General features: G+C 32.2%; 2 protein-coding genes and 1 long non-coding RNA gene across 4 annotated transcripts; all 3 read right to left on the bottom strand.

Annotated features, from left to right (window-relative positions):
- Window positions 1-21,880: 21,880 nt before the first annotated feature.
- On the bottom strand, window positions 21,881-44,037 carry LOC139503143 (ankyrin repeat domain-containing protein 29-like). Its single transcript, XM_071292872.1, has 5 exons — window positions 43,901-44,037; window positions 42,656-42,679; window positions 39,707-39,793; window positions 32,907-33,008; window positions 21,881-22,410 (listed from the first exon to the last, which is right to left on the bottom strand). Exons 2-5 carry the CDS (start codon window positions 42,671-42,673, stop codon window positions 22,258-22,260), a joined length of 360 nt encoding a protein of 119 aa, XP_071148973.1. The 5' UTR covers window positions 42,674-42,679; window positions 43,901-44,037; the 3' UTR covers window positions 21,881-22,257.
- Window positions 44,038-46,793: 2,756 nt separating this feature from the next.
- LOC139503141 (uncharacterized) lies at window positions 46,794-51,571 on the bottom strand. Of its 2 annotated transcripts, XR_011659038.1 has the most exons (5): window positions 51,497-51,571; window positions 50,776-50,884; window positions 48,897-48,995; window positions 47,780-47,879; window positions 46,794-46,894 (listed from the first exon to the last, which is right to left on the bottom strand). It is a non-coding gene; the product is annotated as an uncharacterized lncRNA (long non-coding RNA). The 2 variants fall into 2 exon arrangements; XR_011659039.1 differs by lacking the exon at window positions 48,897-48,995.
- Window positions 51,572-60,929: 9,358 nt separating this feature from the next.
- LOC139503140 (uncharacterized) lies at window positions 60,930-69,738 on the bottom strand. Its single transcript, XM_071292871.1, has one exon. The coding sequence runs from the start codon at window positions 69,630-69,632 to the stop codon at window positions 61,737-61,739; it is 7,896 nt and encodes a 2,631-aa protein (XP_071148972.1). The 5' UTR covers window positions 69,633-69,738; the 3' UTR covers window positions 60,930-61,736.
- Between the last annotated feature and the right edge of the window lie 2,351 nt (window positions 69,739-72,089).

The raw sequence follows: 72,089 nt of genomic DNA, 5'->3' as shown, positions 1-72,089 counted from the left end.
ATTCAGTTTGACGATTGAAATGTTAATACTCATTTTGTTTAACAAGAATTTGATGCATTATACCTGTATGATAATATTGACAACAAGATTTTGTACTTATTAAAACATAAAACAGATGTATAATCAGATGGAGGGGATTAGCATCTTTAATCACTGTCTTTTAAAAATCATATATTGCTTTACGAAAAGTATAAATAAAAGTCACTTTACGAAAAGTATAAATAAAAGTCGCTTTACGAAAAGTATAAATGATTTGATTGCAGGCGGAGAAGACAAGTGAAATAAAATCTCATTTTATATTATTTCAATTCATTATTTCAATGTTGAACAAATATTGCAAAGACCTACATGTCAATATACCCCTCAATCGTCTAAGATTTTGTCATTATAAATTATACGAAATGCCAACTCAAAATAGTAAAATGCAAAGCATGTGAATTGAATTAATGTCTATTGTGGTACGAGAAACACCCTCTACCATCTCAAATTCAATCATCACATAATTTTCTGAGAACTGTTTGATTTGACAACACTAGATTAATTATATCTTAATACAGATATAAGCACAACTTGTTTTCATCGGCTATCAGAGATTTACAAACTACAAGTTATTTGTCGTCATTGAACTCTTTCAAATTTTCTGTCCGTTAAACATGTCTGGTTTTATGGTGGTCAGAATGTGATCAAAATTAGAAAATATATATCACCATCTTGTTTCTAATTGTTGTGTTACAGTCAAGTTGGGAGAGATTACAGAGGATCTATAGTGGTGTGTTTCCATAGAATATTAAAATTAATATGAACAGACATCAAAACGTGTGTAATAAAGTTGCTAATGTTCTGTTATGAATATAAACATAATGAAGGCCGTCTGAATTGAGGGCTTCGTCATCATTGGTGTGTTAATATAGGGATATCACATCTATTTGTCGATTAATTTGTTGTCATCATTATAGATATGTAAATGAGATATATCACTATTATTGATAGATGAATATGATATGGTAACATCAACGGTTTTTTTTAATTTAAAGTTTCATTATTTAAAATCAACATGAGACAAATTTAAACTTATGTCATAACGTTGTCTTAATCAGTGGTAAATTATGAATACCACCGTTATGGTTGACTGAATTGAATGCGTCCTCAGTGATGAGTATATATGGGATAACACAATTAAAACTGGATGAATTGAAGGAGCCATCAATTGTGGAAAATTTAGGGATTTCACTATTATTGTTAGATGATTTGAAGGGGCCACCATGATTGGTTGATGAACTAAATGAGTCATCATAAGTTGTGTGAGAATAACGGATATCCCCATTATCGATGAGTGTAAGAGACAATAACAATCAAAACCAAGGATTAAACAAAGACTCATGAAACCAAAGGACATTTACATGAACAGTTATACATAATAAATGCGAAACAACACGAACTCTACTAAAAACCGGGAGTGGAATCAGGTCCTCCGGAAGGGTAAGCATTTCCTGCACCGTATCCGGCACCCGTAGTGTTATTTCTTTGTTCAGTTCGGTAATGATGGAAGGTTATTATGGATAAGTAAGAATATCAGATATGATTTCTGACACACTTTTGTCATAATGGCTAATCAGCTCATGATGACGACCGTAACAATTCTGAGTGATGACCTTGATTTGATTGATTCATGGCCCTGTCTTAGCAACTTTTGAGAAAGCAGTATTCATCGTTAAACAAAATCAACGTACCTTGAGCTAGCTGTAGAGTAACGTATCAATTGAGACTCCATATGCCGGTGCCGCTGAGATGTTGCTACACAGAAATGGAAAGTTGACTCTCCATCGCCTACGATTTTGTTATTATAAATTAAACGAAATAGCGAATAAAAATGGTGAAATGTAAAAACGTCTTTTGGAGGTACGATAAACAACCTTTATCGTCTCAAAATGAAACATCACATCATTTTCTGAGACATCAGAGAACTGTAATACTTGACAACACTAGATTGATTATATCTTAATACAGATATTAGCACAAATTGTTTTCGTCAGTTATCAGAGATTAAAAACAAATTTTTCGTCAGTTTGAACACTATCAATGAAATTATATTAAAAGTTTTCTGTCCGTTTAACCTGGTTGTATGGAGATCAGAGTAGGGAGGAGTGTGATGAAACTAACCAAATATATATCAACACCGTGTTTCTAATTGCTGTGTCAAACTAAAGTTGGGAGAAATAACGGATGACCTATAATGGTGGAATTCATGTAACATGAAACAGACATCAAAACTTGTATCATAAAGAGACAAATGTTGTGTAATAGCTATAAATTATGGGTAACCTCATGAACGGCGTTTGAATTGAGCGCTTCTTCATCATGTTCATCAGTTGTGTGTTAATAGAGAGATACACCACTATTGGTGAATTAATTTGGTGTCGTCATTAGAGGTGTGTGAATAAGAGATATTCCTATTATTGATAGATTCATATACTATCCTAACATCAATAGTTTTGGAATTTAAAGTTTCATTTTGTAAAAATCAAAACGAGACAGATTTAAGCATATGTCATAAAGTGGACAAAGTTATGTTATACATATACATTAAGGTTATCTTTATTAAATTATGAATATCACCGTTATGGATGGATGAATTGAAGGCGTCACCATAGTAACTGTGTAAATAAGGGATATATACATTATTGGTGGATGACTTGAAGGCATCATCGTCATCAGTGATGAGTATATATGGGGATACACAATTATAACTGGATGAATTGAAGGAACCATCAGTTGGGGAAAAATTTAGGGATATCACTATATATTTATTGTTTAATCATTTGAAGGGGTTATCATAATTGGTTGATGGACTGAATTAGTCATCATAAGTTGTGTGAGAATAACGGATATCACCATTATTGATGGTTGAACTATAGGAGTTATCATCAATGGTGTGTAAAATAGGGATATCATCATTACTATTGTATGAATTGAGGAAATATCATCAACCTGAGAAATTTATGTGTATCAGAATTATTTGTGGATAAATAAAAGGAGTCATAATCAGTGGGGTGTGAAGTAGGGAAATCACCATTGTTGATGAATGAATCGAAGGAGTCATTATCAGTGGTGTGTGATTTGGAGATATCATCATTATTTGTTGATAAATTTAAGATGTCATCATCAGTGGTGTTTGAACTTGGGTGCCATCATCAGTAGAGTGTAAATCATTGATATTACCATCGTGTATGAGAATTAAGGATAACATCATTACCAGTGGATGAGTTGAAGGAGGTATTATCAGTGGTGTGTGAATTAGAGATGCCACCATAATTGATGGATGATTAAATGAGTCATCATACGTTAAGTGATAATTTCGGATATACCTATTCATGTTGGCTCAATCAAAAAAGTCATCAAAAGTGGCGTGTGTATTAAGGATATCACCGTTTTTGGTTAATAAATAAAAGTGTCATCATATATATATATATGAGAATTAGGGATACCAAAATTGCTCTTGTATGAATTGAGATTTCTCATCAGGTACGTGTTGAAAAGGGATATCAACATTATTTGTGGATGAATGTGTAGTCATCATCAGTGACGTGTGAATAAGAAAAATCACCATTGTTAGTGAATTAATCAAAAGTGTCATCATAAGTGGTGTGTGAATAAGATATATTACCGTTATTGATGGCTAAACTAAAGGAGTCATCATCAGTGGTGTGTCAAATTGGGATATCATCATTTTTGATGAATGAGTCGAGAGAGACAAAATCAACCTGAGAGAATTAGGAACATCCTGGAAGAAATGAAAGGAGTCATTTTGCGCAGAATAAGAGTTTTTTTTCCATAATGGGTTAATGAATTGAATGAGTCGTTAACAGTGGTGTGTAAATTATGGACATTACCAATATTATTGGCTGAATAGAAAGAGTCATCATCAGTGGTGTGTGAAATAGAGATATCACCATTATTGGTTGATGAATTGATATCATAATTGTTGGTGGATGAATGAAAGTTATCATCAGTGATCTGTAAATTAGGAACATTATCTGTATAGATGGATGAATTGAAGGAGTCATTAGCAGTGGAGTGTAAATTATGAATATCACCATCTTTGTTGAATGAATCGAGAGAGTCATCATTAGTTGTATTTGAATGAGTGATATCACTATTAATAATGAATGAATTGAACGAGCCATCATCTTTGGTATGAAAATAAGTAAATAAATATCACCATATTTTGGTGGATGAATAGGGGGAGTCATAATCAGTGGTGTGTGAATTCGAAATATCACCATTATGGTAGATGAATTTAAGACGTCATCATCAGGATTACAAATTGTCCATGCCATCATGAATAGGTGACCATCATGTGTTTGCGAATTTACATTGTCACCATTAATGGAGTGACCATCAGTGGTTTGCAAATTTACCATGTTATCATCAATAGTGAGATCATCAGTTTTGTGTGTATTTAGATGTCACAATCACTGGTATGTGCATTGTGTGAGTCATCATCACTAATTTATGATTTAAAGTTGTCAACGTCAATAGTGTATGAATTTAGCGCATCATTACAAATAATTCTCGATTTTAAGTATTCACCATCATTTATGTCGTAATTCAAGATGTGTGTGAGTTTAAGGTGTTATAATTTGTGTTCAAATGGAATGTAATGGTCTTAATTATGAGCCCTTATACCCTTGTAACAATTAATGGTTCATGCATTTATTGGTCTTTCACTATTAGGCTCTTTGATTGTGTGTTCCATAATGTTATCATCATCATCAAGATGGCAATGTCATTCGAGTGTGAATTAAAAGTGTTCAGCTTTTAATGGTGTGTGAATTTGAACGTGTTTTTACTATCAATGGTGTATGCATTGTGGGATTCCTCATTACTAGTGTGTGAAATTATTGGATATTATCATCATATGTGTTAAATCTAGGGTGTCTGACCATCAGTATTGTGTAAGTTTAGTAGTGCTTGAATTTGAGATGTCATCATCAGTGTAACGTAAAATAACAAAAATACTAAACTCCGAGGAAAATTCAAAACGGAAAGTCCCTTATCAAATGGCAAAACTAAATGAAAGAACACATCAAAGGAATGGACGCTAACTGCCATATTCCGGACTTGGTACAGGAGCTTAAATTTTGGTTGTAGTCATCAGTGGTTTATTGAATTTTCGATGTCACAAACGGGGTGATTGATCTTAGAGCGTCACTATCACTGGTGTTATATATAAAAGGGGTCACATAAATTGTGCCTACATTTTGATTGTTGTCGTCAGTGGTATGTGAATGTAGAGTGTCAGCTTCAGTATTGGTTGGATTTAGCCCGTTACTTTCAGTCGTGGGATATTTCAGAGATGTATGAATTGAATTATTGATAACAAGATCAGTGGTGTGTAAATTCAAGATGTTATCTTCATGTGAGTTTTATTCTAATTTTTTAAATATTTGATGTTCTCATAAGGATGTCATAACTGTGATCTTAAATATCCTCTATTCCTATCAGTGGTGTTTAAATTTTGGATTTAATCATCAATTATGTCTAAAGGAAAGGTGTCACCATCAGTAGTTTTCAAATCACCATATCACCATGAATCGTGAGTGTATGCACCATGTCACTACCAATGATGTGCTTATCAGTGGTTTGCGAATTTATCATGCCATTGTCAATGGTATAACCATCAGTGGTTTGCAAATTACAATGTTGTGACCATCAGTGGTGTGTCATCATGACTGGTATGTGCATTGAAAGCGTCATCATTACTGACGTATGATTAAAATTTTCAACATCAGTAGTATATGAAATAAGAATATCATCCTAATCAATTCCTGATTTTAAGGTGTGAAAATCAGTGGTATGGTAATTCAAGATGTAATAATCAGTGGTGTATGAAATACGTGTATTATCATTGGTGTTCATTTAATGTCATAACTATGCACAGTTTTTTTTATACATCCGTGTTGCTATCAGTGGTGTTTTAATTTATTGGTCTTCATTATCTAAGGTGTTTGAATATCAGGTATCACTACCAAGGTCTTATATCAGGTTGTCTTTTTCATTGATGTTTTCATGTATGATGTCCCAATCATTGAAGTGTGAATTAAAAGGGGTGTCATTATATGAAAACAATACTGTGTTTAATGTATAAAACATTTGTATGAAAGATGAAGAACGACAAGACAAGTAAAACGATATTCCATTGTATATATTTCTTTCAAGAATTTGTGTTGATTTAAAGATTTTTTTAAAATTAGATCTGAGTTAATTAATATCATCAACTCCAGGTAAAATCAGAGGTTTATAAAATATTTTTTGTTAGAAAAGAAAATTAAACCTTTATCAAGTCTATTATCTGATTCAGTTTGACGATGCAAATGCTAACACTCTTTAATTTAATTCTTACAGTATTTGTTGTCATTAAACTTGTCTCATTACCAACATGATTTTGTATTGGTTCAATTCAAATATAATTATTATCAGACTATTTAGATTTCTATCAATAATCACCTTATTTCTCGCTTCTATTTCACAGCCTACTGTAACCATATAATTGACTATCTCTCGGTTTCCTTTGATAGCCGCTTTCAATAAAGGTGTGTCTCCATACTAAAATATTAACATAGACATCAAACTTGAGACACAAACTGAATAATGTTGTTTGATAAAGATAAATGAAATATGTATCACATCAACGAAACATAAAGATTGGATTACACCTAGAACATGGGACAATATTATTATCAGGAGAGATACAAAGAAAAAGTTGAACGAGGCAAAATCACAACGTCTTTAAGAAAGATATCAACTTGAATATAGCCAAATACACATAAATGTGAATAATATGGTACGAAACGACTCGAGAGTCCACCTGGATAGTCTAGCTGCAAAGGCAGAAGAGGCAGCTGACAAAGGCGAGCAAGGCAACTTATATAAAATAACCAAAATTATTTGTGGCAAAAACACAGCATCGTATTTTAATATTCCTTTAAAAGACAATGCAAGCTAGGGAATTTGTTATCATCTGAAAAATGAACAAGAACAAAGATGGACAAAACATTTCAGTTAGCTACTAAATAGACCAACTCCAACAGAACTCCCATTTATTGCAGAAAATAACAACGAAATGGATATCAGCATAGAACCACCTGAAATGCATAAGATAATTTCTGCAATCAAAAGCCTAAAAAATGAAAAATCACCTGGAAACGACAATCAGAATGCTGAACTGTTTAAATCAGACCCAGGCTTATCTTCCATCCTGCTTTATAACATCTTGAAAGACATCTGGAATAAAGCACAGATACCATACATCTGGAATAATGACACTATAATCAAAATACCAAAAAAGGGAGCACTTAATGATTGTAACAACTGGCGTGGCATTACACTACTTTCTATCCCAAGTAAGATCATGGCAAAAATCATAATAAGACGAATTGCAAACTCCATTGATGATCTACTGCGAAACGAACAAGCAAATTTTCGTCCGGGGAGAGGTTGCATTGAACAAATATTTACATTAAAAAATATTATAGCACAATGCACAAAATGGCAACGGCAGCTATATACACATTTTGTTGACTTCGAGAAAGCATTTGACAGCATCCAAAGGGATAGTCTTTGGAAAATATTGCAATCATATGTCATTCTACAACATCTTATTAACCTCATAAAAGCATTCTACAAGAGATTTTGGTCCAGGGTTGGATACAGTGATATGTACTTTCAAGTTTAATCAGGAGTAAGACAAGGGTGTGTCATGTCATCGATACTCTTCATTATAGTCATTGACTGGATAATGAGACAAACAACTGCTAATACACCAAGAGGAATAAGATTGGGCACTTTCACCACTTTGGAAGACCTAGATTTTGCTGATGACTTAGCATTGATGTCTCACACACACCAACATATTCAAGATAAGACCTCAGGGCTAGAAAAATATTTAGGACAGATGGGGCTGAAAATCAACGTAATGAAAACTGAAGTCATGACACTTAATGTAAATAACCCAGGGTCAGTATTGGTGGATGGACAAAACATTACCACATGTTGATACCTTCACATACCATGGCAGCACTGTTACTATTGGCGGCGCAGAATGTGACATCAAAAGAAGACTATCAAAGGCAAGGTCAGCTCTTTACAATCTGCAGGCTGTATGGAGATCAGGTCAAAATACCATCTGGGCCAAACTCAAACTTTACAGTAGCTGTGTCTTGCCAGTACTTTTGTATGGTTCAGAATGTTGGAGGATGACAGAACAAGACCAAAACAAGCTGTCTGTATTCCATATTAAAATTCTGAGAAGGATTCTATGAATCTACTGGCCACATAAAATTTCAAACGAGGACCTATTCATCAGATGCCAACAACAAGATATAGCCACAATAATAATGAGAAGACGCTGGAGGTGGATTGGGCATGTCCTACGGAAAGACCAGGAAGATATCAGAAAGATAGCACTCCACTGGACCCACAGAAGGTAAAAGAAAGAGAGGGAGACTCAAAATGACATGGAAAAGAACTGTAGAGGTAGAGGCTAGTAAATACCAACAGACATGGGGCACACTACAGAAAACTGCTAACAACAGACAAAAGTGGAAAATTTTCGTTTCTGCCCTACACGCCAATGGCGTACAAGGGCAGTAAGTAAGTAAGTAAGTAAGTAAGTAACTAATATCGCATCAATCAGTAGTCGAAACTGAATAAAATAACCAGTCTCATTTGTATTTATATCCTACACAAACAACAGATAAACAGCAAGTCTGAACTAAGATATGATCAGAACTGACATAGAAAAAAGTTAATGGCTAAGAAAAGTATATGATGTATATATTAATGAATGAAGTAAGTCAAAGCAAATTAAATTAAATCCCATTTTGTTTAAATCTATTTTTTAATTTTTTATGAATTTGTGATGTTTACAGTCAATCTGTATGATACAAACCAACTGTTTAAACCTCCATGAAAAAAATCAAAGGTAAATATAATGAAATCTTGTAAGAAAACAATGTTTACCTTTTTTTTATTTTTATTATATGATTCTATTTGAAGATCGAAATGTTAACACTTTCTACTTCTTTCTACTCTTTCTAACAAGTATATATTTTCTATTAAAACTGTTTGATTAACAACAATGATTTTTTGATTCAGTATAGGGTTGAGTAGAATCAGACTGAAGAGATAAAATATAAAGTCACCTTGGTGTCTTTGACTTCTTTATCACAACCGACTGTGATAAGATGACGGATGATTTCCAGGTGTCCATCCTGTGCTGCATACAACAATGGTGTCATTCCTTCCTGTAATATCAACATATAACAAACATCAAAAGCTTGTGTTATAAACTGGGCAACGTTGTGTAATCAATATAAATAAAATATATATCGCAGTTATCAGTGATTAAACTGAATAAAACGACCAGTCACACTTGTTTTATATTGTACACGAACAACAAATTAAGGCCATTCAATGACCAGAGCGAGTATGTAAACTCATTTTTTAAATGCATATAAAATTAATAAAGGCAACAGTAGTATAATGTAAATTAACAAAAATACTGAACTCCGCGGAAAATTAAATCGGAAAGTTCCTAATCACATGGCAAAATCAAATGACAAAATACATCAAACAAATGGACAACAACTGTCACATTTCTGACTTGGTATAGGTATTTTCAAATGTAGAAAATGGTTGACCGCTGTTCGAAATTCATAAATCGGTTGAGAAAAAACAAATCTGTGTTACAAACTAAAACAGAGGGAAGCACATCAAATACAAGAGGAGAACTACGAAACAACAGAAACACAACATTTAAATGTAACACACACAGAAACCAACTATAATAACAATGGCCGTATTCCCTACTTGGTACAGAACATTTTAAGAAAAAAAATGGTGGGTTGAACCTTGTTTTGTTGTATGACAAACCTCCCGCTTAACAGTTGTATTTATGGATCACTTAAGCTTAAGGATAAGTAAAATTTCATTAGCTTTGTCATTAATTTTATTTTACATCTATAATCTTGACAATCATTTTTTTGTCCATTTGTAGAGCTTTGCCGTCAGTAGTATGTTATTTTATACAGCTGAAGTGCGTTAAGCTTTGTTTATCAATGCCATGTCAATGTATAAGACTTAACTATCAATGATATATTGTTTATAAAGCTTCAATATTCGTGAATTTAAGGTATCATCATTATTGATATAACTTAATAATGAGCTGTGTATCATTTGAAGAGCTACAGCCTCAACAATACTAAAATATAGAGTTTCACTTTTAGTTGTGTGTTTATTCATAGAGCTTCTCTAATAATGGTGTGTTAATTTAAAGAGCCCCCCAATCAGTGTTGTGTTAATTTATATATGTCAGTATCATTGATGTGTGAATTAATAGACTCTCATTATCACTGGGGGTTCTTATACTATCGAGCTTAAACATAAACGGTGTGTTATTTTATAGGTCTACTATCAGTGACATGTGAATAAACGGTGTCTTCATCGGTGTTTTATTTTAATTTATAAATTTTCACTCTTAGTGTTTTTTTGGTAATCTATATATATTTCTCAGCAGTGTTGTGTTAAACTATAGAGATTCACGTTTATTTGTGTGAATATACGACGTCTTCATTAGAATCATAATTTAAAGAGATCTTACATTTGTGGTGTGATAACTTCTGAAGCGTCCACATCATTGTTGTGCATTATTTATTCATGGTCAGTTAAATGCGAATTCAAATAGCTTCTATATCCCTGTTGTTGTAATCTATATTATAGAGCTTCACCATTAGTAGGGTGTTAATTTTTAGAGGCTCACTTTCTGTGATGTTTGATAATATGATGTCTTCATCAGTATTCTTTTCATGTATATAGCTACACCATCAGTGATTTGATAATCTATAGAGCTTCACTATCAATGGTGTGCTAAAATATCAGTGTTGTGTTAATTTATAGAGCTTCCCTACTTATGACATATTGATTTATAGTTTCACCATCAGTGACGTGTTACTTCTCAGAGTGCTGTCAACAGTGGTATTTTTATTTATAGTGGGGACTGAACATAAGTGGTGTGGTTATTTAAGGAGTTTTGTCATTAGAAGTGAGTTAGTATATTTAGCTTTACTTTATATTGGACTTTAAGATGAGAATTTTTTTCATGAGGTACTGTGAATTCATTTATTTTTGTGGGTATCAATTTTCACGGATAGAGAAAAAAGCCATTTCATAGGATATGTAAATTGGTCGTTCTTTGTTTCAAATATTCAAAAAAGAGAAAATTTCAGATAGTTATTTCGTGGATCTCAGTTTCAATAATACTATTAAACAAAAGATAGATATTCATTGAAAGCTTTAGTCATTCTAGGTGAACATGTTCACTTAAAACTTCGATTCAATTGTGGATAATCATTTGTTTGTTTTGTAGTTTAAAACTATTTGTCAGAACTTCAAAAGGTAAATGAAGCCAATGTACAACGGTTTAAAAGTAGTTTTCCCCTAATCACGACATGTTCTGCAAATTAACAGTCATTACAAAATGATCAACAATAAGAAACATTCTTATGAGAATCCAATCCTATAAAGCAATGGTACATTATTTACCTATCTCGCAGTATTGTAAGATAAACTCTAGGGAACTTGAACGGCAAGTATGTTTTCTTTCTTAAGTTTGATGTAACAAACAATAATTCCATAAAATTGTAACGAATGATTTTGCATTAAAAACTTGTTTAAAAGTTGAATGATTTGTACTGAAAATGTCTAGAGGCTTCTAAACAAGCACTCTGAGAGTATTGATTTGCAATACATAGTCCCCTACTGGTTTAAAATTTCTTGAATTAATATTTGGCATTCATTTTTCTAAGCCCAAGGACTATTTTAGCAAAAGATCACTTTAACAGACAAAAATACGAACTCGATCTATAACTTGTCACATGATTTAGCAAAAAAAACAAATATCAAATCAATATATTTATGCATTACGAAAAAAGTTCTGAAAACTGATTACTTGTGTCAATTTAAGAAGTCCAAGGAACATAACTCTGCACAAAAAAACTATCAAAACAGAGCAGAATTCAAAAATAATCTATAACTAGTTACGATACAGCTATATACCAAAAATCCATACCAAATATCATATCAATATCTTTCAAGCACAAAGAAAATAAATGCAGAAAACTGATCATACATACAAACATACAGACGGACGGACGGAGTGAAAACCTAAATGCAACTTCAATTTAGTCTGCAGGGGGCTTATAGATAAGTTACAAAATATTAGAAATTATTATAAATTAAGGAATGTATCTCCCTCATGCAAAGCTCTGATTCCTTTCACGGATTTGGCTATACTTTTTGGACCTTTTGGATTATAGCTCTTCATCTTTTATATAAGCTTTGGATTTCAAATATTTTGGCCACGAGCATCACTGTAGAGACATGTATTGTCGAAATGCGCATCTGGTGCAAGAAAATTGGTACCGTTAATTTTATTACAAATGTCAATCACAATGTTTTCGTGTGCAGGTTAAATATATTTTTGTAAGAATGTCATTTTGGTCCATAAATAAGTAAACACACGTGCTTCAATAGCAATTTATCAATACGTTACTCGAAAAAGCAACGTATGTCCTACTGAAACTACCTTATTACAAGTTTGTCACTCATTTTGTAGGAGTCAAAGGTGTTAACTTTAATATTCCTGTCATAAAAAAATATAGTTTATGTGTTATATTACTTACTTAATCATTGTTAATCTTGTTCATTTATAATCATCGATAAACCAAATAGGCCTAACACAGTAATAATAACAACTTGCAGTTTTTTTCTCATGAACTATTTCCATTATAGATGTCATTGTTTATGTATTCAAAACATTTTGTTTTTAAAATGACATTTTAGGTTACTATGTTTATCGCAAGTCAACACTATACTAGAATAGCACAACAAAACTGGAAAGAAACACTCTACTAAAATACACATTTTTTCGAGATAATTCTTGTGAACGACAAAACCCATAACAATTGGATCACTACGAATGAAAAGAATTTGGAATAACCTGTTTTAAAAATCAAAGGGATATTTCGACTTACATGCTTTTAAAATACTGCGGAATCATTATTTTTCGTTGAATAACAATTTTCTTGGGCTTCGTGGGTATAAGTCAGCCACGAATTAAAATGTCCAATGAATTGCAACGTTTTTATAGGCTATGTATGTAGAGATCGGAAATCAAATGTCCAAGAAAAGTTATTCTCTATCGACCAAAATTGAAACCCACGAAAATAAATGAATCCACAGTATGGTATAATCATTTATTTATAGTTATATGATAACTTATCACTGAATTACCAGCATTGCTGATTGAATGATTATTTGTTGCTTAACTTCAAGTGGCAAGTACAGTCGAAGCACCATATTTCGAGGTCGACGGAACCGGACAAGAGTATTCGACTTATTCGACGTCGAGTGTGCCGTCGTAAATTTGGAAAACATGAAATACAGTACGGTATTAGATTTGTGTTTAACTAGACACTTTTAACCAGTGGACCATTTTTCGATATGACAATTAATAATTGTAATCTTCATATTGTTTGGTCCTTCAGATACAAATCATACGTTTGAAAATCTACAGTATACACACATATTTAATTAGGTCAGTCCCTATATATTATTGAATCAATCGTGGAATGAAACAAACAAGTTCTGAACGGTCGCTACTATATATTCAATTATTATAAATTTAATCCTATTGTCTTAATCCGTTTAACTTTTTAAATCAACGAATTATAATTTTAATGATACATTTTTCTGCTTCGGTGTTATGTCAGGTGAAATACGCACGACACTCTAACGTTCAGCTTGAACGATCAATAAAGTTGTGTAGTACCGGTTATCCATAAAAATGTCATTTAACTATTTTACAAAGAAGTATATCCTCACTTTAAATGTCTTTTTAAAGAGATAAAATACATAAGAAAAAGCCGATTTGAATTTTAATTATTATGTCTGCATCTTAAGAAAATTTCTGCTATCGAACTTCGAGACGTCGGGGGCAATAACATTGAGAATGGAAATGGAGAATGTGTCAAAGAAACAACAACCTGAAGTCCACCAATTGATCTTCAAGGCAGCAAGGAACTCCTGCACCCGGAGGAGTCCTTCAGCTGGCAAATAAACAAGTATGTTACTAGTTCAGTGTTAATGGACGTCATACTAAACTACGAATTATACACAAGAAACTAAAATAAAAATTCATACAAGATTAACGAGGGTCAGCGAATCCTGACTTGAGATAGGCGCAAAAACTGTGGTGGGGTTAAACATGTTTTTGAGATCTCAACCTTCCCCTATACCTCTAGCCAATATAGAAAAAAAAAACGCAAAACAAAACACATAGTAAAACTCAGTTAAAGAGAAGACCGAGTCCGATGTAAGAATATGTGACACAATGACAATGATACATTAAGTAACAAATGACTAGTAGCAGTAACTGACATTCCAGCTCCAGACCTCAATTTAACTGATTGAAAGATTGTGTTTTAATTATATGAACATCAATCACAATCCCTCTCGTTAGGGGTTTAGTATTATACCATCATAACATATATGAGAAGCACATAACCCGTGTGATGCCAACAACTGGTTTTAGAAAAAATCTGTTTAATTCCGACGCAAAGATCATATAAGTGAATCAATATTAAAGCCAAATTATGCAATCTTAAATGACCCGACAACAGTATCGTAAATATATCCCTTCTTAAATTTGTTTAAAGGTTTTGTTATCATTTGAGGTGAATACTGATATTTTTGTGCTTTTTTAAAGAATATTACCATAACAGATTATGTGAAATACATGAAAGTATAAGATGTCTGCTTGTTGAGTTATATTTACGAATGATTTCCTTGTACCGAATATAAAATTTAAGAAATGTTTTGACTAGTGTGTAATAACGAAAACCATGGTGTAATATTTTTTTCAGTAATACATAAATTTATCTTGCTAAAATCTACAACATTGTTATTTACACGAGCGAATCGTACAAGTTGAGATATATAAGCACCATAAGATGTCGACAAGGGAACGTCACCATCTTAAAAATGGAAAATTAAGGATAGGAAATGAAAAATCATCTCTTTTATCATAAATTTTTGTATTAAGCTTCCCGTTAATGATATAGATATCTAGATCCAGAAAAGGGCAGTGATCATTGTTAGGATTAGCTTAATTCAAAATTAGTTTAACAGGATACATTTCTTTCGTAGACATACTGAAGTCGTCATTACCGAGAGCCAATATATAATCCAAATATCTAAACAAAATTGTTAAATTTTTGTATCAAATGTTGTTTCGATGGGTTTTTGCAGATTTTTGTCATCAATTGTAACTCATAACAATACAAAAACAGGTCTGCAATAAGTGGTGCACAGTTAGTACCCATGGAATTCCTATAACTTGATGATATACGGAACCTCCAAAGCGAACCAAAATGTAATCAGTAAAAATCAAGGGCAGATATAGTATCAAAGCATGTCCAATTGACATAGTTCTTTTGTTTGTTGCTACTAGAAAATTACTTAAAAGAGTATAACATATGTATTCGCCTTCTGACTAGTTAAATGCCCATTAATTAGATGTGTGAATTTTTTCTTAATAATTATATGAGGCAAAGTGGTTTACATGGTATATATTAGACCGTTGGTTTTCCCGTTTGAATGGTTTTACACTAGTAATTTTGGGGCCCTTTATAGCTTGTTGTTCGGTGTGAGCCAAGGCTCCGTGTTGAAGGCCGTACTTTAACCTATAATGGTTTACTTTTTAAATTGTTATTTGTATGGAGAGTTGTCTCATTGGCACTCACACCACATCTTCCTATATCTATAGAAAAATCAAAACTTTGAATAGATTAAAAATCACCAATTGCATGTAAATTATCAAGTACTTCCAATGAAGTTTTGACACTCCAAAAGTAATTAATTCCACTATCTTCAAAGACCTTGTTTGCACAATTTTGTTATCAGGATTTTGATTGTACCAAGTGTACTAGTAAGTAGAATAGACAATTTAGTAGTGGAATAATGGCTTGAAGACGAATAAATCTACATTTGTAAGGTGTTTTGTGTTACTCAAGAAGCCAATATATTGTTTGAACTTTCATTGTATTTGGTTTTGCTTGTAAAGAAGTAGCTTAAAGTTAATGTTTGTTATAGATGTCGTTTTCCAAATATGGAGTCAGTTGGAATGTTGGTGAATTTGTGATTTCCTTTCGCAGAACCTCGATGAAAAATGTACGTCAAACAATAATTCTATTATTACCAGCTTCATCAGCCGAAACAAAAACAAATTCCTTGGATAGTTCTTTAAGTTTATATTTGATATGAGAAACAGGCTTTTTATAGTTGTTGTTTTAATCTTGAATTACCAAAACAGGAAAAGGAAACACCAGCACCAGCACCGCCCATGTATGCCATTGGGTTATATTTTAGCTCAAACTAAAGCTAAGGTGTTTACTACATGACTGAATCATTACTTATACTAAAATATGTGAACGTAAGCCAACAAAATATTTAATCGACCCCTACCCCAAATTTGTTTAGTCAGACGCCAATATTGACCATACCTACCCCGGATCTTTTCACCCTATGGACCAAACTGAGCGTCTCATTGGTCTATACAAGGTGTCATTTTCATCGCAAAGGCCTTAACTAACTTTAAGATGTGTTTTCCAACATAAATAGGTTTCTCATTAAGTGGAAAACACGATAAACCATCATAAAAACCTAGATAACCAACATAAAGGCAAATATCCATAAGAGTGAAAATCTTCCCCCAGCACCGCCCAGGCATGTTATTGGGTTATATATTGTTGTTTTAATCTTGAATTACCAAAACAGGAAAAGGAAACACCAGCACCAGCACCGCCCATGTATGCCATTGGGTTATATTTTAGCTCCAACTAATGCTTAGGGTGTTTACTACATGCTTGAATCTTTATATATACTAAAATACTAAAATATGTGAACGTAAGCCAAAAAAATTATTTAATCGACCCCTACCCCCAATTTTTATAGCCAGAAGCCAATATTGACCATACCTACCCCGAGTATATTATAATAACTGATCGATTGGTTTTTGATTTTATGTTAGCATATTGATTACCCTTAATGTAAAATATCATTATTCCGACATATATCACATTGTTAAAGAAATATTAAGCTTTTTATGTGTCCTTTTTTTCTTATTTCTCATTCAGTCCGGGATTTTCCGGAGTGTATATTTTTGTAAATGTTTGATATTACATTTCTGTTATCATTTTTTTAGGGTAAACTAATTGGCTCCTAACAAACAATACATAATATATCATAAACGCTCTCAAGAAATACAGTTATAACAGCTAAATAGACAAAAAATTAGTATTTGTATATGATCGTTAGTAAGCAATATCAAAATCCCAAAATATCAAAATATGACATTAACTTATTTACCTTAAAAATCGAGTGGTTTGGTGAAATAAATCAATGGGTTCTATTTCGGTCATTCATATATATCCATGTATTAATGTTTAGCCTTGAATGGCCTGTTTATTTTGCACATTAAAAAAAATAAGGCATATTTTTAAACGAGGTGTATATCCGGCGAGCGGAAATCCAATTCTGAATAGGGTTCATAAAATATTATCCTTTTTTTCTAATATACAGTCAGGGGCATTACTTAAACAAGTAATTTTTTTAAATTACTTATGTAGGTAATTTTTGTTTTAAAAAATTATAAAATAACTCAACAGAGATATTTTAAATTTCAATATAAGCATGGACTTAATGTAGTTTTCATGAATTTTTAAAGCATTTTATATCATAAAATGAAGAATTTATTAGATTTAAGAGGAGTATAGAGATTAAGAGTTACTTTAAAAATAATGACAAAAATATTACTTGAATAAGTTATTTTATACATCTTTGAAAGAATTAGTAATAACACTTATTTAAGGAACATATCTAATTGTTTTGGGTTACAAATTATAAATAACTTCAAGTCTTAATAAATTCACAAGTGTCTATCTATTTATACCTGTCTACCTTCAAGATTGTTGAGGAAAATGATATTTTAATAATCCCAAGAGACCAATCTTTGACCCAAAAGCGTCGATATGAAAGATAAGTGCGTCAGAAAGGAAATTAGTGTTTCAGAAAGATTAGATTTCATATTTCATGGGGAAAAAAACCAAATGACTGCGAAAATTTGTTAAAGCTAGTAACATCTGTATAGTTAGACACCTATGCAAATAATATTTAGAAAAGTTACTTATATAAGTAATATTTAAAATAGCCTCGTTTTCAACATTATTTGTTTATGTAATATTAAATGTTACTTGTTTAAGTAATGCCCCTGACTGATATACTAAAGAATGAAAAGTTATCGGCGAATGATCAATGGAAAGCAACATATTCAGAGTTTACAAAAAATGTAAGAATGGTTAGTCTAAGTAATAAATTATTGAAATAATGACGATTTTTATTTTTAGGTCCGGACCTGGTCAGAGGGAATCCAGATTTACTCGGTCAGCGGGAGGATATAGTGGGTTTCACCCTCCAGAGAGTATAAATAAAGGATACCTACATCGCTCATCAGGGGAGTTTAATTTTAATATTTCATCATCGATGGTGTAAGAGTATAAGATGTCTTCATCGATGGTGTTAGAATTTAAGATGTCTTCATCGATGGTGTATGCATTAAGGTTGTCGCCACTGTGATTCGCAAATATAGACTGTTCCTATCAGTGGTATTTAAATTTGGGATTTAAAAATAAATGCGTTCTGAAGTAAAAGTGTCACCACAAGTGGTTCACAATTCACCAATTCACCAATAATGATGTACCCATTAGTTGTTTGCTAATTTACCATGCCATCATCAATAAAGTAACCATCAGTGGTTTGCGAATTAACTATGCCATCATCAATTAAATGACTATCAGTGGTCTGCAAAGTTACCATGCGACCATCAATGGAGTAACTATCAGTATTCTGCGAATTAACCATGTCATCATCGATGTAGTGACCATCAGTGATCTCGAATTCACAATGTTATCATCAATGGAGTGACCATCAGTGGTTTGTGAATTTACTATTTCAACTTCACTTGTGTGACCATCATTTATTTGTGAATTTACCGTGTCATCATCAATGGCGTGATCATCAGTTGTTTGCAGATATACTATTTCATCATCAATGGTGTGACCATCAGCGGTTTTCAAATTTACCATGTCATCATCAATATTATGACCATAAGTGTTTTGCCATTTTACCATGTCATCATCAATGGTGTATCCATCAGTGGTTTGCATATTAACCATGTCATCCTCAATGGTGTGACCATCAGTGGTTTGCAAATTTTTCATGTCATCATCACATGTATTTGAATTTAGGGCGTTATGATTATGATTTTAGGTTTTCACCATTAGAACTGCATGAGTTTAGGCATCATAATTCTATTTCATGTGTATTTTCATGAACAAACTAACAAAAGTTAGGCAATTTTTAACGACTCATAGCTTGAAAAATAGCACGGTGACCCATACTTTTTATTATATTTTTGAAAAAAAGCATAGTAAAATCTTCATTTTGGCTAATTATAAGAAAATTCTGTCTCAAAAAACATTTACCTTAAATTTATGATGTCAACATCAGTGGTGTGTAATATTTAATTGAATCATCAGTGGTTACGTGTGTTTATGATGTCACAATCAGTGGTGATTGATTGTAGAGTGTCGCCATCAGTGGTGTTGTATATTAAGTGTGTCAACATTAGTAGTGCCTACATTTTGGTTGTTGTCGTCAGTGGTATATAAAAATTGGGTGTCACCATCAGTGATGGTTGGACTTAGTGCGTTACCATCAGTGGTGTATTATTTTAGGGTTTTTCTCTCGTATGTTGTATGAATCAACCAACATCAGTGTAGTGTAATTTTAATGTGTCATCATCATTTAAGGTTTAATTTAATTTTTCATCATCAGTGATGTTAAAATTTAAAATGTTATCATCACTGGGCATGCATTTAGGGTTGTCATCTTTAAGATTTGCAAATATAGGCTGGTATCATGAGTTCAAGATGTAATTATCAATGGTGTATGCACTAAGGGGTTTTCAATTAAACATGTCACCATCACTGGTGTAACCATCACTGGTGAAACCATCAGTGGTGTGCGGATTTAACATACAACTATCCATTGTGTGGCCATAAAAGGTGTAGGAATTTACCATGCAACAAGATGACAAAGTAATGTCACAAATAATAACCATCAGTGTTTTGTCATTCTACCATGCCATCATAAATGGTGTGGCCGACAGTTGTTTGCGAATTTATCATGTCAACATCAACGGTGTTACTATTAGTGGTTTGCGAATTTACCATGTCATCATCACACGTATTTGAATTTTAGGCGTAGTCAATATGTTTTAGGTTGTCACCGATTCCGCGATTTAAAAATGACACCATAAGAGATGCGAAAATTCAAATTTATATCTTCACTGGTGTGTGATTTAAGGTGTTGTTAGTGGTGCAAATATATTGGCCTTTACCATGAGAAGTTTCTTTTCAAAAACACCCTTAATTTAGTTTATTTCAGTGTTGTGTGAATTAATTGATCTTAAATATCTAAGGTGCTGGAATATAAGTTGTCATTATCAAGGTGTTTGACCCTGTAGTGTCACATCTGGTTGTGTGTTATATCAAATTGTCATCATCAGTGGTGGGTGAATGTTGGGTGTTGCTATCGGTGGTTGATGAAGCAAGGGTATCTCCATCATTGGAGCGCGCCTTTGGAGGGGTGTCACTATCGTTTTTGTTGGAGTTTTTGTTGGAATTAAGGGATTTCACGAGCAGCGGTTTTTAAATCTAGGTTTTCAACATCAGTGGTTGGTGAAAAGAGGGTGTCACCATCAATGATGTGTGATTTTAGGCAGTCATGATCAGTGCAGCGTGATTATAGTCTGTCACCATTAGTTGTCGGTGAATTTACGGTGTCACCATCAGTGGTCTGTAAATTTAGGTTCTCATCATCAGTCACTGGTGTACGAATAAAACCCGAATCTATATATTTAACTGAACTATTTGTTGTCTTCAAAAAGATGTTTCACATTCGATCTGTATGATTATCATAATTTTACAAATCCTGTTCATTCCAACTCCAGGTAAAATCAGAGGTTTACAAACTATCTCTTTTGTTAGAAAACAAAATCAAACCTTTATCATGTTTACTATCTCAAGTTTGATGTTGTGCAATACATATAAATTATAAATATGTTGTGTTCAAATTGTAATGATGTACAAGTCATAATTTGCACTGTTTCTTGTACACGTTATCAGCTGTCTTTTATGAATCGCTTAACACAAATGGATGATGCAAGCATACAGTCCTTGTAGTACGCATATTTCTATTTTATTTGCTTGACTATATAATACAGTTTGATACTGAATATTGATATAAAAAACATTTGAAGAACACTAAAAGACATTTTAAGGATGTGATTTTGGTAAGAGGAGAAAATTTAAATGAGATCTAAAACCATTCAGGTATTCTTATTTTTGGTATAAGGACACAAAGAATAGCACTCAATGTTAGGTTGAAGTATATACATACATTTCAATGTAAGATATTAAATTTAAACATTTTAAAAGATAAACTTGTATCACCTGGTGAAAAAAAGTTATCTGTTAAAAACCTTTTAACTTGTACAAAAAAGATCTGATATTATAATTTAAACAAACTTACACAAAATATATATTTCACATGCATCGGTAGTCAAAACGGATAAAAATTAATGGTCACACTTGTATTTATATTCTACATTCACAATTCACAATATGTAAATGAAGAAGGAATGTTTTTGTCATCAGATGTCAGAACTATGATCCGAACTTTCATTATACAAAGTAAATCATATTTATATTCATAAATGACATAGGTCAACACAAGTGAAATGAAACCCAACTTTATATAATTCTATCAATTACTTATTTTCTTGAAATTAGTGTTACATTAGATCTGTATGACTTATATCTTATGTTCGAATTTGTTCTCATCAACTTCAAGTAAAATCAGAGGTCTACAAAATATCTTTTACTTAGAAAACTTAATTAAAACTTTGTCATATTTATTATCAAATTCAGTTTGACGATTGAAATGTTAATACTCATTTTTTTAACAAGAATTTGATGCATTAAACTGTCTGATAATATTAACAACATGATTTTGTACTTATTAAAAAATAAACAGAAGTATAATCAGATTTAGGGGATTAGTATCTATAATCACCTTGTTTCTCGATTCCTTTTCACAACCTATAGTGATCAGATAACGAGCCGTATCTAGGTGTCCTCTTATAGCAGCATACATTAATGGTGTGGTTTCCCTCTGTAATATTAACATATAATAAAAACAAAACTTGTGTCACAGACTAGACCATGCTGTACTATGAATGTAAATAATATGTAATCACATGAATTAGTGGAAACACTGAATACAATGACCAATCGCAGTTGTATTTATTTTGTACATATTCAACAAATAAATACCATGTTTAGATGCGAGATGTCAGAACTATGATCCAAACTGTCTTTTAAAAATGATATATTGCTTTACGAAAAGTATAAATAAAAATCGCTTTACGAAAAGTATAAATAATCTGATTGAAGACGGAGAAGACAAGTGAAATAAAATCCAATTTCATATTATTTCAATTCACTATTTCAATTTTCAACTAATATCGCAAAGAACTACATGTCAATATGCCCCTCAATCGTCTAAGATTTTGTCATTATAAATTAAACGAAATGCCAACTCAAAATAGTGAAATGCAAATCATGTGAGTTGAATTAACGTATTTTGTGGTACGAGAAACACTCTCTACCTTCTCAAATTGAATCTTCACATCAATTTCTGCGAACTTTTCGATTTGACAACACTAGATTAATTATATCTTAATACAGATATAAGCACAACTTGTTTTCATCGGCTATCAGAGATTTACAAACTACAAGTTATTTGTCGTCATCGAACTCTTTCAATGTTTTAATATTAGGAGTTTTCTGTCCGTTAAACCTGTCTGGTTTTATGGTGATCAGAATGTGATCAAAATAAGAAAATTTATATCATTATCTTGTTTCTAATTGTTGTGTTAGAACCAAGTTGGGAGAGATACAGAGGATCTATAGTGGTGTGTTTCCATATTAATTAAAATTAATCTGAACAGACATCAAAACTTGTGTAATAAATTGGCAAATGTTGTGTTATGAATATAAACATAAAGAATGGCGTTTGAATTGAGGGCTTTGTCATCATTGGTGTGTTAATATAGGGATATCACATCTATTTGTGGATTAATTGGTTGTCATCATTAGAGATATGTAAATAAGAGATATCACTATTATTGATAGAAACATATCATACCTTAACATCAACGGTTTTTGAATTTAAAGTTTCATTATGTAAAATCAACACGAGACAGATTTAAACTTATGTCATAAAGTGGACAAAGTAATGTTATACATATACATTAAGGGTGTCATAATCAGTGGTAAATTATGAATACCACCGTTATGGTTGGATGAATTGAAGGCGTCACCATTGTAGCTGTTTAAATAAGGGATATAAACATCATCATCATCATCATCATCATCATCATCATCATCATCATCATCATCATCATCATCATCATCATCATCATCATCATCATCATCATCATCATCATCATCATCATCATCATCATCATCATCATCATCATCATCATCATCATCATCATCATCATCATCATCATATCATCATCATCATCATCATCATCATCATCATCATCATCATCATCATCATCATCATCATCATCATCATCATCATCATCATCATCATCATCATCATCATCATCATCATCATCATCAACATCATCATCATCATCATCATCATCATCATCATCATCATCATCATCATCATCATCAGTCTATATGGGATAACACAATAAAAACTGAATGAATGAAAGGAGTCATCAATTGTGGAAAATTTAGGGATTTCACTATTATTGTTAGATGATTTGAAGGGGCCACCATGATTGGTTGATGAACTGAATGAGTCATCATAAGTTGTGTGAGAATAACGGATATCCCCATTATTGATGAGTGTAACAATCAAAACCAAGGAGTAAACAAAGACTCATGAAACCAAAGGACATTTAGATCGACAGTTATACATAATAAATAACTCTACTAAAAACCGGGAGTGAAATCAGGGTAAGCATTTCCTGCACCGTATACGGCCCCGTCGTGTTATTTCTTTGTTCAGTTCGGTAATGATGGAAGGTTTTTATGGCTTAGGAAGAATATCAGATATGATTTCTGACTCATTTTTTCATAATGGCCTATCAGCTCATGATGGCGACCGTAACATTTCTGAGTGATGACCTTAATTTGATTGATTCATAGCCCTGTCTTAGCAACTTTTGAGAAAGCAGTATTCCTCGTTTAACAAAATCAACGTACTTTGAGTTAGCTCTAGAGTAACATATCAATTGAGACACATATACTCCATAAGCCGGTGCCGCTGGGATGTTGCTACACAGAAATGGAAAGTTGACTATATACAGATTAAATTATCGCGTTTGTCATAAATTTTGGTATTCAACCTACAATCAGAATTCATTTGGGCCAAATTTTGGGAAAATATGTGACATCTTTACCCACTTTGTGCAATATTATTAGTAAAAAATGCATGTTGTTGCCATGGATACACCAAAAAGAAATATCTTAAACCATTCAACAACTGGGTTCAGATATATGGAAAACACTGATTACATGTACATGCATATGCACGTATATGACACAAACAGTAGGCTTAGTTTGTAAGAAAGCAAAGAAAAGGGGATCGATGGTAATATGTATGCATATTGCTATCTAGCATCAGTACTAATCTAGTGACAAATCTCATGTTGAAGGAAAACGAGCAGAAACTCCCTTAACAAACAGCGTCCTACTTTACTTTCAGGAAATTTTTATAACCATTGAGGTCCTCTTTTTTCCTCCTGCAAGTCTCTCATACTTTTGATTTTCCCATTTTATTAGGGACTTTCCGAACAAATTTTCCTTGGAGTTCAGTATTTTTGTGATTACTATTTATACTGCCCACACAATAGTCGCCTTTTTAGCCACTGTATTATCTAGATTTAGTGGCACCCTTTGCTGTCTACCCATTTCTGTTTGTTTTCTACGCTCTCTTCAAGCTCTCTCACAGCTATTAATCTATCTATCTAAGCTCTTACCACCTTGCCAAACAATCCAACTACTTTGTTTTCATGTAGATATTTTAAATATATAATTTTACTCAGACCTTCTGTTAACTACTGAATCTAACCAAACAAACGGGGAACATGTCCATTGGATCGACACAGATAATTCCCCAGCTTGCATATAACGTTATAAAGAGTTATACTAAAGAACGGTAAAAGTGACACTGCTCAAATTCGCACTTGATCTGCGTTTTATGGTATTGCGTTTCAAAAAATTTGGTGAAGGCAAAATAAAATCAGAGAACGGAAACTAATTGTTTGATGTTTTACCTACAATCACGATTTGTAGTGTAATTGATTTGTCTGTTGTGTTGTTTTGTTTTCTGATGACTAAGGTACCGGTGTATGGACAGTGGTAAAAGTTTCAGTGCTAGTATCTACACAGTTTGTGAGTTGGCGACAAAATTGCTGTTGACTGCATTTGTTACATGTATATAATACCATGTTAAAAAAAGATTTCGAAAAATTGTTTGTGCTGTTTTGAAACTTGTATATAATGGCCTTATTATAAGCTATGTGTATAGTACACCCGCAACATTTGGGCTTAATTGCTATAAAATCAATTCTCGTGTTATTTGTTGTGTACAGGCACCTACATCAGTATGACGGTAGTTGTTCCTTGAAAGTATGTAATAAATGTAAACACATGAATAGAAAGTAAGACAAAAGTAAGAACAGTCATAGGAATGCACACGATAAGCGATACATTATATTTTTTTCTATAAAATACATGAAAAATGAAATACTAGTAAATTTTATAGTCAAAATGAACCAGAATGACTAGGAATTAAGCAAACATCCGACAAAAATATGATAGAAACATTAAAATTTAATATAACAACACAAACAAGAAAAATTTCTGAGCGAGATTCGAACCCTTACTTCAAAACCATCATTTATTAGTAGTTCTGTGCTCTTCTTATTGAGCCACTGCGATCCTTATCCATACATTTCTTATTTAGGAGCTATATCGCTACAATTTTTTTAAAATTTGTTTTTTATGTAATAAGAACAAACCAAACCAATATCATTTTTTAGGGAAAAAGTAGTATAAATTAATAACAGTCATAAAAACCAATACTTTTTTTTTTGGTTTAAATGTCCTTCCGGGGGGATACCCTGTTTTTCCCACGTAAAAACAACCGAAATTCCGCATATTGAACGTTCATCCTTTATTAGGGTTAAAGTAACTATTGATCACACATATCATAATATTTGTAAATCGAGATATTGATCAAAAAGCATTTTTATTTTTTGTTTTTATAGTAAATTTTATTCTGTCGGCACTTTTTGAAATTGGTCCTTCTGTGAAAAAAAATCACGACAAATTGGCCCTACCTCTTTGGACAATCGGGATCATCGAGTTGATCTGATCGGCAGTGTAAACCTAGCTTAATATGAGTTGTAATCAAATTTTCTATCGCGGACAAGGGCTTTTGCCCGGGCTTCCGAAAAGAGGGCTCTGGGGTATGCGTACAAAAGATAAACAATGTAACAGTATACAAAACGCAACATAGAAATTGAAATGAAGTTAGATGTGGTGTAATTGCCAATTAGACAACTATTCACCAGAGTTTAAATGCATTGGATATAAGAAATCATATAAAGGCAACCGCCCAAACAGCCTTTAACACAGCGTATAGTCAACTACAAATAAACACCATGCACCTTGTGAAGAAAATCAAACGAAAAAAAACTTAAATAAACAAAATCTTCATAAAAACAAATATTACACACATGATACAATGACGACAATTGAACGTCATGCTCCTGACTCGGGCAGGTAAATGTACATATAGAAAGTGCACATGGCGGAGTTAAACATGTATGTGACCTTACATCGGATTGTTACAGTATTGTAACAGCACAACATGAGAAAAATATGTAAACTAGAGAAAGTGATGCTCTTAAGTAGCTGTATTATAACAAAGTCAATTTAGGACTTTTTCTGACATAAAATTGTGCTTGGGAGACACAATTGATGCCCCAGCAGATGCAAAGTGTTATTTCAAAATAACTATAACATTTAACCGCTTATACCCCAAAAATGACAAAGTTCAATTATCTCCCAAAAGAGCAAAAATTATTAAAAATTAAAACCCTGACCACATGTACACCTTCAATATATGTACAAACAGCCAGCAGAGTGAATACTTTGTAGGATTCAAACTATAGGAGAAGTTATCTGGATATGTTCCTTTAATGCAAGTAAAGGAGTAAGTTCGGTAATGGTCCTATTTAGCCCCGATTTTAAAATTCAATGTCGCAAGATAAAAGAAGTTGACTTAAAGACAGTAAGTTATATAGAACTATTTCTGTCAAAGTTTTATTCTAAAGCTTTAAATCTTTACATCCCAATTAGGTCAAAATAAGGGATTTTGGCGAAATTTAACAAAATTGACCGATTTTCAGCCAAATTTAGGACCAAGAAACATAGAGCGCAGGCGTCGACAAATTAAATATGCAAGTATGACATGTAAAATGTCATAACACACATTATTTTCAAAGATCTTTATTTGTCGACGTATATGCTCTATGTTTCCTGTTCCACTAATCAATGAAAATTTAGCCATTTTCAATTCCCCTCTATTATGGTCTGGGTTCATGTGGTTTGAGGGTAAAAAGCAGTATTTTGAGGGGAAGTGCTGTCCAACTTTTTTATGAAGCTGGACTTCTTGAATTTTGCCTTGAAAGTTATTTATCATGTTTGCAATGAACAGAAAGACATCTATGCATAAACTTAAGGGGCTTATTAGTTTTGCATCCAAAAGTGTAGGATTATTTTGTTAATAACTATTTGGTAGCAATTTATCATAATTGAAATTAAATTGAAAAAAGAAAACAAATACAGTCACAATAATTCATTCACAGAAATGAAGTTTTACAAACTCAAAATATAAGTTGTCTTTATTTTAGTATCAGATTTTTCATATCAATTCATCTATTGCATTTGACTATTGACCAAATTTGTTGTATGATGCCTTACTGATTTAGTCATTTAAAACACACCTAGAATGATTTTGCAGAATGCAGGATAATGCATGAAGGCACAAAGAAAAACCCTCCATTCCCTCACTCCACATTATTAGAAATTTTTATCAGTCTGTGATCTATAAGAATAAAGGCAAACATGAATTTACAATCACATTATTCAAATATGAATTAAACAAACAATTGCATATATCCCAAATAAAATTATGAGCTCACTTCTAAATAGTTTATAGTTTCTCTAATTCACCAATATGCAGACTGACATTTCATAACATATTTTTCAGGAAAGATACATGCAGGAATTGGAGCCACACATTTTAACAATTTCCTTAATGGATTGAATGTACTTTCTGTGAATTCATCAACCATATATAAATATAAATGAGAATGAAACTGGAAAGAAAATATTTGCAGTTGCAAAAGAATCCTGTAAATTAATTAAGGAGAAGAAACAGTTTTAAACATGGTTAATATACTGAGTAGTTGGAAGATAATTAAATATTTTAATTTTCCAAAGTAGATATAAAGTATAATGAGGACCATAATTATATTCATATTTGCCCTAGCAGTCATTAAAATGAATTAACAGATCTTGGTAATAACTTTTCAAGTTAAGGTTCAAGTTTTCAAATTAATTTTGAGGTAAAGTAGTGATATACATCCTTAAAGACCTTCAAGTATAGATCATGACAGAATTTGTTTCAACACAAATATTGAACTAGAATTATTTACATTTGTATTTATTAAATGAAATCTATATTTATGGATAATTTCAACAAATTTAATGAAACCAAATTGGTTTTGAAAGCCTTTTATTATTATTATTATAAGTTTAATTGTTAACAGCCTGAGTTTCCAGTTAATTTAAATGTAATATGTCTTAGGTATAGTATTTGAACACTGCATGTTCTTTCATTTTACATTTGGTACTACTTTTTTCATTAGGTTGAGGCCAGTTTTGTTGCAGAATGGCATATTTTTGGTACTGGTTGGACCTATGAAAGTAATACAGGTAAATTTAAAGAATTTAGGCTTTAACTTTATTAATAGAAAAGATATTCCCAAATATCAAGGTCAAAGTTGACATTGTAGATTCTATACACCCTTGTGAAATCTGTAGAAACAACAGTCTTCTATGGTGAGAGAATGCCATACTTTGCAATGCTCTTGTCAGTTCACGAAAACTGATGTAAACAGATGACTCTCAGAGTCTCAGTTATTAACTCAGCTTCCAGGTAAAAGAAGGTCACAGTGATTCACATTTTACACTATTGATTTGTACTTTTTTTATTATTATTTTTAAAATATAGATTTAATTATCATGACTGCCACTGGTTCCTATGTGCAACAATAAAGATAACTATCTGATATCACAAACTTGGTCACTTGGTGAATATGTAACTGTATACCAAAAAGAACAGTTCAACTGTACTGATTTAAGGTAAATGGTCAAGGTCACATCTATAAAATATATACCTTGAATTTGCATTTGTATTGGACACTGTAATGCTCCCTATATTGTCACTTATATTTCATTCCAAATTTTCATTGAATTTGACAGTTGTAGGTAATTAATCCTACATTTTATTGCAGTAAAAACATTTCTGTGTCATAAACATATGTCTTGGGTATTTCAAAACACCATCATTTTTTATTTGGGATTTCTATAGAAAACTTTGTAATCTTGAGGTTACATGGTGACTAAACCTTGTACACAAATAAAATAAGGGGAGATATTTGATTGGTTTACTTCCAATGATGGTTATTTTCTTATATGCTATGAAATGTCATGTGAATTTTTTTCTATAGTACTGGACAGGATAAAACTTTACTCATGCCAAGTATTTCTTTATTGAAAACAAAGATAAATTCTGCACATTTTTTTGAAAAGTGCAAATTTAACAAAGACTAATAGGGGGAAATCAATGGTGGTATTACACCTAATTTGGGAAGCTGTACATGCACCTTTGACCTTGTGAGTAATCTCATGTGTTAAAATTTCTTGCTATTTAAGTGAAATATTACAAAAAATGAAATATTCGGAGTGGATCGAGTCTCCAAAACACATTTTATGAGAACATTGTCTTGAAATAGGACTCTACCATGAATATTCAGTTGATAGTCTTTTTTTTTGGGGGGGGGGGGGTGGGGGGGGGCTTTTTCTCCTTATTTCTTATATTCTGCTATGATAGAACATTATCCTGGGAGATAATTAAATAAATATATAGTTATAAGTACATGAAATTATTTTTAATGCTGTAACGACAAATTATTCACTAAAAGAGAAGCCTTTTATGTCGCTGTCTGGAACGCGGCGTAAATTTAATTTTTACTTATTGAAACCTCCTTGGAGACGGTAAACTTTTATATGGATTGTTCATTCTGCTAAAATGCTTCAATTACTCATTTCTTATAACATTTCTACCATAAATGAGTGAAAGTTACCCCATTATTTTTATTTATTGGCCTGAAAAGTTGAAATTTGAGGAAGTAAGAGGTATAAATTGACCAAAAGGGACCTGATAAAGAAGACAAAGAGGTCCATTAGTGGTATTTATCTTCCTAAAATCATCTTGTGTATCATATTTAACTGTTTGTAGGCAGATAAGATAGATATTGGATCATTTATTGGTCCACACTTTATTCTATCTTGATGCGGCTTGGTTTGGATTTGTCGAAGAAATTTTGCTCGAATCGCTGTAGATGTCGTCTTTCATTATACTAGATTTTTCTCAAATTATTGAACTGATTATGTCAAAACTTGACAGAAATGCTTGAAATAACCAGTATAACGAAGGAAAAAAGTTACATTCAGTTTATTGAACAATAATGTCTTCTTTATCAGTGGTGCGGGAAATACATGTAAGGGTTTCACCAGCAGTGGTGAGTGTAAATAAATGGTTTTAACATCTGTGGTGCGTAAATTTAGGGTTAAACAATCAGTGATGGGTGAATTTTTGGTATGTTCATTAGTGGTGTGTAAATTCTTGGTGTAACATAATTGGTGTGTGAATTTATTGTGTCATTATCAGTGTTATGTGAATTTACGGTTTCATAATCATTAAGTATGTGAATTTAAACGGATATTATAACATTGTATAATTAATGGTGTGAGAAGTTGAAGGGCTGCATCATGAAAGGTATGTGAATTAAAAGCGTGTCACAATCAGTAATATGTAAATTAAAAGGGTTTCACTATCAGTGGTATGGTAATTTAAAGGGTTTCAGCATCAGTGGTGTGTAAATATAAAGCGTGTCACTATTTGTATTTTTTAAATTTTAAGGGTTTTACCATCAGTGGTGTATGAATTTAAAGACTTTCACCATCAGTGGTGTGTAAATATTAAGGGTAACACCATCATTCGCGTATGAATTTAAGGTGTCACCATTGCAAGTAGATGAATTTAAAGGATTCCACCAACAGTGATGTGTATATTTAAAGGGTTTCATCATCAGTGGTTTGTAAATTTAGGGTGTGATTTTCAGTGGTTTGTAAATTTAGGGTGTGATTTTAAGTGGTTTGTAAATTTATGGTTTCATCATCATAAGTGTGTGAATTTAATGGGTATTATAATTAGTGAAGTTGAAAGGTTTCATCATTAGTGATATGTGAATTTAAAGGGTTTCATCATTAGTGGTATGTGAATTTAAAGGGTTTCATCATTAGTGGTATGTAAATTTAAAGCTTGTCACCATCAGTAATTTTTAAATTTAAAGAGTTTCATCACCAGTGGTGTGTTAAATAATGAGTTCACCATTAGTGGTGTGTGAGTTTATAATGAAACCATCACACTAGCGTGTAAATTTAGGGCGTCATTATCAATGATTCGAGATCTTAGGATGTCGCCATATGAAGGTGAAAATTTAGGATTTTAGGGTCCTGTTAATTATATATTCTACATAAACAACAAATAAATGTAATCATGATCAACCCGATAATGTAAAAAAAATCAAGGATGCAATAGGACAAGCTAAGACAAGTGAAATGGAATCTCACTTTATTACTTGTTATCCATAAAGGATGTTTTACATTAGATCTGTGTCATTCTTATTATCATAACTAACGTGTTCTTATCAAATTTAGGTAAAATCAGATGTTTACAAAATATTTAAAAACTATATAAAATGACCAGTCACACTTGCATTCAAATTTAACATATAAAAAAAGTTTTGTTGTGATTTTCAGCACTATTATCATAACGTTCATATCTAATAAAAAACAAAAAAAAAAACCAACAAGACAAGTGAATTAAAACACCACTTTTTCTACAACTATCACTTATTTGTAAACATTTAAAGATGTTGAACATTATATCTTTATAATTAATATCATCTGTTTAATCTTGTTCTAATCAACTCAAGGTTACATCAGAGGTTTGCAAAATGATATGTTTTTAGAAAACTATATTAAACTGACAGTTTGTCTATTATTTCATTCAGTTTGACGATTGAAATGTAAACAATATTTATTTAAATGTTAACAGTATGTGTTGTCTATTAAACTTGTCTAATTAACATAATTAAATGCATTTATGTTGATTCAATATATAGATAAGTAGAATCAGACTGAGTAAACTGTATTTATAATCACCTTGGTTGATCTGACTTCTTTATCACAGCCGACTCTTATAAGATGACGGAGGATCTCCAGGTGTCCTTTCTGTGCTGCATTCAACAACGGTGTCATTCCTTCCTATAATATTAACATAATACAGACATCAAAACTTGTGTAATAAACTGGACAGTATTATGTTATAAATATATATATAAATAAAAGATATATTGCATAAATCAGTATTCAAATTTTAAAAAAAATGACCAGAGCTACATGGATTTATATTCTAATAAACAATAAATAAACAGCATATATTGTTTTTAGATGTTATAACTATTATCCGAACTGTCATCTAAAAAACAATATTATTGTTTATAAAAAGTATAAAAGATCTACATTACTGAATGAAAAAGGACAAGACAAATGAAATAAAATACTTCTTTACATAACTCTGTCAATTATTTGTTAACACTAAACGATGTTGAAAATAAGATTTGAAACTACGATATCATCTGACCAAACCTGTTCTAAGCAGTTGGTGGTAAAATAGGAGGTTTACAAATATTTTTGTTTTTGATAAAAAACGCAATTGAACATGTTAAATCTTTATTAATATCATGTGTATTACCTGATTCCTTTTGAAGATTGAAATGCTAACACTATCTATTTTCATTCGAACGAGTATGTGTTGTCTACTTAAAAGGTAAAATCACAAAAATACTGAACTTAGAGGAAAATCTAATCGGAAAGTCCATAAGCACATGGCAAAATCAACTAACAAAACTCGGTGGATTTAACCTGGTTTTATAGCGTTACCCCTCTCACTTTCAGTCTCATCAAATTCCGTTATTTTAACAATGATGCGTGAACTGAATAGACATATTAAATAAAATAGTCAAAATATGGGTACAGCAGTCATCATCGTGTAACAATTTTAAAAGGAAAAATTTAACAGAACACTAAAACATGATGATCGGATTCCTTCACCCTCCAGTTGAATTAATCAATGACTCCAACATCAGTATAGTGTATATTTAATGTATCATGTGAGCTTTGATTCAATTAATCATCATTAGTGGTGTTAATATTCAAAATGTTGTCATCACTAGTGCATGAAATTAAGGGCGTCATCTTTGTGATTTGCAAATATAGGCTGGTCTCATGGGTGATGTTTTAATTGAAAATGTATTCATCAATGGTGTGCGCAGTAAGGTGTCACAATCAGCGGTTTTCAATTCACCAATGTGACCATCAGTGGTGTGCGAATTTACCGTACCACTCTCAATGATGTTACCACCAGTGGTTTGCAGAAGCACCATGTCATCATGAATGATGTGACCGATCAATGTAAATAGTTATCAGGATTATAATTAAGTACGCCGTTTTGCAATTTGCCATGCCATCATGAATGATGTGACCGATCAATGGCGTGATCATCAGTGTTTTGCGAATTTATTACGTCATAGTCAATGTTTTGCCCTCAAGCGGTTTTCGAATTTCCCTATCATCATCCATGTTGTGTTTTACAATTTTACCGTATCAGCATCAATCAGTGGTTTACCATGACATCATCAATGATGTGTCCATAAATGGTTTGCACATTTACTGTGTCATCTTCATGATGTGACCATCAGTGGTTTGTGAATTTACCATGTAATCTTCACATTTATTTGTATTTAGGAAGTCATTATTATGATTTAAGGTTGTCATCATCATAATTGCATGAATTCAGGACGTCGTCATAGTTACTTCGCGATTTTATGATGTAACTCTTAATCATGTTGATACGATTGTTATGTGAATTATTGAATCCTGATTATCTAAGGTTTCTGATTATTAGAGGTCGCCATCAGTGGTGTTTTAATTGAGGTTGTAACCATCATTTGAGTGTTATTTGGAACAGTTTAACCAGTGGTGTGTGAATTTTTTAGGGGTGTCGCTATCAGTGATGTGGTTGATTAAGGGGATAACGAACTATATAAAGGTGTCCACTGTTGGCAGCACAGACATACACACTTGTGATATAAATTGGCCAATTTTGTATATTAATATAAATGATATAATCGTTGTGTTAAAATTTTAATGTTGTAAAATTATAAATTGTACAGATTTTTGTTCAAGCTTTGTACAATTTTATGGTTGACCTTTATAGAATAACCGTTTCACAAATGATATCGGATATGTTACTTACGTCGTAACTACAATTCCATTCCCTTTTATGAATGTGACCTACCGAATGACACTATTTACCGGATTTGTTATCATATAAGCAACACGACGGGTACCACATCCGAAGTAAAATTTGCTTACCCTTCCGGAGCACCTGAGATCACCCTAGTTTTTCGTGGGGTTCGTGTTGCTTATTCTTTAGTTTTCTATGTTGTGTCAGTTTGTCTTTTTCAGTTTTAGCCATAGCGTTACCAGTTTCTTTTCAATTTATGAGTTTGACTGTCCCTATGGTATTTTTCGTCCCTCTTTTATCAATGTTTTATGCACCTCTTAACGCAAATGGATTATTCAATCACACAGTCCTTTGTTTCGCATATCTCTATCATATTTGCTTCTTTACATGAGACAATCTGATATTGAACATTGACCTGATTGATACAAAACAAAAACATTACTTGACTATATTCATTCTTATTTGAGTTTTGATTTAAGGTATCACCATCAGTGTTATAATCAGTGCATCAAAAAACAGGATGTTCATCAAGGGGTTATGCATTGTAAGGCAACATCGTGAGTGGTTTTTGAATTCAACGTTTCATTATCAGTAATGTGTGAATTTGGGATATCATCATTACTGGTGGATGAATTGAATGTGTCATCATCAGTTGTGTAAATATTAAGGGTCAACATTGGTGTTGTGTGATTTTTTTTGCTTCATTTTCAATGGTTTGTGATTAGAAGTGGTTCATTATCAGTGGTGTAAGTATTAAGGTTTTTTTTCCATAATTAGTATGTGAAAATATTGAATGTCTTTATAACTTGTGTTAAACATATAGGGTGACATTGTGTAAAGTTAAGGTATCAACATCAGTGGTGTGTAGTATTTGATTGAATCATCAGTGGTTAAGTGTTTATGGTGACATATTCAGTGGCGATTGATTTAAGAGCGTTATATCTTAAGAGTGTTAACATAATTGTGCCTACATTTTGGTTGTTGTCGTCAGTGGTGTGTGAAAATAGGATGTTACCTTTAGTGTTGAATGGATTAAGAGTGTCATTTTGATGATTTGCAACTACTTTAAAGGAACTAAAGAAGTCTCGATCACCAGAGGAGGATGAAGGCTTTTTCAAAATGCCTGGGGTTCCAAACATTGATCGTCCCCCTGAACCCGACCCCATCTGAATCCACCACTTATTACACAATAAATCACGTAGGCTACAAACGAAGAAGAAGGATTGAGATGTTTAAGGTGTTTTAGTAATGCATTTATGAATGAATCGTTGATTGAGTCAAAACCAGTGGTAAATATTTATGTGTAAGTGCAGTCAATTCGGGAAAACATTTTCAATTGAGTGATGTGTTTAGCAATGATGATGCCTTGAGTCTGGATTAGGGGTTAAGGGAATGACAATTCAACTAAAAAAATTGGGTTTTTTTCTCCATAAAATCATATTCTGATTCTAAAATTGATGAAAACATATTCTGTTTAATGAGGGAAAAACATATTTCTGAATCCAGATTTTCCCCATACCTTTGAGTGTTAATTTTTTAACAAAACTATTTGATTGATAGCTTTGGCAAACCAAATAAAATTGTTATTGCTATTTGCGAAAAAAATTAGTCTGTGTCGAACATAAAACCATAACCCCTCAACGCATGTAGTTAAATGGTCGGTCCGTTTTTTTATGTAACAAACCAATTAATAAATCAAGTTTAGACAAATAATTCGATAAAATAAAACTACATTTTATATTAAATAATTGTTATAAATACTAATTTTATTCAAAAAACGTTTCTTCTTTAAATATGCATGGTAAAATGCATGTTCTAAATACATTTGTACCTTCTTTTGTGAACACTGAACCACACAAGTTCTACATTGATTATCGACTGCATGTAGAGAAAACATGATTTTAACTACATGTTAACATTGAGTTCTATCAATGGGAACGTAATTTGTTTAGTTTACGTGTGAATAACACTAACACAACACCGAGTTGAGGTCAATGAGAACATTCAGGAGTTAATTAATAGAGCTTCGCCATCAGTTGTGTGTTTATTCATACAGCTTCCCCATAAGTTGTGTGTAATTTCATAGGGTCTCTCAATCAGTGGTGTATTAGTTTATGTAGGTTTAGTATAAATGATGTGTGAAGTTATATACCCTTATTATCATTTGTGTATTCGTTAACATTTTGTAAGAATGTCATTTATGTCCAGAAATAAGTAAACAAAAATTCTTCAATAGCAATATATAAACACTTTATTGGAAAAACTCAATGTGTGTCTTACTTCATCTACAATAATTAAAGTGTGTTACTCATTCTTGAGAAGTCAAAGAACTTTAATGTTCCTGTCATAAACAATATACCTAATGGAATTAAATAGTCTTGTAGATTTTTATTCATCAATGTCACAGTAATAATAACAACTTGCAGTGAACTATTTTAATTTATTCTAAGAATTTTATTATGTATTTATTCAAAACATTTTTTTTTTCTAATAAAGTTTAAGGATACCATTTTTATCGCAAGTTAACACTACTACACAATACTAGAATTGCGCAACAAAACTGGGAACAACATTCTTCCGAAATACACATCTTTCTCGAGATTAATCTTCGCTGAATTCTTAAATTTTCGTTGGATACCAATTTTCTTAGGTTTCGCGGGTACATGTCAACAACAAATGCAAATGTCCGACAAATGACTTATTTTTGGTACATGTATGCAATGCATGAAAATAAACTCGTCATAGATACCAGGATTATATTATGGTACTTTAAGCCAGACGCGCGTTTCGTCTGCAAAAAAACTCATCAGTGACGCTCAAATCATAAAACAATTAAAGGCCAAATAAAGTACGAAGTTGAATAGCATTGAGTACCACAATTCATGAAAGTTTTGCCAAATACAGCTAAGATGATATAGTTCTGTGGTAGAAAGTCCTTTAAGTAAGTATTTTTTAAAAATCAAAAGTTTTGTAAACAGTTAATTCATCGTCTTGAACATTCATGAAATACAGTCGAACTTCTTTGTGTCGAAAACTTAGATGAGTCGCAGTAATTTCTCAGTAGCGGTAAGTTCCCGTTTGATCGATGTATAATAACCTCTGATGACTTGAACTCGGTTGGTTTGAATATTCTGTTAAATCGAGAAAAAATATAGTCCCTTCGATATCAAATGACCCAGATTTCTCGAAGTTCGAAAGTAGGAATTTTCGAAAGATGCAGACATAATGATAAAAAATTCAAATCGGATGTATTCTTGTGTCACTTATCTCTTTAAAAGGAAATTAAAACTGAGTACAATCGTGTCTGTATAACTGGTTAAATGACATGTTTATTGTGAACTTTAATAATCACCTTTAATGATCGTTCAAGGTGAACGGTAGTGTTGAACGTATTTCACCTGACATAGCAAAAATAAATTTAAAATACCGAAATGAATCTTTAAAAATTCATATTCATTAATTACAATAAAAATTCAAATTCATTAATTACAATAAATAAAAGGATAAAAACAATTAGGATAAATTTATAATAATGTAATGTAAAAGCAGAGACTTGTTATGACTGTCCTTTGTGAAAATTTGTATATACTATAAAACATTTAACGCATGATTTGTATCTGAATAACCAAACAATATGGAGATTTAAATCACAATTATAAATTGCCATATAGAAAAATGGCTTTATGTTCAAAAGTATCTGTGTTGTATTTAATATTTACCAAATTCATGACGGCACAATCGACCTCGTATAAGTCGAATACTCTAGTCAGGTCCCGTTGACCTCGTCATATTGTGGTACGATTTTGTTTACCACTTGACGTTAGGCAACCGATGATCAGTAAATCAATTCTGCTGGTTATTCAGTGAAAAGTTATCATATTTTTAAATAAATGACTTCATTATACTATGGACTCATTAATTTTCGTGGATTTCAATTTTCGTAGTTTACGTTTTCCTGGACATTTGTATTCAAAGTTTTAACAATCTCTTCCGGTCATTACACAGGAAATTAACCGCTACTGGGGAATTTCTTCGACTCATTCAAGTTTTCGATACAAAGAAGTTCGACAGTATTTCATGAATATTCCAGGCGATAACAAATTGACCATAAATACAAAAGACCGGCCTTGAAATACATGTACAGATTGTCCAGGATAAAGGTCAGAAAAATTTGCCACTACAAATTGAATGTTTATTGGATAGAGACATAATTTTGTCTTGCAAAAGTCCACCTACTGAATCAAAAATATGTTAAAAGGGTTTTAGTGTACTAGAGAACATGATACATCAGATTTATTATCCCCATTCTGACCAGACATGCGTGCGTACTTGCAAAGAAGTTTCACTTCCACAAGCTTTTTTAATGTTTTTACTGCGTGTTGGAAGAAAACCAAATTACAATATTTCTGTTCACTAGTCACACTTGAAAGTGACCATCATTTATGCTGAATACATTTCTCATTTTTACAATAACATCTTTAAAGAAATGCAACGTGTAATTTTAACAGGATCTCGAATATCTCTTAAATAATTTATGTAGCAATACGTTAAAATTAAATTGATCTTTGTCAGGAGTAACCAATATGTTTGGTGAGTCCCAATTTCAAGTGTATAATAATATCTTCATAGATGCAATTTCTTTTATTTTACTCACACTATCTCTATATTCCAAATCTGCTCCCTTTTGTATACATCTTTTCAAATCTTTCAATCTTCCATTCCTAGCAGCCCTACGTAGTTTCTGTAAGCAAATCGAAACCATTACTGTCTTGAACGTATAACTGTAAGTTGCCATTTTGAAACATAGACAATGCAATTTCCCAGAGGAACTCCTATTCCGGCTAAAACTGTACCACTTTTAATATAGAGTTTCGTAAAAGTTAATAATAGCACCATACACGATTATATAAAGTATGCAATCCTGCCTCTGTTTCCGGGCACATCTTACTGTGTGCAACATTGAATGAAAGACTAATAAACAGTTAACAAAGAAATATGTCTCGCCTTTTTCATTGTATTTATGTTTTTGATATTGTAAATGTTGAAATTAAAGTACCAATACTTTAACATGTAAATAATTCACATATACAAAGTCCATGAACGATGACTGCAGGCACAGGGCTGACCAATCTCCATGAGATGTGCCAATATTTTATTCAACAGTTTTGCTGCATATCAAATATCATTGACTTATCATAAGTCGTCCCATTTAAACAAAACGTAATACAAACATTAACTTGTAAACTATATAAAAGGTTTAAAGTCAATAAACCATGAGGAGGGGCCGGGCTATATAATCTCAATAGAAATGCGACTTGCAAATGCCTATACGTTTGCATACCAAATATCATTGACTTAACATTCAACATAAACTAATCCAATCGCTATTATCATATAACCGACTTTTGACTACGGAATTTCCCTACCACATGGAAATGAGATTAGCCAATATTAATACAACTGCATACCAAGTATCATTGACTTACAACTAATATTTCACAATAAACTAAATCCAATAACAATCTTATATATTGTAGACACCTCCGCCACCGACGCCGTCGGAAAGAATTTGGCAATGCATATGTCTTGCTTTTTGAGTCCGTCAAAGAGAGGTAAAATGACAAAAATATTCATTGATCTATCTTTTAAACACTGTCGAGATTGAAATTGCAATTCAGATCAAACTTGATTACCTAGTGATGCAAACTAAAAAAAAGTGTATCCGTTCCGTCAGCTGTATATATATAGAAAGTGCTTTCACAATTGCTTATACTGTCAAATTTTATTTAATCATATTTTAAACAGTTCTGAGTATTCTTTATCGAACAGATGAATGATTAATTTAAACACAAAACAATAAGATAGTATCCTAAAACAAACAAAAATTATTTGATATTTTATGAATAGTTTAAGACTTATCTAGGTAGTTTTGAAAGCGACTTCTACATTAAACAGGGTTTAAACTATTTGACGCTTTTATTAATAAAATTAACGGTATCAATTTTCTTGCACCAGATGCGCATTTCGACAATACATGTCTTTTCAGTGATGCTCGTGTCCAAAATATTTGAAATCCAAAGCTTATATAAAAGATGAAGAGCTATAATCCAAAAGGTCCAAAAAGTATAGCCAAATCCGTGAAAGTAATCAGAGCTTTGCACGAGGGAGATACATTCCTTATTTTATAATAATTTCTATCATTTTGTAACAGCAAATTTTAATAACACAAAAAAATCCGTATTTTCATGCCAGTACCGAAGTACTGGCTACTGGGCTGGTGATACCCTCGGGGACTAATAGTCCACCAGCAGAGGCATCGACCCAGTGATAGTAATAAAATTAACGGTATCAATTTTCTTGCACCAGATGCGCATTTCGACAATACATGTCTCTTCAGTGATGCTCGTGTCCAAAATATTTGAAATCCAAAGCTTATATAAAAGATGAAGAGCTATAATCCAAAAGGTCCAAAAAGTATAGCCAAATCCGTGAAAAGAATCAGAGCTTTGCACGAGGGAGATACATTCCTTAATTTATAATAATTTCTATCATTTTGTAACAGCAAATTTTAATAACACAAAAAAATCCGTATTTTCATGCCAGTACCGAAGTACTGCCTACTGGGCTGGTGATACCCTCGGGGACTAATAGTCCACCAGCAGAGGCATCGACCCAGTGATAGTAATAAAATTAACGGTATCAATTTTCTTGCACCAGATGCGCATTTTGACAATACATGTCTCTTCAGTGATGCTCGTGGCCAAAATATTTGAAATCCAAAGCTTATATAACAGATGAATGATTGATTCAAACACAAAACAATAAGATATTATCCTTAAACAAACAATCATTATTTAATATTTCATAAATATTTTAAGACTTATCTAGATAGTTTTGAATGCGACATCTACATTAAGCGGTGTTAAGCTATTTCCGGCTTTATAATATTGATTAAAAATCGGATAACACTTTCATAGTCAATATCATGAATATGTAAATAACATATAAATATCATATTTCTGTAAATATTAAAATTGTTAGAACTGAATTCTGCACAAAAAGGCAATTAGTTCTATAGTGAAATTGTTTTAAGTACTACTATTTATATATCTATGACCTCTTTTAATGAATTTTGAATTTTCAAGTTTGCTATTTAAAAGAGGGATTACAGATACCAAAGGTACAGTCAAACTCATAAATCTAAAACAAACTGACAACGCAATGGCTAAAAATTAAAACGACAAACAGACAAACAATAGTCCACATGACACAACATAGAAAACTAAAGAATAAACAACACGAACCCCACCAAAAACTAGCTATAGGGGTTATCTAGAATGTATATCAAGTACAATGACTACCAAAATAAAATTTCTGTAATCAAGTGTTTTCCTTTAAAAAAAACATCTACAGACAACAGAAACATATATATATATATATTAATTTTGTAGTATTTCTGACAATATTATTTCACAGATTGAAATTAAATCATCTAAACCTCTAGTTTTTATGCCAAAATAACACATAGTTACATATTTCTTTTTGTGCAAAAAGACAACAGTAAGTCACATGCAAATCGTACTTTTCAAAAGGAAATTCTTACCTCATTCAAACTTTCCATGATGTCCTGAAAATAGAAAAAATTACATGCAGGAGTCATGAGATCAAGGTTAGTTAAATATTTGTAGACATATACTATGTACTTTTTATTTACTTATGTAAATCAAGATTTGGTCTGCCCTGTTAGAGGCATTGTGGTTTTTTGTGTGTTCTTAAATTACTGTCTAATATAACCTGAACCCGATTCAACTTTATATGAACTACTAACCTTGGTTAGATAGGGCATGCATTTATGTTCTTTTCACAATAAAGATAATTAGGCCACAAGGAGTTTAGTAATACGACGGTTTTTTGGGGGAATTTTTTTTCATTAAGGCGGTGCTAGATTAGAACCTGTTTTACATGGCATAACCCAAAAATAACCTGTACAACTGTTCTAATTAGGTCTCAAGATAGAGTTCAGCATTTTTATAAAAAAAAAGAAGATGTGGTATGATCACCAATGAGACAACTATCCAAAAAAGACCAAAATGACACAGACATTAACAACTATAGGTCACCGTACGGCCTTCAACAATGAGCAAAGCCCATACCGCATAGTCAGCTATAATAGGCCCCGATAAGACAATGTAAAACAATTGTTTGTTCTTTTTTAACAACCAGTCTAGATTGGGTTCTTCATTTTGTCCACGTGTAGCAATATTGACTAAAATATTAAACCCAGGCACTTGTCCGGAGCCTGTTGTTCAGAGGTTGTCGTTTGTTGAGTTTGTTCATAAGTGTTTTGTCGTTTTTCATTTTAATATAGATGAAACCATTGGTTTTCATGTTTGAGTTGTTTTACGCCAGTCATTTTTTGGGTACTTTATATCTTGTTGTTCGGTATAAGCCAAGGCTCCGCTTTGAAGGCTGCATTACCTATAATGATTTGAATTGTACATTGTATATATTCGGACGTAAATATGCAGTTGTCTCATTGGCACTCAAACTACATATTCTTTTAAACTTTTAAATTAATATTTTATATGATATATTAGCCTGATGTGTTCATATTTATACCCATCAGGCTTGTATTGTAAAACCTCGTATTTCTATTTATTAACAGGAAAATTTAAAAAAAATGAACCAAAAAAGTTTTAAAAAGCAAATAGAAAAAAATCTTACAGAAGCTTTCTTGTTATGATATGATAATTTCGAATATGCTCTGGACTAACTAAAGTTGAAATATCTACATATCTATGAATAACTGTATTTTATTTGCCTTGCATGCTAGCTATTTATAAATCACCTTGTAGGTAGAAGGAACAAAGTGTCATCCAGTCATCTATATATATTTTACATGTTTCTTAAACACAGTATCTTGCTAACAGGCGTGTGCACTTTTAAATTGCACTGACTTTACATGTACCTTTCCAATGGAATTTCCTGCAATATGAAAACTAAAATGATTATAAAACAAAACGTCGACACAGAAATATGTCTCATTTGTATGTAAGTTGGCACTAAAGGGAAATAACTACAATAAAGTGTCAACTGACGATGTAGATCGTGTATTGTTGATTATTTTTGCATTTAAATTTTTTATTGATTTATTACAATTTATAGGATAAATATACGCAAAAAGGAAATAGAATGTGTAATTCTTTATTCAAGGCCAATAACTGATATGAGGAGTTCCCTATTCAGACATTGGACTCGGTTTTCTTTTTATCTTATTCTTGCTGTGCGTATTGCTACTTGTTTCTTTTATCTACATTGGCTAGAGGTATAGGGGAGATTTGAGATCTCATAAACATGTTTAACCCCGTCGCATTTTTGCGCCTGTCCCAAGTCATGACCCTCTTTCCTTTTGTAAGCTATATATATATATATAGTCTTGTATGGGTTTTTTTTCATTTTAAATCCTTTATTATGTTTTGGAGTTTGGTGTGACGTCAATTTTCACTGAACTTTCCCACTTCTCGCTGTGTTGCAGACCCATTGGTGGCCTTCTGCTGTTGTCTGTTCTTTTGTTGGGTTGTTGTCTATTTGACATATTTCCCATTTCCATTCCCAATTTTAGTTGTCTGACATGTTTGATGTCAATAGTCTTTATGTAGATATCATTTAGAACATTTTTTCCCTTATTTGGATCTCATTATTTAGAATAGAGTCTATATTTCAAGTGGTTTTCTAAATCATAGACAAAAATAAACAATTGTTTTTTCCCTGTTGTTCTATATTTAGCCATGTTGGCCATGTTTGATATTCGGCGGAGTCATCGGACATATTTTTGAAATGAGATACACTGTTGACGTTTGGTTATTTTTTTAGTAGTTTCAGAGATCCGTTGATCTATGTAAATGAAGGACACAAAGTAATAGCAAAAGCTATGACTGGCCCTAAGTGCCAGGTGGGGTTAATATGTGTAAAAGGTTACTCTGAACCCTATGACTTGCATGCGAGTGAAATAAGTGCATTTTTTCTTAAAAACATTCAGTATATTCAAACATTAAACGGGACACATTGAAGACTTTGTAAATGGTACTTCTCTACAAATCTAAAGTCATGTAATGTCGGGTCCCGAGACGGTTGGGTATGTACCGGTGGGTTATATTCCTTGCTTTATATTTCTGTGGTGACCATATGAGCAGCCATCTATCAATTCGTATTAAACTTTTTCATTGACGAATATAACATATTGTTGCATAGCAATATAATATTTCCCAAAGAAAGTAACCAAAAGTTACCGTGCAATAAATTCTAATATTGCACTAGTGCAATAAATCTTCAAATTCATGACGTCGTCAACGAAAAAATCTCAGTTTAAATCAATTTTTACTTTCAAATATTATATTGCAATACAATAAAAGGTTTATTGCATGAATATTGGGGAATATTGTCCCCAATATTCATGCAATAACCCTATATTATTACAACACTTACCTAAATTAATGAAGGAAATCTTTTATTGGGAGAGGGGATCAATGGTACAGAAGGGTAGCAAGAACATCACCTTATTGCTTTTTCTTGAAACAAATTATTGATTGTATAAAAAATTTAACTGCACCCTCCTCCCCTTGTTTGATTTCAGACACGTAATAATACTTAGTAAGCAACTGACTACTCGTGACGTGTAACCTCGTAAATGTCAAAAGCACGAGAGCGGCACAAAGACAAATATGGCCAGGTCAGTCGATATTATTTTTTCATTTTGAATTATGCTTCTTTTACTTCCTGATATAAAAGAATTACACCATGTATGACAGGAAACTAAAATGAAAAGACGATTACTTTTACACTGCTTTACCAACTTAAGAATATGCAATTGTTTTTATTCGTTTGTTATGTTTGAGCTATAAAATTGATATTTGATCAAAGCAGATACTGGTCAGCTGCGAAAAATCCTTATGTTACCTAATAAAAAAATTCAAAACATGAGAGAGTATAAAGGCAATAGGTTATTTGCCGATTCCTGTAATTGACCCTATAATTTGAGACCTTTATTTTTGTTGTCTCCATTTATGAGGGAAATTTACCTGTGCGTAATGTGAGTAATCTATAAGGTTTTGCAATCTTTTAATTACACTAAATTGTTGTTTAGCTAAATACTTTTGACATCAGAAATTATTTTTCATGAAAAATTAGTTTAACCGCCGATACATCCCTTTCAATTCATCATGCTTTGCATTGGCAAAAGCCAATTTTGTCCGGTATGCAACCGGTCTACGATTGACAAAGGGAAGTAATGTGTTAACAAAGTGTGTAATAAAAGAATCAAATCAGTTATTGGCAAATGGACTATTGCCACCAAGTTGATAGTTTTGAAATTCATGATTATAAACAATACTCACAAATGTACAGATGACATATTCAGTATTTGTATTTGGTCATGTGGTTTATAGATGTTTCTCGTTTTTATATATATAAATAAGATCGTTGATTTTCCTATATAAATGGTATTGATAGTATTTAACATGTCAGTTTTGGATCCTGGTATAGCTTGCTGTTCAGTATGCGCCAAGGCTCCGTGTTGAAGACCGAACTTTGACCCATAATGGTTACTTTTACAAAATGTGACTTTGATGGAGAGTTGTCTCATTATCAATCATACCACATCTTCCTACAAAATGTATACTTAATTATTTATTGAAGTATATAACATTCATTACAATAACATACTATTACAATATATATACTCACCTAATAAATGACAAAAGTCTTGTAATGACAGTGTGAAAAAATGGTATAGTATGGTAGGAGGACTTTTCCAATGACATCAACAAGGTCAAACTAATTGTACCTAAAACAAATTTGATTGAAAAAAAAGGAGCTGAACCACTTTCCTTTTGTTTGATATCAGACAAATTATACCTCCCTGAGTACCGTTACAAAAGTCAAATCAAGAGAACGACACAATGTACAAAAGCAATTGAAACCATGTCGATATGTTGTCATGAATGCTAGTTTTCATTTTAATATAAAAGAATTATACATGTATAGTGGACAGATAACTATATTGATCAAATTCAGAAAATACTATTACTTTGACACTTCTTAACAAATTAGGAATATGACAGTTGCTGACCAATTGTTTGATGTTTTTGAGCTGTAAAATTGACATTTGATCAAAGCAAGAAGAATTCAGGAGTAAGTGCAAATACTGGTCAGATGCAAGTCAGTCAAACCATCTATCACTTCTTTATAGACTGTGTTAATGTGTCTTTTGATTGAGTAAAGCTATAGGTAATTCAATTGATATTTTATTGTGTGTATTTCTATGTTGTTATCGTTCACTATTGCTTCAGGTAAGGTTGAAAGTTGGTATTTATTCAAATGATTCAACCCACTGTATTTGATTGCCCCTGTCCCAAGTCAGCATGTTCAGTAGTTGTCTTTTGTTGATATGTTTCATGTGTGTTTCTCTTCTTTAATATAGATTCGACCGTTGGTTTTCCTGTTTGAATTGTTTAACACTAATCATTTTGGGGGCCTATTTAGCTTGCTGTTTGATGCGAGCCAAGGCTTCGTGTTAAAGACCGTACTTTGACCTACAGTTATTGATCTTTTAAAATTGTGACTTGGATGGAGAGTTGTCTCGTTGCAATCATACCACATCTTCCTATATTTGATTATTCATTGAAGTATATAACATATTATTAAAATGACGTACTATTACAACACTTACATTATAAATGACTGATGTCTTGTAATGACAGTGTGAAACAATGGTATAGTATGGTAGGAGGACTTTTCCAATGACACCAACAAGGTCAAACTAATTGTACCTAAAACAAAGGAGTAGGTCCGGTAAGGACCGATTTTGGCCTCAAATTTCAGGTTCATCTGACGAAAGATTTTGACCACTTTTTAAACACTTAAGTGTCTATTTCATTTGAATCAATCAGTTTATGTGAAATATTTTAACTGATTTAGTCATTAAAAACGATCCGATTCAAGCTCAAATACGAAAAATCTATCAAATATGCCGAAAAATGTCACTTTTCAGTTAGTTTTTGTCAAAAATGAACGTGGCCGCATTCGTGTTCATCCGCAATCTTTATATATGTTATGTATTATAATAAAATACAACTTACATTTCAATATTAAGGATGAACACGAATGCGGCCACTTTCGTTTTACACGAAAACCGCCTAAAATTTAACTAAAATGCTAGAATTGTGAAGATTTCAGTAATTTAGCATGACTTTATGGTGCTAGTACCCGATATATGTGCATTGTATTGTCAAAAACAGCCCATATTCATGTAGCAGAAGCATTCCACTGTCCAATAAAGAACTAAAAGTTTACATTTTAACAATTTTGTAAAACTGCTATATTTGTGGGCCAAAAAGGGGTCTTACTGGACCTACCCCTTTGATTGAAAAAAAGGATCTGAACCACTTTCCTTTTGTTTGATATCAGACAAATTATATCAAGCATTGACCTCCCTGTGTAACCTTACAAAAGTCAAATCAAGAGAACGACACAATGTACAAAAGCAATTGAAACCATGTCGATATGTTGTCATTAATGCTAGTTTTCATTTTAATATAAAAGAATTACACATGTATAGCGTTGGTTTTCCTGTTTGAAATGTTTTACATTAGTCATTTTTATGACCTTTTATCGCTTGCTGTTCGGGTGTAAGTCAAGTTTCCGTGTTGACGACCGTACGTTGACCTATAAGGGTTTACTTTTAAAAATTGTGACTTCGATGGAGAGTTGACTTATTGGCACTCATATAAAATCTTCTCATACCTAATTATTCATTGAAGTACATAACATATTATTACAACACCTACCTAATAAATGACAGATATCTTGTAATGACAGTGTGAAACAATGGTAAAGTATGGCAAGAGGACGTTTCCAATAACATCAACAAGGTCAAACTATTTTTTCTAAAATAAATTTGGTAAAAAAAAAAAGAGTGTAGTTTGTTCCCCTTGTTTGATTTCAGACAAATTATACCCAGCATTTGACTCCCCGTGTAACCTAAAAAAAACTCAAACCATGAGAACGACACACTGTTCAAAAGTAATTGACACCATGTCGATATTTTGTCATTAATGCTAGTTTTTATCCTTATATAAAATAATTACACATGCGTAGTGGACAGGAAACTTTATTGATCCAATAGTCTATTTGCCAATTACCGATTTATCTCTGTTATTACACACTTTTTAAACAAATTCTTTCCCTTTGTCAATCGTAGACTGGTTCAATACCGGACAAAATTTTCTTGGCATTGCAAAGCATGATGAATTCAAAGTGATGTATATCGGCGGTTTAACTAATTTTTTATTAAAAATAATTTCGGATGTCAAAAGTAAGTAGCTTAACAAGAAATTAATGTACTTATAACATTTTAAAACCTTAAATATTACTCACATTACGCACAGGTAAATTTGCCGTTTCTGCTAGCTTTCCATTGTAAATAATAATTAATGTCCCTCATAAGGGAGACAACTAAAAAAGGAAATCTAATTGCAGGGTCATAAACGGGAATTGGCAAATTATAGCCTATTCAGAGAAGACTATTGCGTTTTAACTACTTTACAAATTAAGAATGTGACAGTTGTTTTCAATTATTTGATGGCTTGAAAGTGGAAGTGTGCTTGATTTTCATAAGTTCAATGAGGTCTGAAGCTGTCAAGTCAGTATATGGTAGAAGTCCTTTGTTAATTTATGTAGGAGACAACTATATTGTATTTTAAGCTTGGACTTCCCGAAACGTATATTTTACTGACGCAAATTGGGTTTACCAATCGACGCTTTATGATCTGGCTACGATATATGGTGGAAAAAGTAATGGTCAAACACAATAGATAGCAGAAGATATATCTACTTAAGTACGAGTATTCTACACTCGATCGATGCATTAGGATCGAGTCGGATACTATTGGTTACATGGTGTATTAGTGACCTAATACGATATATATATATGGGGTCAGTAAATTCTATATGGGGTAAGAGCGACGCTCGAATACCCATATTGAATTAACGGACCCCATATATATCGTATTAAGTCACTAGCACACCGTGTAACGAATTTATCTTACCGACTATCTGCACATGGGGTATTTATACTGTCTGTCTATTAAAGTCATTTAAAAGACTTGAATACTTAGTTTGAACATGTATAAGAACCTACTTCTATTTGTCTTTACAAAAAAAAATGCTAACATAAACAATTAACAGTACCAATTTTCCTGCACCCGATGCGCATTTCGACAATTCATGTCTCTTCAGTGATGCTCGTGGCCAAAAGATTTGAAATCAAAAGCTTATATAAAGATGAAGAGCTATAATTCAAAAGGTCCAAAAAGTATAGCTAGATCCGTGAAAGGAATCCATAACAACAGGGTAGCGAAATATTTGTTTTATGTTCCCGTATATCAGGTCACTAACACACTATGTAACGAATTTATCTTACCGACTATCTTTATTTGTTGAATTTAGAAAAGATTTGTCTCATTTGCAATCATACCACATCTTCTTATTTTTATATTAAAGTGTTCAGTTGTTCAATTTTAAGAACCTACTTCCATTAGTCTGCACAAAAAATTAATTTCAACAAGAACAATAATAAACAGAACTTTCAATACATTCAAATAGTGCCTTAGTCGTATCTCCACACTACTTACCGTTTATTGAAATAAGCCTCGCTTCCCTACTTACCTAATTAGGAATATACACGGTATCCATGAGGACGCTATTAGCCAATCATATTCCTAGAAATGTATAGGAGCTAAGATAAATACTGTTGGATGAGTTCTTACAGTAGAACCTGGAATATTAGAAAATGACTGTACCAAATCAGTAATATGACATTTGTTATCCAATCATTTGATGTGTTTAAGCCTTTGATATTGCCATTTGATTAAGGACTAACCGTTTTGAATTTTCCTCGTAGTTCGTATTTTTTGTTATGTTACATATTCATTTGCTTCATCTGTATTATACACTACTTTATGTTTAGTATACATGTATCATAGTGTGAGTCATTCATACCCTCTTAAACTTATTTACAAATGAACATGAACATTCACTTCCTCAAATCAATATTTTCTTCTTTCCTGTATGGAGAGAGCTTTTAAATGCGGAAATGGGAAAATTAATATAACATTGACATATTTTAAGAAATTTCTCTGAACTTGTAAAATAGATATATAGGCTTACAAAACCTTTCTAACAGAAATATATGCTGACTGTTCGAGAGAAATTACTTAAGTCTATTTTAGGCGTTCATGTTTTTCCTACTTTAGTGATTTGAACAATGATGATGTGGCTTTTCATCCCGGCATGCAGAAATGGACATGTTCAATACAGGTTTATTGTAAAAGATTGTTATTTTACTCATTTATACTAGTACATGTTATTTGAACGACAAAGTGTTTACCTTTTTCGTGAATTTTAAACAAATGTATCAATTTCCTCGTTCATGTTCATCTTCGATGTAACATCACCATTAAACGGAAGTAGAAAACGGGGAAGACGGAAAACATGGCGATTCAAATGAAATAGCCGTACTAAACAAGAATAAGTCTATCCAGTTTTGAAACTCAATAAAATTAAAATTCATGGACAGATATACAACCCCTTCTTCAACTTAAGTGTGATTTCTAAAGACTATTTACCAATGAGTAATTAATAAGGTCTAAAGTAAAATAGTAATACATTATGTTTTAGGAAAAAATCATAATCGGAATCCTCCCTTTTATAAGAATATCAACGTCACATTTTCAACTGCGAACTCAATTTTCTCTTTTAGTCCATAACCCGATAAAAAAAGCTTTGTGATACAAATATATCAGCGAAAAATTTATTACTCTATAAATTATTACTTTCTGATATGGTACAAAAATCAACCAAAAATCGATACGGATTGGCTCAAGATGACTTTCAAAATGTTTATATCATTTAAAAAAAAATCAATATTAGCTCCCTTCGGTGCAAAAAAGTTATTTTTTGGCAATAAATTGAAATATCTTTTTTAACTCATCGGTGACTTGTATTTTTATTATTGTTTTTTCTAATAAGCTGTACCTAAAATAAATAATTGTAAAATTTAAGCGATTTCTGTAATTTATTTCTTTTTTTATTTCGATACTACCTCTATTTCTCCTATTAGTTCATCAGAAAAAAAGAACATTAATAAAAATGCATGCTTCTTGCGGAGGCAGATTCTGTGCTTAAATGAACGGTAACCCCATTTTTTTAATTCATTTTTCTATAAGGTATATGATAAAGATCATTTACAAAAATATGTAACGAAATCCTATATTAAAAAAAGATTGATTTATACCCGCGGGCCCCATTAAGTCGTAAATTTATAAATAGTTGAACAAAATGATTAAAACAAAAAGACAAAATCGTCACCTGGTCCTTCATAAAGAGTAGAAATATGCTGACATTGACCATTTCGCCAAATAGTGTTTCGTGTTTTTCTTTAGTCAAATGAGAGGTTTGTATAGCTATAAAACCAGGTTTAAGCCATCATTCTGTACATAAGAAAATGCCTGTACCGATAAAGAAATGTGACAGTTGTGGTCAATTCCTTTGATGTGTTTGAGCTTTTGATTTTGCCATATGATTAGGGACTTTCCGTTTTGAATTTTCCTCGGAGTTCAGCATTTTTGTGATTTTACTTTTGACTGCAAATTTTCTAAGTTTAACTTTATTTTCTATTTACAAAATACTGTATCCGATCAAACCGTTTGATCTGATTCCTAAATTGTAGAGACGGAGTCTTTGATACAGTCGCAGAATATTAATTATACAGGCACACAAAAATTGTAAATTGATCAAGTCAAATTGTATTCATATGAACTCAAAATTTTTACTTTTGACCTACAAAAAAAACAACAAAACAGAAATCCGTCTTAAAACTTTTATTTCATTTTTAAATAGTGTTCAATTGTCCATTACAAAGTCTGAAATTTAATATTTTTCTTTTTGTTTGACTTCCAGTGGTAGTCAAGATTAAACACACCCTATCATTGTATAAAACATGATTAAATATATTCAAAAATGGTTAGGAAAGTCATAAAATGAGCTATTGTTAATTTTGACATAGATATATTGGTTATTTATGCATCGTGAAAATGGGTCGAGATGAGTTATGTACATATTTTCATTTTTTTTTTTTTTTTTTGCATTTTTCAAAGCTACTAATGTGGTTACCATACATATAAAAAGTGTATGGTGATATCTTAACTGGTTTCGAAAATAGAGCACAGCAATTCTTGATGCATGTGAGTACAGAAAACAAAGAAAAGGAAATTTAAACAAAGTTACATGTTAACATTTAACAACCAAATGAGTCCAACCTCAAAATTGTTTTTTTTTTCCTAGAAACATTTCAAATCTAGATACCTATCTTGTTTACAATTTTGCTGAATATGTATGGTAAATATGTCGTAATGTTTTTTTTAGGTGGATCGTTTTAAGTTCTTTTTTCATTAGACGATGTGTACAACAATTTCTTTGTAAACAAATGACATCAGATTTGTATTTTATTACGCATTGTTTGATAGAGACTGCGAGCAACCACACTTATTTTAGAATTTTGTCTTATTTGTATGAATTAATTTAGTAAGGCAATACTTTAAATTAGGACGACCATGGCGAGGAAGGATTTAATCCAGGGAAAAGAGGGAAAAGGCCCGGAAATCCTTGATGTATAGAAATACTTCAGTGAACATAAAACTTCCATATGTAGTTGTAAGGGAGTATGGCATTTTGTAACTGTGCAGATAAGAACAAAAACGTACTTATAGAACTTCATACATATTTTATATATCACAAAAATACTGAACTCCGAGGAAAATTAAAAAAAGGAAATTCCCTACCCAAAATGACAAAATCAAAAGCTCAAACAAATCAAACGACTGGATAACAACTCTAATATTTCGGACTTGGTACAGGCATTTTCGTATTTAGAAAATGATGGATTAAACTGGTAAAAGCTGGCCCTTTACCAAAAAGTGTAGTATTTATGGATTGTGAAAAGTAACTTGATTGATTCTGAGTCCAATAGTTGAACTGTTAATTTCAAAGGTTTCGATGTTTACTTTCCTTAAATTGTTCATAAGCACTATTTCTGATTAAGTTTATTTATTGATAGAAACGTTGTAGTATAATGAACAGTGTATCAAACATCTTAACAACCTATACCTACCAGAAAGGGTCATGACAGTTTGATTAAGAGCAAACAAAAAAGACAAGATGTAAGATGCAAATGCCTCATTGACCCCAGACATATGTGTATACAAGAGGACGTCTCATTCTCAGATATCTCACTTACTTATTTTCCTACCTCTAAATGTATATATTACGGATTATAAATGTGTCGAGGTTTGTGTTTGGATAACAACACAGAGTTGTCAGTATATATTCAGGAAACTTCCGGGGTATATACGACGTTTTTATCCCCAATTGGAACCTCAAAAACGTCATCATAACACCGGTTACTATGTGACGTAGTCATAAGCTATCAGACTGTCAGAGGCTCACAGAGGGAAAATAGATATAAGAAGATGCGAATGAATGCCAATGAGACAAGGTGAACTCTCCGTTCAAGTCACAATATGTAAAAGTAAACCATTACAGGTCAAACTGCGGTCTTCACATGTAGCCTTGACTCAACAGCAAGCTATAAAGGACTAAAAAGTTACAAGTGTAAAACCATTCAAACAGAAAAGTCAACGGTTTGGTCTATATAAAAAAACGAGAAACGAGAACCACTTATGAACAACATCAAGAAACGACTACTGAACATCAGTTTCCTGACTTAAGACAGGTGCAAACAAATGCAGCTGGTTTAAACGTTATACTAAGTACTAATCTACACCCTTGACTGAAAAAATAGTGTCACAAAATAGAACAAAATACATGTTAAACTGGACATACGAATATCTTAAAGTGGTACTGAAAAACTTGATGCAACGTTTCCTAACGGTTTCGGGGTACATGTACAAGCAAAGAAAAGAAAAATTAGAAACAACGGACGTAAAGTAATTATAAAAAAAACTCTCCCTGCTTGAAATTTGATATAAATCATGTTCGCTGATATTGTAACATTTCAATTTGCAGAACATACAGTAGCTTGACGTCTATGTTTGAAACTTAGTATATAAATAAGGAAATATGTTACATCAATCAAAGAGGCAATATAGGGAGCAATTTTACGTCTTCTAAACCAGCTATTGAACTTTTTACAAATTTGACAAAGTAATCTTTTCGAGGCTCAGAGCGCCATGAGGCTCTCATTAATTTTCTAGTTTCTTTAGAAAACCCTTTCTCTTTAAAATGTGTGTCGATTAAAACCATGTAGTCGGATTGAATACTGCTGGGTTTGGAAGAAATAAGTTTGTTTTTTGTTGGTGTACTAGATACTCCCTGACTGTCAGGCTCTTTGGATAATCTAGTATGTACTTAAGAAGATTTGTGTACCAATGTCTGCGTGGCCAATGTGGGGCTATAAGAATTAACTGACAATCGTCATGTGTTGTAGTATTTTTGGTATTAGACAAATCGGTGGGTATGCATACGCATACATGTTGTTCGAAGGAATTGTTAGAGCATCGATTACATAAGCCCTAATAGGGTCTGTGTTCTAGGGGTAATAGATATGTGTTTGTCGATTTTTCGCAGTAGCGACAAAAATCTATGATTGAGGTATCTCACAAATCTGAAACATTGCATGTGTATCCGCTCTGTTTAATGACCATTCTGTTGGTTGAATTTTTACCGTTTTAAAATGGTCTGCTAGCATGTTCTTTTTCCATGCAATGTGTGCAGCTATCAAAAATTGGTTTTCTAGTGCTGATTGTTAAATTTTCCAAGTTCTTATACAAACCTGGGGAGAACGAGTACCTCCTTGTTTGTTACCGTATCACCATGTGATACGGTCTGATTAGTCAGATGCTAGACGTCAGGTTCGGGTAAATCTGTTAATGGTATTTCATTGGTTATAAATACTATTTAATGGCTGCTTCGTGGCTGTTTCCGGAATGATTATGGGGGAAATGAAGGTCATATTAACGTCTGATTGGCTATTAATGAGTGGTATGCATTATGTGTCAACGCGTCCGTATGTGCGGTCGGATAAAAATCATGATAGTAGGTCATCGGTATAAATTGTAATGAAGTGTTCATTTGCTATCGTAAAGAGCTATAATGTTTATTAACGAAGCACTGTCAATTTAGTGCAATCAATTAAATCAATACAATTCTGTGATAATAAAATCATGTTATCTTGAAATTATGTTGCAATTTTGGTACGAGGCTGTATATTTATGTATCATTGATCTACTTTAAAAATAGAACAGTAATACACACAATCTACACTTTAAACTGTGTATTAAAACGATTGAATGATTGAGATACTTTAGTGTTAGTTTTCTTCGTAAGCATATATTTTAAATAATAAATACACAAAACTTATGCTCTAAGTATAAAAATAATAACCATTTATTTTTTATTGCTTGTACATATTGATTAGAAAATATTAAAATCACGGAATTTACAGGAGATGTCATTTCGTTTCCCGCGCTTTCATCGCTTCATTGATTTTTGGTGTAAATAAACAAAACCATAAAAACAACTGACAGATTAGAAGAATACAAAACTCACAAGGTGAGCAATATGGTTTCTTTTGTGCAAAGAAGCCTTCACCAAGCATCACGGTATAGTTATCGACAAGGGTTACAGTGATCTATAGTGTAAGCTTTTGCAAGTTTACTGTTGACATCCCATACTTTGTATTGTGCATTCTATTATCACTGAGAAACAATTATGAGTTATCAAGCTTGACAATGCATGGTAATAAAAAATCAAAGCTAGGTGTACAGAAAGAATAAGAACAAAATGTCCTTAGGTGAACGACTTTATATCGAACATAGCTGGATACAGTTGTATATCTAGGCTAACCCCCTCTAGCTGAACGTCCTCGACTAAAGCGGGATCCGACTATAGATGATATTATAATGGAAGGCAGCAAATTATATGATCGCATCTTATTTCCTTCAAACCCAAAATACTTGCAACACAGCGAGCTCCCAAAAGATGTTCGCTTGTGGGGTAGACAATTTGATGTATACTCGTACATGATGATTCTTTTGAGTTGTCAGAGGCGGATTTAGAGGGCGGTCCAGGAGGCCCCCCCCCCCCCTTTTCTGGGAATATTTTGGTATTTGGACCTGGGACTATTATAGTATAAGCAGTCATTGTCCATTGATATATCAACAGCACTGAGAACTGCATTTGATATGTCTGATTTCAATTTATTCACATCATCAGGTCTTACAATTGTAACGTGTAACCGTGCGATCAATGGATCCGTATCTGAATAAATCAGGATTTCAAGTGTTCAACTTAAATTTGCACCACAACAAGTTGTCCTATTTAAAACAATTAACACACCCTTATATGAATTCACAATGTCAAATATATAAGCTACACAATGCACATAAATTAAATTACAGGGTGAAGTTCCTCATTCACTATGTATAAACACAATGCTTTATTACAGAATATATACACACAATGTCACTATGCAATCAATTTGCAACATGCATTAAGCCTGATTATTCACAATGTCACTAATATATCACTATGCAACATGCATCAGACACTTTATTACACAATGTCACTAACGGATTACTATGCAACATGCATCAAAACATATCACTCAAAACGTATGAACACATTACCACATAATATATAACATCTATTAACAATATCCACCAATTTGTAATATCACCTTTTGAATGTTCAATAAACCACAATAACACAGTGACACAATTACACTTGCACAATGCTTCAATGCACAAGGAATGTATATGAACACAGCTCAACTCACACACTAATTATCACTATGAATCCGATCGAAATGAATATATTCTAAACTGATAAGATTAAACACAGTGCACTTTCACTTATACACTTCCACAATATAACAACTTGCAACACCAGCAAGATTTCACCATGTATTCTCACTAATACACGTCCACAATATAACAACTTGCAACACAAGCAAGTATACACTGTACAATAACTTATTATATAAGTTCACTTTATAACACAATCACTATTCGAAATATTCACATATAAATCCAAACACTATAATTTATATCCTTTGAATCACTAAAGCCACTCTACTTACCAGTTGGAATATTTAATCCTAGAAGTTCACTCTTCAATGGTCCACATAAAACTGACAAAGTTTCTCTGTCTTGAGCTGGTTTATATACTACGATATGGAACGGTCCATTATACTTGAAGGGGTGAAAATAAAGATTATACCAATTTTAGGGGTGTTTTAAGTAATAGATGGTGCTCCAACTATGGAGAAATTTATAAACATATAGAAACACAATTAACAGGGAAAGACAACTGGTGATTCACATCAAAATAAATAAACTATGACCGATTTTCGTTACACAATTAGTACATTTTTTCGTGATGATATAATTACTATTTGGTTAATTATGTAGGGAATCACTGAAGCATGACGGGAGAAGTCTCTCCCCCCTTAATTGTCCCAGCTGACCTGAGAATCTGTCCCTCTTCAACCATTGACGTGATACAACAATTACTTTTCCATAGAGGCAGATTTACCCCCCCCCCCCCCCTTTTGGGGGAAAAAATTTGTTTGCTTATGTAGGAAATCACTGAAGCATGACTAAAGTGGGCCCCTTTACTATAAATGAGGTCACAAAGTTCCCCCAAAAATTTACTCTCAAAGTCCACATGTTAAACTAGAGGGTCCAAGGACCCTGTGTCGCTCACCTTAGATTTTTGTTGACAATTGATGCATGAAATAACAATAATAGTTATTATTAAAGGAAACTTTGTGAACCAAAACCTTATCTTTCTTGTGATTGAACTACTTTCAACTAGTTTTTAGTTTTGAGGTCTAAAACACACTTTTCAAGTATTGTGTTGTTCTCTCATGGACATACATATCTATATATTTGTTCTATATAAACTCATCATCAGTACCAGGACTACATTTTGTATATACGCCAGACGCTATCATTACTGGTCAAGGATCATCAAGAAAACTTTAATAGATTTTGACATGTTCATCATATACAAGTTGTTCAATTGGTTATGACAGCAAAGTTACTGATCATTATGGAGAATGAAAACAGATCAACTGTATCAATCTTTTTACTGGACCCAAGATTATACTCTTTTATCAGTGGTGACCTGATCTTTAAATTAAGATTTAAAATGAATAGGTATTACTTGAATTGAACAAGAAGGTAGACACAGAAAACTAAGTTTTTGCTAGCTTAAATAGAGACGACCTTTATAGTAGTTTTCAAATGTGTGAAGCTGCTATTTGTTTGTCATTTTTAGGTTGTGACCATGTTTGTCTCCAACTCATTTTTTTTTCTCTTCTGCTTTTGTTCTTATTAATTTCAAAAATGAATGGGGTGTGAAAAATAATAAAAATACATCAAAATTAATTGTTTATTATGAAAAATTTGAACACATCAAATACTTCAAATAATGCATTATAATATTCAGTCTTATACATTTTTTTTTTTTTATATATGTGCATTAAAACAGTTCACTTATAGAACAATATTTACATTCTATAACAACACATTTTAAAAGTCAAAATATGAAAGTAAAAACAGTATATATAAAAAGCAACACAGCGATTGTATTATGATATGATTATTGTTTCCATAACTAGACCTTCAAAATAACTTGAAGTTAATTTGTAAAGACTTGTCGAGAAGAATATTCAACAGTTTTTTTCAACTTAAAAGTCTAGATTCTATATATAATTTATTTCCTCTTGAACATTTAACAACTATCTGTCAAAGTATTTGTCATTTTTGTTTCCTTTCTATTCATGGTATACTGAGTTGTACCATAGTATCTCTGTTTTAAACTTTATTCATATCAGTTCTGGTGGATTTGCTTTAATGCAAGATTCTAGAGTTTACTCCATACGTTTATTAAATGTTGTTACGATGATGTTATTATAACAACAACTGAAACAATCTATACAATTCTTATTTTCTTCAGCAGTTAGTTTACTGAATTTACTTTGCATATTATAAAACAGTCATTAAATGTTCTCAAATTTCTTCTCTATTAAGCAAATGTTCTCAAATTTCTTCTCTATTATAAGCAAATGTTCTCAAATTTCTTCTCTATTAAGCAAATGTTCTCAAATTTCTTCTCTATTAAGCAAATGTTCACAAATTTCTGCTCTATTAAGCAAATGTTCACAAATTTCTGCTCTATTAAGCAAATGTTCACAAATTTCTGCTCTGTTAAGCAAATTTTCAGATTTCTGCTCTATTAAGCAAATGTTCACAAATTCTTCTCTAATAGGCAAATGTTCACAAATTTCTTCTCTATGAAGCAAATGTTTACATGAATTGTTCATTAGTTTCTGTTTTATAAATGACTTCTACATATTTATCAAATGTATAAGCAACCACAGAGTTGAGTAGAATGACAAACTAATGCAATATTTGATTTTTTTCCCTCAACATTGAACCCTTAGCATGAATTAATGATTTACACATATTGATAAACCTGTACTTAGAATAAGACATGAAATCATAAGAAATCAAAAATGTTGGATTTATGGATTGTTTTTCAATTTGGAGAACTCCAAGTACTTATATTATAATAAATCATGTGGTATTTGTACAAAAACTGATTTATTATGTCTGATATGAACATGAGAGCATTTCTTAAACAGAAAAGTCAATGAATATTGGATGAGATAAATATATAGATTAATTTGGCATTACAAAAAGTAAACTGTACATACTTAATCATGATAAATGTTTAGTATATTATATATATATATATAGTGAATAACAGTATTGTAAATTGTATCAAGTTATCTATATGAAAAATTACAATGAATATATGTACATAACAGCAAGGATTTCAACATTCATAAACATTTTGATTATTTAATCATAGTTCATCAAACAGCCAGTTAAATTTAATCATTTTGTAGGAAGAGAAATGAGGCATGGAACTTGTGGTCTTCAAAACTCCCTTTTTACATCTATATTAAAGTAATGGCTTTTGATTGTATCCAAAAATAAATATTTCAAGAATTATATATATATACATTTATAACAAGTAAATATCAGGAGTATTCACATGCGAAGTGCACATAACTCTCCACTGATACAATGAGCATTAGGTAGTAGAGGTTCTAAAATTTGATATCTCCAATCATTACTGACTTGAAATAAATGGAATTCTACTTTTCTTCCATAGCAAAATGGTTGACCAATCACCTAGGGCCTTTCTGCTTTATGGAAGTCAAAGCAACACAGTTTCAAATTTCTTTACCTCTGCTACCGTTAATCCAGTGTACCTATAAAGAAGAAAGCTTTGTAAAGAAGCTTTCTTCTATACAGGTAATACTGGATATCAGAAGTTTTGAAGCCAACTCCATTTCTATTCCTACTTATGAAAAGGCAAATCTGTTGGAGTGGAAACCCATTTTCCTTTAAAACCACTCCTGCACATTTGAGGTTGCATTTTCAGCAACCACAAATGTGTCATGTTTTTCAGCGGGTTTAATTTTCATTGTTTCAAGCAAAGCTGGTTTCGGCATATAAAATAATCATTACACTGAATCATTGTGTTTCAATGGCTACATATATAACTTTATGATCTGACCAATAGGAATCAAGAACATCTGTTTCAAAATTTACCTTACTATCAAAATTTAGGAAAATTAAGTCCAACAATGTACCATAAGATGTAGTAGGTTTAGACACAATTTGTGAACAGCAAAATGAATCTCTCATGAACTTTAAAAAAGAGGTGTTCCCAGTGTTTAAATCAATATTAAAGTCTCCCATTATGATAATTTTTGGATGTTTTAAATACACATCAGGAAGAAGGTTTGCAAGGAAAGTATCTTTTAGTTGTTGCAATTTACAGATTGGTGCTTTGTAAACAAAGACAACCTGAAAAAGACCTTTGCTGGGTGATATTATGTCTGCTATAACAAACTCTAAAGATGGAGTTGAGAAAGTGACTGTATTGTGAAGAATACAATCATTTCGATAATATAATACCAATCCATGAGGTGGTCTTGTATTAAAGTTTGTTTGCTTTTGGTCTAATCGAACTGGTGGTTCAAAACCAGGTACATGAAAATCATCATTTTCATCTGTTGAAACAAGTCTTGATTCAGCAATACCAATAACATCAGCATCCAAGATGTTAGGGTCTGATTTTATATCATTAAAGTGAGCATGCAAAGACCTTGAGTTGTTGAAAACTACTTTAAAATAGTTACTTGATAAATTATACAATGGCTTAAAGCACAACTGTAGAGTTGCATCTGTCCTTAGTCTGTGTAATTCTTGTCGAACACACTCTGCTACAGCTATTGCTTCTTGATTGAGATCTAATATCTGTAATCCAGTTAAAGATGTTACTCTGCTTAGCGCAACATAGTGAATATGTGGTATTTTCCCTTTACGTTTTGATTTCAGACTAACAACAACTTCTTGTAATGTGTCTCCTTGCGATTTATGAATTGTTTTTCCGGCTGCTGGACGAAGAGGAAATTGAATTCTTTCAAAGGTCTTATATTTATAAGTAAATGACCTTTTAATGTCAAACATTGGAGTCCATGTTTTTTCAACATCTTTTCCATACAAGTGTGAATATTTTCTTCTACTGTTTGCACCAATTCTGGCATCCTCAAACTTAACCCATATGATACTTGGTCTTATAGATTTAGTTTTGCACTCTATCAATTTAAGTTCACAAGTTGAACCATTTGTGAGACCATCAGTGACCTCAATATTAGCTGTAAGATCATATTTCATCCCAATTGCTAATACCACTTCCTTTGCAAGATTGGCTGTATCAGACTGTTTTTCTGGTAAAGAACTAAGTAATTTTGTTTTTACAGATGCTGGTAAATCCCCACAAACTGTGTCAACTGCTTTAACTTTAACCTTTTGTGAGCCTAATTTAGATATGTATTGTAAATTAAAATTATCCACTAAAGCATTTTCAACAAACAAATGAGTAGCATTAGTTCTGTATGATGGATCACTGATTGAAACAGTTCTTGTATTTAAAACTGCAAAATCATTTTCAGTCAGCTGATTTTGTCTCAACCTATTTAGTAATTGAGCAAATTCCAAATCATCTTTTTGTCTCATTATTTCAGTAAGTTCATGAAAAGAAAATAATAATTTCCAGTAATTAGGAGCTAACGCTGTTAATCCTTTGCTTAGATCATTGAAAATCCAGCTGTCAAATACAGGTTGGAGTTGGAAAAAGTCACCAATAGCTATGATACTCACGCCACCAAATGAACAGTTGCTTCCCTTGATTTTTTTCAGCCTTCTTTCCAGTAAAGAGAACATTTTGTTTCCAACCATTGAAATTTCATCAATCAAAATCAGAGACAAATTTCTGTATTTCATTCTGAGTGTATTGAGAACATCACATGACAGTGACTGGTCAAGTCCTTTATTTGGTTGTATCTGGAAAGCATTGTGAATAGTCAGACCATTTATATTGTAAGCTGCCTTTCCAGTAGGAGCACAAAGAAGAATTCTTATATCGTCAGGGTCCTCACCTTCAATAGAACATAAGTGTCTATGTAAAGCTTGAAATATTGTTCTGACAACTACAGATTTTCCACATCCTGCTCCACCTGTCAAAAATGTATAAAATGGTTCATGTTTTGTTTTAACCCATGTGACAACATGTTTGAAAAATTCCCACTGTTTCTTATTCAAGGATCTTATCAAATCAAAATAATCACTCTCACTTATTCTGTTGGCATGATTTGTCAATTCTACTGTTCTTGCTTCAATTCCAACTTCACGAGACATATCATACAGTCTATGTTCTGTTGGTCTATCTGGATTGAAATGAACATACTGTTCTGATTCTGTTGGGCCTATTTCAGCATCTTCCATTTCTACTTGCTGTGTGGCAGGTGCTATTTGATCATTCTCATTACAATCATTTTCTGCCTCTTCTATAGCTTTCTCTAGATCTATTACTTTTCCTTCATATTGCTTAGCTTTCTTTTCTAATAGTCTTGAAACAGTCAAGTACATTTTTTCAAATGTTTCATGTCCACATTGCAAATCTGAAAGTTCATTTCTCCATGGATAAAATAACATTAAGCGTTCTCTGTAGAAGTTTTCAGAGTCAGTCTTGTAATTATATTTAACATATCTTATAACCTTAGGTGTTTTTCTTTGGTATATTCTAATACCATTCTTCAGTGTTATGTTGATTTTGTTATTGTTTTCTTCTATAACATCTGCATTTGTCTCTTCATTTTCAGTTTCAGATTCATTTTCCTGCTGTTCTGTTTCATGATCTGAGGATTCCAAGTTTTTAGGATACTGCAATTCAAGCTGAGATACATAGTCTGCTAGACACCAGTTCTCCAGTTGTTTTGGTCTACGCGAGTATCTTTTAATATCATTGTCTGATTCTATTTCAGTAGAGTCTGGGCCTAGTTTTTCTAAGGCTGATGATTGTTTTAGAAGGAAAGTTCTTTTGTGTTGTGGAGATGTGTTAATGAAGACAACTTGTCTTGTTGCTTTTGTTAAAGGCATCTGTAGTGTTAAGTATGTTGCTTCTTGTGCGCTTGTTTCAACAGAATTTGAAAAGTAATTCCCAATGTGCCTTACTTGATGCTTCAAGTCTAAATTTCCCTGTCGTGCTTCTTTTGCTGCTTGGTCTAGTAATGCACTCATACCTTTTTGTGACTTGCTTATGTATGAAACAATATACACTGCACATGCAAATGCATCTAAAACAAACTGTAAATCATGGTTTGCTTGCCAAGCTATCAACACAGTTTTCATGTAACCATTAACACGGACTTCAGATGGTTTTCGTTTGAGAAAAACTTTTGGACCACTCAAGTTGCTTCTTATGGCCTTTATGTAATTTTCATCATTCATTTGTAACACATCATCTAAAAACATGTCATATGTCATCTGGTCTATATCTTCAGAATTGTGAAGTATATTAATTTCGTTTTGTATTTCTTTATATATAGCCTTGTACTTTTCTATGTCATCATTTTCTTTCAAAGGCTCTAAGATTACTGTTGCTTTCATAGGTGGAAGGGGGAAACCAAAACGACAAATTGGGTGACCTTTTTTTCTGCATGTTTTAGAATGTTTATGAACTTGTAAATTGACTAAACTACTGTCATTTTCTGAAAGTGAACAGGAGACATATTTATCAATAAATGCTACAACATCTTCATTTGAATTACTTTCATATACTGGTGCATTTTCAATCCAAATCAAGATATGAATGTGTGGTGAACCTCTCTGTTGAAATTCAACCCTATAAAAAAAGTCTGTCAATTTTCCAATAGGATCATGATCACTTTTCAACACTAAGTTCATAAACTGTTGGACACGATAATCAAAATATCTAGAGCATGTCACAGGGTCTTTCTGAACAAGTTTAGATTTCTGATTCCAATCCATTTCTTCCAATTCCTTGTCAGTATACTCTTTGCCATCATTTAATTTTCCTAGAATTCGTAACAAATCTTTCCAGTTAGTGTCTGCAGATGAAAGAGAGCCAAACCATGTTGGAAGACCCAATTGTCTGATCATTGCAAACAAATCTTTTTTCCTCTTTTCAAGGTATACTGGAGAGTTTCTTAAACTTCTAAAGATGTAATAACCTTCATCTAATCTTACAAGATCATTTACAGTGTTAGGATTGAGTACATCTTTCGCTGTCCATTTTTTTCCTTCTGATTGACACCTTCTCAGAGCAAGATTGACCTTATCACTTATGTTTTTTAACTGAATTTTCTTCAACTTAAAAAAAATGTTTGGTACAGACTGTGCTACTCTCCTATCCATGGACCTTAGTTCCCATTTGACAATATCAGTATAGTGAACAGAAACAGACCTGTCTTTATTATCTGGCCTTCTTTGACCACAAAATATAGTTGGAAAAGATAAGTACTCTGCATCAGGATCACTATAGAGGCTAATTGGTCGTTGACCTTCACCAGGAGCAAAAGTTAAACCTGCATCACATAGTGGATTGTCGTCTGGAATGTGATCTAAAAGTGTATCTGTATTACCAACATGTGTTTCATTTTCATCTACTTCACTGAAATGATCCGAGTCATGTTCTGAATCATTTTCATCTTGGTTATCCTCTTGTTCTGTACTATTTTTTTCATTTGGTATTTCTTCTTCATTTATTTTTGCTATTTCTGTAATCCAATCCTCATTTATTTCTATTCCAGAAGACTTGTACAATTCACTTGTTCTCATCAAATAATGTAATGCACAAATGACAGCAAATGGTCTCACATTTTCACTAAAATCACACTTTTTGAATTCCAGCTTCTTCTTCAGTTTAACTGATATTGTTCCTGATTTCTCTAACGTATGAGGAAGTGAATTTATTGTAGGTTGAACTTCAACAGGCACATTTACAACATTGCCTTTAACTGATAACTGTCCACCTCTAGGCAACTGTCGAATCTGCATAAAAGGAATTCTTAATGATAACAGTCTCTCTTCTAAGGGATACAAATTTAATTCTTTTGGTTTTTGGGGAAATCCCATCTTATTTGCTATTGCAAAGCGAGGTATTCTTTGTCTTTTAATTGCATTTAGACAAGTGTGGCATATCCATTCTATGTGCTGTACAGATTTAAAATTTGTAAAACAATGAGACATGTTAGCAGGAGTATTCATTTTAATAGTTTTAGCATTAACTACAGAATCACAGAACCAAGTTTGATGACAAGAAGTACATATATATGTAGGACCTTCATTAATTTTTGTTTTAAAATTTCTTATGCAGGTATCAAGGGTTATACCGTGAGTTCTTTTCTTTTTGAGGTCTTTTTCATGATCTGTAAAATCAATGTTTTTTCTTTTAGTACTTTTGACTGTCTTTTCATAACATCTGTCTATATCTAGGTTTTTCTGTCTTGAACTTTGTTTCTTCAAACGCTCATTTTCTAAATTTTCTGGATGTGACCTATATTCTTGTTTTCTGTGGAAGTCTCGTTTTGACTCATGTTTTCTGTAGTTTTCATCTTGTCTGGCAATTTTTTTCTTTTTTGTTTCGTTTCTTTTGAAATTTTCATTCTTTCTAGCCTCTCTTTTAGCAGCAAGTTCTCTTCTATTGAAATTTTCATTCTTTCTAGCCTCTCTTTTAGCAGCAAGTTCTCTTCTATTGAAATTTTCATTCTTTCTAGCCTCTCTTTTAGCAGCAAGTTCTCTTCTATTGAAATTTTCATTCTTTCTAGCCTCTCTTTTAGCAGCAAGTTCTCTTCTATTGAAATCTTCATTCTTTCTAGCCTCTCTTTTAGCAGCAAGTTCTCTTCTATTGAAATCTTCATTCTTTCTAGCCTCTCTTTTAGCAACAAATTCTCTTTGTCTTTCCATCCGTCTTAAATCAGGATTATCTCTTTGAGACTTTTTACTTTCTGCTTCAGCCCTTCTATAATTTTCATCCTTTCTAGCCTCTCTTTTAGCAACAAAGTCTCTTTGTCTTTCCATCCCTCTTAAATCAGGATTGTCTCTTTGAGACTTTTTACTTTCTGCTTCAGCCCTTCTATAATTTTTATCCTTTCTAACTTCTCTTTTAGCAGCAAGTTCTCTTTGTCTTTCCATTTGTCTTATGTCAGGATTATCTCTTTGCGACTTCTTACTTTCTGCTTCAGCCCTTCTATAATTTTCATTCTTTCTAGCCTCTTTTTTAGCAACAAATTCTCTTTGTCTTTCCATCCGTCTTAAATCAGGATTATCTCTTTGAGACTTTTTACTTTCTGCTTCAGCCCTTCTATAATTTTCATCCTTTCTAGCCTCTCTTTTAGCAGCAAGTTCTCTTTGTCTTTCCATTTGTCTTATATCAGAATTATCTCTCTGAGACTTCTTTCTATGTGCTTCTGTTTTTCTGTAATTCTTATCTTTTCTTGAATATCTTTTAGCATTTAATTCTTTTTCCTTGAATTGTTTGTTTTTTCTTCTTTTTTGCATGTAGTTTTTCATATATACAAACTTGGGTACTTTCATATACTGGTAGGAAACTTTTTTTTGTTTTCTGTTCCTTAGTTTCTGATCCTCAAAGTAATTCTTAATCTGCTTGGTCATATCTTTGTCAGTATCTTCATTACTGATACATACAGGTAAAATTTCAAATTGAGAGTCTAAATCAATTTGTAAACTGGTGTAAAAACCATACAAGTAACTGAGGAGGTCATGTAAGTCAGCAAATCCAATCAAAATACTTTTGCCAGAGGAATCTAATGGATTATTCAGTGCACATTCTGAATGAGAATGAGTGTCAAAAAAATAGTATGTATGATTATAATAATAAACTGCTGAACATATGGCTCCAATCATAATAAGAAATCTGTTCGACTGCTTTATACAATTTTGAATTGCTTCTTGTAATGTGAGAAATCCAGTCAACTCTTGGTACTGTAAAGCTATTCCAAACAGAATATTTTGTTTGTTAATTATAAAAATCCCTTCAGGAATTTCTATTTTGACAGGAATTTCATCAAAATTTAAGAGCATATTTTTAAATAATCCCTGTGTTGTTAATTCTTGAACATGCTTCCTGTAAATTTCATCACCTTTATTCAAAATGTAATCCAGGTTCAGTGTGTTTGAATCAAAATTTAAAGAAGAAAGTGATAAGAAAACTAAGCAATTACAAGTACATTGGTTTCCCCTGCTTTGATCAGCAAATTTTGTGGCATACTGGTCAAAAGTTCCAAATTTAATAAAATTTGCATTAAAAGAATTGTAATATTTTGATACTCCTTGTTCTGAATTAGTTTTAAGTTGTTCATTTTGGTCTTGCAACAGATTAGTTTGGATAAAACAATGAGAATCTTTTTTGGCATAACTATTGTTTGATTCATTTGACAGAATATCTGTTTGTATGTGACAAGTTTCTTTTAGACAGTTATTGTCACTGTTTTGATTTGCACAGTTGTTGTTACTGTTTTGATTTGCAGAGTTATTGTTACTGTTTTGATATGCACAGTTATTGTTACTGTTTTGATTTGCACAGTTATTGTTACTGTTTTGATTCAATTCAGATTGTTCGTGTTTATTCAATTCAGATTTTTCAAGTTTATTCAATTCAGATATTTCAAGTATATTCAGTTCAGATATTTCAAGTTTATTCAATTCAGATTTTTCAAGTAGTTTCAAGTTACTATTGTTTGCATTTGAGTGGAGGTTAGTATCCCCCATGTTATTTGAGTTACTGTTGTTTATATTTGTGTGGAGGTCAGTATCCCCCATGTTATTTGAGTTACTGTTGTTTATATTTGTGTGGAGGTCAGTATCCCCCATGTTATTTGAGTTACTGTTGTTGAAGGTGTCAGTATCACCTATGTCAAGGTCAGATTTTGTACTGTTAATGGGTCCAGTATCCCAAGTCAAGTCCGTCAGTCTCTGTTTCTTTGGGTTTTTTACACCACGTTTAGCCTCAGCTGCCCTCCAATTTTTTCTTCTTGGCATCTTCAAAAATCTATAAATACATATGCAAATAATGTACAATAATGAGGACAAAATGTTATAAATTGCATAATGTGAAAAAAGAAAGACTAGATTAATAATTACATAATGAGAGCTAATATGATTGGGTAGACCCTTTATATATATCATGATTATCATATGTGTTTTCTGTCATAGAGTTGTCACTTGTTTTTTTTATAGATATACCTATATATATATCTAGAATACTGATATGCTTCATTTACAGTGTAGTGGGATAAAATAATATATCAAAGTGCAATTATAGCTAATTGCTAAACATGTTGCCTTTGGTTAAATAAGGGAAAGTTAAGTTATGCCCTTTTTTTCTAATCATGATCAATATTAATATGTTGTGTTTTTATTTGCATATACAAAAAAGGTTTGAGAAATTGATACTACTGGTGCATTCCTGTATATTTATTATAGCAGTATTGTTGAAAATTCCATCTACATGTAATTTATTATAACTATCTTTCTAAATTAATTAAACAAAGTTTCAATTAAATAAGATGATAACACTAATGCACTTACGCTCATTCATATGTATGTGTACATAAGTTTGAAGTTGACATCTTAAATAAGAAATACAAATTGGTGTTCAAAACAGTTTTGTTCTTGTAAATTTGTTTAATCTAATTAAGTTACACAGAAAATTTTACTAATTCAAAGTCACTTGTCAATGTTGTGTCAAAATAGTCAGCAAACTGACATGTATCCATAAATCCATAAGTCTTGCGAAATCACTTCAAATTTGTCATAATAGCATTGTGTAATGATAGATTTGCAACCTCATACAAAATATCATTGAATTTGATCTATCACATGTAGCTCTTATCAAACTAACTTAATATAAATTGCTACTTCATTCAAAGTCACTGGACCATGACCAAGGGGCAGGGCCTAAAAATAGTCACCTAACTTGTATTAACTGATAGCAGATGTGTCAAAGCAACACGAATGGCCTCGTCCCAAAAAGTTGAAAAATCTGCAATTTCAATATAAACACACATGTGGACACAAACATGATGGTAGCCTCGCATACCAAAATTCAGCTCAAAATCTGGAGGGTAATAGAGAAAAAATCTGTAGAACTGTGATTTTCAATAATCTATCAAAGTCAAAAGCCCGTAATTTCAGCAAAAATCAGCAGAGCGGAACAAAACTTAAGCTTGACCTATAACTCATCATGGTTAACTCAGATACCAACCAGGTGCTCCGCAGGGCGCAGCTTTATACAACCGCAGAGGTCGAACCCTGAACAGTTGGGGCAAGTATGGACAAAACATTCAAGCGTGATACAGCTCTGAATTTGGATTGTGATCAAATTTTTGACATTACATGGTTTTTTTTACAAATGTCAAGATTTTACAAATCAATTAAAGATTTCTTCTTCAAACTTATTTAAATCTAAAATTAACAAGTGAAACTGCGAGCTACTGCTCACTGATGATACCCCCGCCGCAAGTGGATAATATTAATAGTGTAAAAATATGCAAGTGTTCGGTAAACAGGAAGTTGTCGAGTGATGAATCTGAAAACGCATCACACGGTATAGCTGACTTATAAAAATCCTGAAACCAAATTTCAGAAATCCTTGTATTGTAGTTCCTGAGAAAAATGTGACGAAAATTTTTAACTTGGTTATCATGTGTAAAATCATACAAGTGTTTGGTAAACAGGAAGTAGTCGAGTGATGAATCTGAAAACGCATCACACGGTATAGCTGACTTATATAAATCCTGAAACCAAATTTCAGAAATCCTTGTATTGTAGTTCCTGAGAAAAATGTGACGAAAATTTTCAACTTGGCTATCATGTGTAAAATCAGACAAGTGTTCGGTAAACAGGAAGTTGTCAAGTGATGAAACTGAAAACGCATCACACGGTGTGGCTGACATATATAAATGTTGATAACAAATTACAGAAAGGGTGGATGTGTAGTTCCTGAGAAAAATGTGACGAAAGTTTCATGGGACGGACGGACGGACTGATGGACGGACGGACGGACTGACAGACAGAGGTAAAACAGTATACCCCCCCTTTTTTAAAGCGGGGGTATAAATAGTTGACACAGCATAGGTTTCTGACACAGAATGAATGTGGTCTAATGAACTTAAAAATTATTTTTTGCCTTTGAGCAATTCACTATGCTGTTGAATATTAATCCTCTCAAAAAAATGTTTGAAGAAATTTTCTTTTTATTTATGAAATCTGAAATGAGAAAAATTTAACCCCCCCCCCCCCCCCCCCCCCCCCCCATTTTTTTTTCACATCCCCGTTTCCCTTTTTCCCAAAACTGATATCAATTCAAATTTCTAATGGAGTTTGCAACAATAACTACTCTTTTAAATGCATCATAAAATATTAAAATGTAAAATAAAGTGCTTGTTATCACTGAATGGTAAAGATTGGTTGGTAGTAAAAGTTAATATACATTGT

Source organism: Mytilus edulis, chromosome 14 (assembly GCF_963676685.1).
Source record: "Mytilus edulis chromosome 14, xbMytEdul2.2, whole genome shotgun sequence".
Classification (NCBI taxonomy): Eukaryota; Metazoa; Mollusca; class Bivalvia; order Mytilida; family Mytilidae; genus Mytilus; species Mytilus edulis.
The sequence above is the reverse complement of the archived record's forward strand: the minus strand, read 5'-3'. Positions and strand labels throughout refer to the sequence as shown.

Bases quoted from the DNA above. Each gene is read 5' to 3' on its own strand.
- LOC139503140 (XM_071292871.1), bottom strand. From the start codon at position 69,632: ATGCCAAGAAGAAAAAATTGGAGGGCAGCTGAGGCTAAACGTGGTGTA.
- LOC139503143 (XM_071292872.1), bottom strand. The intron at 33,009-39,706 runs GTGAGTAAAATA...TTAATATTATAG, and splicing joins ATTTGGAATATAGAGATAGT to GAAGGAATGACACCGTTGTT. The intron at 22,411-32,906 runs GTGATTATAAAT...TTAATATTACAG, and splicing joins AAGAAGTCAGATCAACCAAG to AGGGAAACCACACCATTAAT.